This window comes from Solanum stenotomum, chromosome 10 (assembly GCF_019186545.1).
Source record: "Solanum stenotomum isolate F172 chromosome 10, ASM1918654v1, whole genome shotgun sequence".
NCBI lineage: Eukaryota > Viridiplantae > Streptophyta > Magnoliopsida > Solanales > Solanaceae > Solanum > Solanum stenotomum.
In genome coordinates, this window is record NC_064291.1 from 20552167 (window position 1) to 20624255 (window position 72089).

The following is a 72089-nucleotide window of genomic DNA, read 5'->3' on the forward strand; positions in this document are numbered from 1 at the left end:
ATACAAAAAAGAGTAATTTAACAAACTGCACTAAAATCACCTAATTGGGCTACGATATCAAACGAATTTAATACCAATGTCAAAACACATTTCATACCAGTTGCATATCAATATTAAATCACATTTCATGCCATATTCATAAATCACATATTAAAGTCAGATTCATATCAATATTATTCACATTTCGTAGAAGTTTCACACCAATACAAGTTTCGTACCAACAATATGCATAATATAATATTTTTAACAGAAAAAACCCACTAATTTGAATAATTTGAAAATAAATTAACTATAATACTTATCCTAACCATTTTTTTTTGCCTTTTTTGGATATTGGGATTTCTGAGTCCTCCTTCGTTGTTGCTCTTCTTCTTGATGGTTTTGAAGACGGACCAATTTCGACATTTGTTACTTTTTTTGATTTTTTCTTTTTTATCTCACTTACGAAATTCGAATCCGAATCAGAATGTGACAAGTTTATTAATTGCTTTCTCCACATTCTTAGTGTGTAGATCTCCTCCCATCATTGAATCATATACATGTGGAAGAGTTTGCTGATTTTCTTTTTGAATGAAGAAGACGAACATTGAATATGGTGAGAAAGAAAAAAATAGTTCTCTGTAAAAGAGGAACGTGGGGGTGGGGGTGGCGTGGGGGTGTGGGGTTTGCATATGGCTAAAAGAGGAAAGTGGGGGTGTGGGTGGGGGGTTGCCGTGTGAAAACTGGAAATTTTTTCCCCTAAAATGGTGTAAGAGATAATGACAATTGATTCTCTAATATTAATGTTATTCCTAAAATGGTGTAAGAGATAATGACAATGTAAAAAAGGAAGATGAATCAATGTAAATCCGGCGTGTAACTGTCAAAAAGTAACAGGAATCAATGTAAATCCCTATAATTGTATAAGAGATAATTATGGTATATTCTTTATTTAAATAATATAATAATAATATAAAAATATTAATTATTTAATAAATTAAAATTTAATTGATTTATAAATAAATAGTGATATGTTATAACCCGTAATTAAATTGTTATAAGCAAGAATTTTTTAAAAGTAGATTTAAAACCCATAATACTATCTCTTAAATGTGTATGTGGAGTGAATTTTCCTTTTATAAAAGAGTTAGGCTAACAAAAATTGTATACAAACAAAAAAACTAAAAAAAAGTTTGAAACAGGTTTGGGTGGTTACTGCCGAGTGTTGAAAAAAAGTTGAAACATATTGAAACTTGAATTGTGATGTCACGATTAGGAGGGGCAGAAATTAAATTCAAAATTCAAAATTGATTTGGATGAGAGATTTAGGAGAAAATTAGTGAGTGGAGAGTGGAGAGAGGAGAGACGAGAGAGGAGAGAGGAGAGAGGAGAGGTAAAATTAAATTTGTATAAAAATGTATACAAATCCGCCAAGTGTATCTTTTGTTTTCAGATACAAACTATATGTGGGTGCCGTAATTAAAAGAAAATTTTATTAAACTATACCCACAAATCATAATTTTGCTAAACTATAACTTCATTCACTAGTATACTACTAATGTTTACCATTACGTGTAATTTTCTCTTTTCCATAAGTAATCAAAAAACATTACACCAGTGTCAAATGACCCAAAGTCAGAACAAAAAAAGTATCAAAAAATAAAGTGATGATAGGTTAGGCCCAAAATATCCATCCCTAGGACATGGATAAGGGGGAAAGGATTTCCTAATTGTGTCTCCCATCTTTTTTCGCTCAAACCCTTTAGACATCTGGATAATGTTGTCGCCAGCATATAGTTGAAATCTTTGCATGTTCTATCTGCTTCTCTGGGTTTAACACTCATGTTCCTCTATTTAATGCGTCTTTTGGATCAACGTTCAAAAGTAAGTGTCTCACCTCTTCTTCTTTTTTCTTGTTTTGAAGCTCGATTCTGACATTCACTTCTCCCTCTTTGGCATTAGTTATGTTCTCCGGCAGATAGGATTGCGCTATACCCTGTAGGTCTGAAGAGGGGATCTATCATATGAAATAGTATTTGTACTCTGTGTAAATTCCTACTCCTTCGTGTTTTCCTCCTTCCTTTCCAATTTATCTCTAACATTGTGTGTCACGACCCAAAAATGGACGTGATGGCACTTGTCTATCCCCACCAAGACATGTTAGCCTCAACCCAACAAAATGAAAGAAATTTGAAAAGTAAGCAAGAATAACATAAGACCAGACACTTATTCATTTTAATATAATTCCAAAACCTTGTTGTCACGTGTACAAGCCATTAATGTATAAAGTGCATAATCGAAAGATAATTATATGTCTCAATGTCTTTGTTTCTCAAATATAACAAGGCATAAAATAAGGAACAAGAAGGCCTGTCGGAATGACAAGCGTCTACCTCTCAATGTATCCTCAGAAAGCCTCGAATATAACTAGAAGAAGAGCAATCACATGGATCCAGAACCTACATAAGAGTAGAATCAAGGAGTGAGTACGAATCAACACAGTACTCAGCAAGTAACCAAATATACAAGGCAAAACTAGCTAGAATATGAGTACTCCTTTCATCTCAACCAAATCTCCTTAAACTACGACCTACATAGAAATCATTACAGTTTCACAATACACAGTTCACAAGATTAATAGTTACAGTCCAATGGTCACAGTTCAACAACCAACAAGTATCAAGTATGAATTTCTCAAATGACAAGTAGATCAATCACAATCATCAAGTAGATTAATCACAAGCATCAAGTTCATCAAATCACAATAATCAAACACTTGCCAGAACCATTCCTATAACACCCCGGAAAATTTTGAGCTAAAACTCAAACCATTCTTCGTTGTGAGTAAGATTTTTACCGAGGAATTTAAATTTTCTTAAGTGTTAAGATCACTAGATGTAGCACCTTGAGTTAAAAAAAGAACTGGTCACTAGATGTAGCACCTTGAGTTCCAAAAAGAACTAAAGAGAAATTCATTCAAGTCATTCGTAAATTCTTTTAAATTTTAGGTCAACTTCAAACGACTATAACTTTTAGCACATAATGAGTTAGGAGGCCCATATGATATCAAATGAAAGATCTCCGAGTCCTCTTTCCAACACCCCTGAGTTTTCTAAAATCTGAGTTCAGATGAGGGAGATATGCCCGTTTGAGTTCAACTTGTACAATTAAGGAAATTTACTTGAATTAATGAGGGGTATTTTGGTCTTTTTCTTACCCCCACTAGCCTAGCTCATTTTTCATATAAGTATATTATTAATTTGTGCTTATAGGGATGAAGAAGAAAACCACGAAAGATACAAAAGTAGAGAAAATTATGAATTTCTGAAGAAGATGATGTAGAGTCTTACAATAAAATTATTGTTATAGTAATTTTATCTCTTTAGGTTTTCTTTCCTCTTTTGTATTTTCCATTTATGTACTTTTTTGAAGAATTTCAAATATACTTTAAATTCTTTTAATTGTAGCTCCTTAGATTCTCTTTTTTCTTAAAGTTATATCTAAAAACGTAATGGGAAGAGAATAAAATGATAAATAAGACAAATTAGAAGACTAAGAAAGAGAACTTGATAAAGAAATATTTTTTTATATGTCTATAGTTGTACATACATAATTCATTAGGCAAAATTATGATTAGTTTTTGTCAATTTTTATTATGATAGCTTTTTGCAGCATCCTAAAACGAACATTATATACTTGAAGTTATTGTTTATTTGCATGCAAAAGTGCATTTCTAAATTCGATACTACGATTAGAAGTATTTTAAAGAGCGAAAATTTGATAACTTATAATAAAAAGTGTCATTCAAGCAATGAATTAAAAAAAATTGACAACAAACTAGAGCATTTGTGTAATTCTTAAGAAAAAGTAAAGAAACTAAAAACATTATATCAATACTTTCATTTTCAAAAAAAAAAAAAAAAAAGGAAGACAATATATAGGGTCATAAATTTATGTTTATATAAAACTAGAATGAAACAACACCTCTTTTAACTTTATATTAGAATATATTTCTTTAAATTAAGAATTTTTTATTTACTCTCACATTTTAATGCAATATTTAACTTATCTTTTTTGGTTTCTCCCTATTTCTATGTAACTAATGTAAGAATTAATTAAGAAAAAAGTATAAGAATTAGTTCCTCAATTATCACTATTAACAACTTATCATATTTCCTATTTCCTTACCATAGACAAGGTGATATGGCACCTCTCTTTACCAAAGAACTTATTATTATTTTTTGATAAATTTCACTATATTTTAATTTATTATTATTATTACTTTAAAAAGTGTCAATTACTACTCTCTCCATTCATTTATATATTTCTTTTTTGGTAAAAACTTAAATATCTCAAAATTTATTATGCCACTGATTCTTATTCTTTGTTGTAAATTCAAAGACTTAAATATTTATCACTCCAACCTTTCATTTCTCCATAAAGAATGAAAAAACTATATCTATCTATATATAATATAAAATTAGATATTAAAAAGTAATTTGACACCTCTCTTTGGCCAATGATTCTATTTATTTTTTTTCTCATTTTTATTGTTGTTGTGAATTTCACTATATTTCTATTTATTATTACTATTAAAAAAATCTGTCAATTACTACCCCCTTCATTAATTTCTATTATTTATTGTAAGAATTTAAATATCTCAAACTTTACTACTCCACTTATTCCTATTCTTTATTGTAAATTTAAATACATAATATTTATCACTCAAATCTTTCATTTTCTACCAAAAGAAAGAAAATTTATCAAATTAGACTAGTCTAATGAAATATCTTTTCAAATAGCTTGTAAAAAAAACCCACCCCTTTAACTTTCTTAATTATGAGATTTCTCTTTTTATCTTAATTTTCAAAAATCTAAAAAATATTTACATAATTATTCAATTAAAGAATAAGATAATTACTCACCAAATAAATTTAAAAAAGAGAAGTTGTAACTCTACAAAAAGAATTCTCAACATTCATTTATATTTATTACATTTTCATGATGAACCATGATTAAAGTTAGAAATAAAAAAATATCGCACTAGCGAAAAAAATATATATATTTTTCAACTTTTTCCCTATTTTTCCATTTATTTTATCTGTTTATAAGAATAAAAGTCACAATTCTTATCATTTATTATCCTAACTTTTCATATTTTTTACTAAAAAACAAAACTCATCCACATATTGATTTATGAGATCATTGGTTTTTACTTTTAACTTCATATTTATGTAGTGTTTGGTTTACAAAATTTATTTAGTTTTTATATAAAATTGATAATTGAACTCTCTTGTGTATTTATTATTTCTAGAGAAAAGACTTAAAGTTACCACTAAAGTTGTTCCGAATTTTCATAAAGACACCTTAACTTAGAGGGCGTCCTATTACCCCACAAAAGTATTGAATATCTTTCTAAAAGGACCATTTTGACCCATTTTCTCTACTGTGAACAGACGCGTGGTGCTCACTTTTTTTATTAATTTAATTTAAATTAATTTCTTCAAACCCGACCCAAATCGTTTCAAAAAAGAAAACTCTTGTTCTCTATTTTTCATTTCTTAGTTTCTCTCATCATTTTCTTAAATCATAGGCATTGTTGAAGATCATATCCTACAATTTTGATGTTTGTTGGTCAAATTTCTTGGAGAACTAGCGGAGTAAACAATGAATTGAAGATTAAAAGGTTAGAATAGTAACAATAGCAAATCGTTCAACTGCAAACTAAAACCCTCATCGGCATGTATATCGGAAAACTTGCTTGGGTTTCAATGGCGAAGAATAATTTGTTGAAATCGATAGTAGTAGTATTTAGAGCCATGTCTTTTGAGTGGCTGGCGATTGGGCTTGTTTTCAAATCATGGCTTGATAAAACCAGAGCTTCAATGGACAAGTCTCGAAAACATCTTGCGACCTCAACGATGACACCGCCGATCAAAGTTCAGAAGCTGGCAAGTCTCAGGTCGATGTTGATCCTCCCGAAAAAACAACTGATTCGAGAGTTTGGTTTGATATTTGGGTTCTCAAAACTAAATGAAATTAAGAAGAAATGAATCCTCAAACAACTTTAAATTAGCTTTTTCGATTGGAAATTAAAACAAATTCCTACCTTATTGAGTTGATTTCATCAGTTCATCATTGAGTACCTGTGACTCTTTTGTTGGGGAAGATGATGAATTTGAATGGAGTAAATAATTAATAAAGAAAATAACTTAAATATGACAGCTTTTAATTGGTTTTTAGCATTAAAAACGGACTTTCACGCGCATCATGTGCGTGTTCACAAACATAATCATGAGAAAATGGGTCAAAATGGTTCTTTTACAAAAATATTCAATACTTTTGTGGGGTGATAGGACGTCCTCAATGTTAAGGTGTCTTTTTGAAAATTCGAAACAACTTCAATGGTGATTTTATGTCTTTTCTCTTATTTCTAATGTAATGTTCTTACATAATATTAATTAATTAGTAGATGTGTGAATTGAATATAACTTCTACTTCCTTTCTTGAATCTAGAATTACACTTTCTATACTTTTCATATGAAAGTTTTGTATGGATATATGAAAAGTTTAGGCTATTAATTTTATTAATTGCACTAATTGACATGCTCATATTTTAAAGTAATAATTGTGAAAAAGTTAAATTACAAGTAAGAGAAATTACATGAAATCTAAATTAGATAGTTAAATAAATTTATACGCGTAAATAGTATTATATAAAGAAAGTTATTAGTAAAATATAATAAATAATTTAAAACAAAAAAAAATGAGATAGTGACGTATATAAAATTGGCGCATACAAATATTTCTTTGTATTACTCCAAGGCCAAATGATAATACTTTTTTTTCTTGAAACTAATTTAATTTATTATTTTTGTTCTTTTTTATTTATATATAGAGAGAGAGAGAGATTTTTTAGTATTAAAATTTCTTAATTTCTTTTATATCAATTAAATATAAAAAAATATGACCGCGCAAAGCATGATTTTGTTAACTAGTTGGATATATGTTATGGAGGCAAATATTTAAAACAAATAAAGAAGAAGAAAAAATAAAACATGTAGGAGATAAGAAAAAGAAGTGCAAATACTATTTAAGTGAAACACCACTAAACGTGGAATTTCAAAGGGCCAACAACTTTTAGAATCTATATATCATATATCATATTATACTAAAAGTGGGAAGCCACAAAAATAAAAGTTGAAATACTGTTTTACCCTATCTTAATTTAAAATGTTATAAAACATCTAAGCAATTAAATATTGAATAATAATTATATCATATTATATTATATTAAATACTAAAAATAAAAAGGTGTTTCAAAATACATTTTAAGAATGTCTCTTCATTCTCCAACATAACTTTTGAGCCTTCTACAGAATTCTAGGCAAATTTTTGGCTTATCATATTATACTAAAAGTGGGAAGCCACAAAAGTAAAAGTTGAAATACTACTATTTTACCCCATATCTTAATTCAAAATGTTATAAAATATCTAAGCAATTAAATATTAAATAATAATTATATTGTTGTAAATCATTTTGGTGGTTAAATGGATGACCATAACTCCTTGGTTAATTTCCCTCCTTTATGAGTAGTAATGTTGTTGATAATGTGGTCAAATGGATGACCATAACTCCTAGGTTAATTTCATCTTTTATTGGTAGTAATGTTGTTGATAATATGGTTAATTAGATGACCATAACTCCTAGGTTTATTTCCTCCTTAATGGGTAGTAATTCTCAAGGTTTAATGTAATGTTTATGACACCTTTTGGTATTCCTCAATGTAATCCTATAAATAGTGGTGTTGAGAATAATGTTGAAGACACTTGAAAGAAAGAATGTTAGTTTAAATTGTTCCTCTTGTCTTATAGTCTTCTTCTCTTCCTCTTTATATTGTTCTTTTGTCCTTAAGTTTTACAACACGTTATCAGCACGAAACTCTAATATCATTTCGATTTTTCCAAGTTAAGCTTCTGGTATGTATTCATATACTTAATTCTCATTATTAATCACTCTAATATAATATACTACATATTATGAAATGATTAGGTGTTAAACAGTGTGTGTATATTTTTGGTAGTTAAACAATGGAAATATATAAGTCCAAAAAGTTTATGTTATTTTAAATTAGTTAAATTTTAATTTTGTCTAGAAATTTTTCTAGAAATTATTTAAGTTATATGTTAGGCAGAATGTTCATTTAAATTTCTCGGAAGTTTGATACTAACACATTAAGTTACTAATTGATGTTACTTTATACAATAACATGTGTCATGTTATTATCATTGAAATTATTTTTTTTTTGTTAATTACTTGTGTACTCACTATTTATTTTAGTCTAATTTAATTATTTTCTATGATAGTTTTATCATGTCGAACTTATCAAAGCTTGAGTTCGTGGCACTTGACATTTCTGGAAATAATTACTTGTCATGGGTACTCGACGCTGAAATTCACCTTGACGCTAAAGGTCTTGGTGCCACTATTACCAACGGTAATACAACGTCGAGTCAGGACAAAGCAAAGGCAATGATTTTCCTTCGTCATCATCTGGATGAAGGATTGAAGGTTGAATACCTTACGGTGAAAGATCCACTTGAATTGTGGACTGGTTTGAAGGAAAGGTATGACCACCTTAAGGCAACGGTATTGCCAAGGGCTCGTTATGAATGGATTCACTTGCGGTTACAAGATTTTAAAACTATATGTGAATATAATTCTGCTGTATACAAAATTACTTCCCAATTAAAATTATGTGGGGAAGATATAAAAGATGAGGACATGTTGGAAAAGACTCTCACAACTTTTCATGCCTCAAATTTGGTATTACAGCAGCAATACCGTGAAAGGGGATTCAAAAAGTATTCTGAGTTGATCTCATGCCTTCTTGTGGCTGAGCAACATAATACTCTTTTATTGAAAAATCATGAGGCCCGTCCCACGGGAACTGCTCCGTTACCGGAAGCAAATGAGGTTGAAGCACATGGCCAGTCTGAAAGAAGACAAAATAAAAATCAAGGCCAAAATAATGTGCGTGGACGTGGCAATGGCAGAGGACGATATAATAATCGTCGTGGTGGTGGTCGCCACAAAAGGGAGAACAATATGGGTTCTCAAAGCAATCCTTCAAGAGGCAATTGTCATCGTTGTGGCTTGAAAGGGCATTGGAAGAATGAATGCCGAGCAGCTGAGCATTTTGTTAGGCTTTATCAAGATTCCTTGAAAAGAAAAGGAAATAAAAATGGTGCATCTTCTTCTAATGCTAGGGTGGAGTCACACTTGACTTATAAAAATGATGCCGAGGCAGGGCCTTCACAAAAATATGATGACAATATTGAAGCAAATTTGGCTTTAAAAGATGATGATTTTGGTGACCTTGATGATATTACTCATTTGGAAGTTGAAGACTTCTTTGGAGATCAAAATTAATGTTTGATCATTTGATTGGGGAAAATAATTATGTTGTTTTATTTATGTGTTTTTTATTGTTATGTTTTTCCTTATGTTGTTTTTATATTCAGAAAAAAAAAGTACTTTTATTTTCTTGCAAAGTTGTTGATTTTTCATATTTCTTATGATGTACTTTTATTTTATGAAGATAAATAAAATTCCCCAATCTTCAATTGGTTCAAGATGAGTAATGGAGATATGTGTCTTCTTGATAGTGCTACAACTCACACTATTTTAAGAGAAAAGAAATATTTCTCTACTTTGATTGTGAAAAAGGCTTATGTTAATACAATATCTGGTAGTGCAAAATTAATTGAGGGCTCTGGAAGAGCGGCCTTACTACTACCTGGGGGAACGATATTAACTATTGAAAATGCATTGTACTGTAGTAAGTCTCAAAGAAACTTATTAAGTTTCAAGGTTATTCGCCAAAATGGCTATCATGTTGAGACTGCCAATGAAGGAAAGGTTGAATACCTTTATATTACTACAATAAAATTGGGGCAAAAATATGTGCATGAAAAATTACCCGCATTTTCTTCTGGATTGTACCATACAAGTATTAGTATGGTTGAATCACATGCCATAGTAAACAAAGGGCTTTCTAATTCTAATGATTTTATCATTTGGCATGACCGGTTGGGCCATCCCGGTTATAATATGATGCGCAAAATTATTGAGAATTCACATGGGCATACTTTGAAGAATCAGAAAATTCTTCATTCAAAGAAATTCTCTTGTGCTGCTTGTTCTCAAGGAAAATTGGTTATTAAACCATCAGCAGCTAAGGTTGGGATTGAATCCCCTGCATTTTTGGAACGTATACATGGTGATATATGTGGGCCAATTCACCCTCCATGTGGGCCATTTAAATATTATATGGTCTTGATAGATGCATCTACAAGATGGTCACATGTGTGCTTATTATCAACTCGCAATATGGCTTTTGCGAGGTTGTTGGCTCAAATAATAAGATTAAGAGCACAATTTCCAGATTATGCAATAAAGACAATTCGTCTTGATAATGCTGGTGAGTTTACATCGCAGGCCTTTAATGATTATTATTTATCCACTGGAATAACAATTGAACATCCAGTTGCTCATGTTCACACTCAAAATGGTCTAGCGGAATCTTTGATTAAGCGTCTCTAATTGATAGCTAGACCATTGTTAATGAGGACAAAGTTGCCTGTTTCAATATAGGGACATGCTATTTTGCATGCAGCAGCATTGGTGCGCATAAGACCAACTAGTTATCATGAATTCTCTCCATTACAGTTGGTTTTTGGTCATGAGCCAAATATTTCCCATCTTAGAATTTTTGGGTGCGCGGTATATGTTCCAATTGCCCCACCGCTACGCACAAAGATGGGTCCCCAAAGAAGGTTGGGAGTGTATGTTGGGTATGAATTTCCTTCTATTATCAAATATTTGGAACCTATGACATGAGATATATTTACGGCAAGGTTTGCTGATTGTCATTTTGATGAATCAGTATACCCAACATTAGGGGGAAAACATAAACAGTTGGAAAAAGAGATAGATTGGAATTCATTATCTCTATCTCATTTGGATCCTCGAACAAATCAATGTGAGCAAGAGGTTAAAAGATCATTCATTTGCAAAATGTTGCAAATCAATTGCCAGATGCATTTACTAACCTTCCAATGGTTACTAAATCTTATATTCCAGCTGCAAATGCTCCAGTTCGAGTTGATGTCCCGATAGGATAAATTGTTAAAGCAAATGAGTCTAAATCACGTTTAAAACGTGGTAGGCCAATTGGTTCAAATGATAAAAATCCTCGAAAAAGAAAAGGAACAAATGATCATGAAGATCATACCATAGAGGAAATTACTCAAGAAGAGCCCCGAGACATAACAAATGATAAGACCACAAAGAAAGTCCAAATAACTGAAAATAATGAGAATGAAGAAATCTCAATAAGTTATGTCTCGACGAGAAAAATGTGGAATCGAAATAGTATTGTGGTGGACAATATTTTTGCTTATAATGTTGCTGTTGAAATAATGCAACATGGTGAGGATTTTGAACCAAAATCTGTCAATGAATGTAGACAGAGAAATGATTGGCCAAAATGGAAGGAAGCAATTCAAGTAGAATTGACTTCACTTGAGAAACGTGAAGTTTTTGGACCAATAGTCCAAACACCTGAAGGTGTCAAGCCAGTGGGGTACAAATGGGTTTTTGTGCGAAAACGAAATGAAAAAGGTGAAGTCGTCAGATATAAAGCACGACTTGTGGCACAAGGCTTTTCGCAAAGGCCTGGCATTGATTATGTGGAGACATATTCTCCAGTGGTGGATGCAATTACCTTCAGGTATCTAATAAATCTGGCAGTTCATGAAAAGCTTGAAATGCGTCTAATGGATGTTGTCACAGCCTATTTATATGGCTCATTGGACCACGATATTTTCATGAAAGTTCCTGAAGCATACAATGTGCCTGACGCATATAAAAATTCGCAAGAAAATTGTTCGATAAGGCTTCAAAAATCCTTATATGGATTGAAACAATCAGGGCGAATGTGGTACAATCGTCTTAGCCAATATTTGCTAAAGGAAGGGTACATAAATGACCCTATTTGTCCTTGTGTTTTTATAAAAAGGTCTGGATCTGATTTTGTTATAATAGCTGTATATGTTGATGATTTAAATATCATTGGCACTCCTAAAGAGCTTTCAAAAGCCGTTGAGTGTTTAACAAAAGAATTTGAAATGAAAGATCTTGGTAAGACAAAATTTTGTCTTGGCCTACAGATTGAGCATTTGAAAAATGGAATATTTGTTCATCAATCAACATACACAGAAAAGGTTTTAAAGCAATTTTACATGGATAAATCACATCCATTGAGAACCCCGATGGTTGTGAGATCGCTTGACATACATAAAGATCCATTTCGACCTCAAGAAAATGATGAAGAGCTTCTTGGCAATGAAACTCCATATCTTAGTGCCATTGGGGCGCTTATGTATCTTGCTAATAATACTCGACCAGATATCTGTTTTGCAGTAAGTTTATTGGCAAGATTCAGCTCATCTCCAACAAAGAGACATTGGAATGGAGTCAAACATATATTAAGATATCTTCAGGGAACCATTGATATGGGACTATTTTATTCTAATAAATCCAAGTCAGAAATGATTGGTTATGCAGATGCTGGATATTTGTCTGATCCACATAAAGCTCGATCTCAGACAGGCTATTTATTTACATATGGAGGCACAGCTATATCTTGGCGTTCAATGAAGCAAACATTAGCTGCTACTTCTTCAAATCATGCCGAAATTATAGCCATCCATGAAGCGAGTCGGGAATGTGTTTGGTTGAGATCAATGACTCAACATATTCAAGAAATGTGTGGTTTTTCTATGGAAAAAGATATTCCAACTACATTATACGAAGACAATGCTGCATGTATAGCTCAAATGAAGGAAGGATATATTAAAAGAGATAGNGAAATGTGTGGTTTTTCTATGGAAAAAGATATTCCAACTACATTATACGAAGACAATGCTGCATGTATAGCTCAAATGAAGGGAGGATATATTAAAGGAGATAGAACAAAACACATTTCACCAAAATTCTTTTTCACTCATGATCTTGAGAAAAAAGGTGAAATAAATGTTCAACAAATTCGCTCAGTTGATAATTTAGCGGATCTTTTCGCTAAAGCATTACCAACCTCAACATTTGAAAAGTTGGTATTCAAGATTGGAATGCGTCGTCTCCAAGAAGTTAAATGATGTTCGCAACAGGGGGAGTAAACTACGCGCTGAACTCTTTTTCCCTTGACCTAGGTTTTATCCCAATGGGTTTTCCTGGCAAGGTTTTTAACGAGGCAGCAAACAAAGCGTATTACAAGATATGTGTACTCTTTTTTCCTTCACTAAGAATTTTTTTTTCCACAGGATTTTTTTTCTTAGTAAGGTTTTAACGAGGCATATTATCTATCAATGGTCATCCAAGGGGGAGTGTTGTAAATCATTTTGGTGGTTAAATGGATGACCATAACTCCTTGGTTAATTTCCCTCCTTTATGAGTAGTAATGTTGTTGATAATGTGGTCAAATGGATGACCATAACTCCTAGGTTAATTTCATCCTTTATTGGTAGTAATGTTGTTGATAATATGGTTAATTGGATGACCATAACTCCTAGGTTTATTTCCTCCTTAATGGGTAGTAATTCTCAAGGTTTAATGTAATGTTTATGACACCTTTTGGTATTCCTCAATGTAATCCTATAAATAGTGGTGTTGAGAATAATGTTGAAGACACTTGAAAGAAAGAATGTTAGTTTATATTGTTCCTCTTGTCTTATAGTCTTCTTCTCTTCCTCTTTATATTGTTCTTTTGTCCTTAAGTTTTACAACATATATCACATTATATTAAATATTAAAAATGAAAAGGTGTTTTAAAAGACATTTTAAGAATGTCTGTCCATTCTCCAACATAACTTTTGAGCTTTCTTACAAAATTCTAGGCAAACTTTTGGCTTATAAATATCATGTTCATGAGGTAAAATCATTATTGAAAAATACATAAGCTAATTCGCCTTTCAAAGCTCAGAAGAAAAAAGAAATCGATTTCATCAATTATAGAAAATGCTTAAGCATGGAGATTGTCGATTAAGGTAGAAGGTTGTAGTGGAGTGTTCTCTTGCTTTTCGAAGGGTTTAGGCTTAGTGATGTCTGTCGTAGTAGTACTTTTATTCTTGTATTGTTTTGCTTTTGCTTTCTACCACCAATTGTTTTTATGATGTTTCAGTTATTGCACTTTTTTTTTTGTTACTGTTTTCATAATAGTTGTTATATTATATTATATTCTCTTCACTGTCATTTTTCTTTTTCATATTGCTATACTCAACTCAAGTTGAGGGTCTTCTGAATTGAGGTAAGGTCTGTGCACACCCTACACTCCTAGATGGATTTCACGAGATATGTTATTATTATAAAAGAAATAGCTATAAAATCATAAAACAAATTTAAACGTTTGAGCTGAATTGATAAATGTACATATATTTTGCTTTGTTAGCAAGTTTTGTCGAGAAATATGTTTATTCATCCTGTTTGATCAGTGGTAGAACCTGGTAAACCAGGCCTACTGCTTGCCTTTCTTTTTGGAGCCTTATATTAATTATATAATTTTTAAGATTTCTTTTGTCTTTAAATTTCAATTCTCTTAGTTAATTTAGTATTTAGAGTTCGAGGTATTTACATGTATTTACAGTCATCTAGAGCATAAAATTCAATCGGCATATTTCTATATACCATTATGGGGCTATATGATATTGATTTTCTTCACGTATTTATTGCTAGACGGTAACTGTATTTGTCCATTTTTTCGAGTTTATTTCTATTCAGAAAATAAATAGCTAAAGTAATAAATTACAGTAAATACAATACAAGTTAAAATTTTAAATGGTGTCTCTGTATCATAACAAAAAATATTTTCTCAAGTGACATAGATTTTAAAATACATTTTTAATTTATTATTTTGCTACATAGATTTTATAATAAAAGCTGAAAATATGTATATATATATATATATATGTGTGTGTGTGTGTGTGTGTGTGTGATGTCAAGCACAGCTGGTAAATTTGGTCTCTACTCTTGTCAGAAATAAGTATTATCTTATTCTGGAGAAAAATATGGTGCGTACTTCGTTATACATAATTTGCAAATTATAGGATTTGTCAGTGCAATTACTTCCCTCTCATGGTTTGTACCTTTTGTTTTTCCTCTTTAAACTTGTAGCTTCTGAATGCCGAATATGGATAAGTTATTGATTCTATATTTATTTTCTATCTATAATCTATAGGAATAAAGTCTTATGAATGATGTGTATGTTATATTTTTCTTCTATTTTTTGTGTGTTTTTTCTCTATTAGACTTCACCTATCCAATTTTTATGAATTTTTTTTTATCATTATCGTAAGTTTGTATTGTTATTTGGCTCAAATTAGTCATTTGTGACTTTATTGGAAGTGTGTTAATTACTAAACAAAGTTTAAAAATTACTGATAATAGCTTCAACGGAATTGATTTACCGATGGTAGCTTCAAAGGAATTGATTTCAAACATTACAATGTGTCCCTCATTTGGTGTTTCTTGACGCACATTAAAAAAATATTACCCACTTCACACGATTTGCATAAAATTTTAATTGTTCTAACGAATCAATAAAAATTCACATGATACACACGCAACACACGTGTCCAGAGACTAGTATATATATAAAGGAGAAACATAGAGAAGGTGATGATGTTGCACCTCTCTATGGCCTCCATTCATATTTGTCTCTCTTTTTTTACCCTTTTTTCCTTCAATATTTAATTATTTTATTTTTAATACCTCAAAAAGTCTTCACATTCAATTACTCAACTTTTCACTTACCACTATAATATATATATATATATATATATTTAATATCTTTAATAAAATAAGAAATAACTACCAATAACTTACACCTCTTCAACTTATAATCTTAATAGTATTCATAACTCCTTTTTTATTTAATCTTCATAACCCCCAAAATTAAATTATTAGTTTATGACACCTTATGGTATTCCTCCTCTTTTTCTATATAAATTCATATTTTGTAGCAAGAAAAATTTCATTCAAAGTTATTCTTTCACTTCTCCATCACCATATCATACATTACGGTGATGAAGAAATGCTAATCATCACATCATATGGTTGCTTTCAACAAAGTCATAAAGAATCTATGGGTAAAAATGTTTCTTTTTTAATTTGTTAATTTATGTAATAATTTATGTGATGTTATTTATTTTGTTTTGTCAATTTAACTAATCTTTAAAACTAAATTGAATAAACTCAATCCAAATAAAATCATGGAGTAACTAACAATTTCATAATATACTATATGTGCTTGTAGGGTGAAGAAGAAAGTTGAGGAAGATACAAAAGTAGAGAAAATTGTAAATTTTGGAAGAAGATAATGTAGAGTCTTACAATAAAATTATTATTATAGTAATTTTATCTTTTTAGTTTTTCTTTCATATTCTCTATATTTCATTTATGTACTTTAGTGAAGAACTTAAAATATAAAGATTTTTTTCCTTTTCTTTTATATGACTATAGTCGTACATACATAATTCATTAGGTTAAATTATGGTTAGTTCTTCTGAATTTTACTATGATACTTTTTTGCGACAGTCTAAAACGAATATTATGTACTCGATGTTACTATTTATTTGTATGCCGAAGTGCATTCCTAAATATGACACTAAGATTAGAAGCATTTTAAAGAGCGGAAATTTGATAACTTACAAAAAGAAAAAAAAACGTTATCCAAGCAATGAATTAAAAAAATTGACAACAAACTTGAGTATTTGTATAATTTTAATGAAAAACTAAAGAAACTATATGAAATACTTTCGTTTTCAAAAAAAAAGAAGGAAAAAGACAAAGATCCTATTTATTTTTTTTGATAAATTTCACTATATTTTAATTTATTATTATTATTATTATTAAAAAGTGTCAATTATTACTCTCTCCATTTATTTCTATTATATATTGTAAAAACTTAAATGTCTCAAAATTTATTATTCTACTTATTTCTATTCTTTATTGTAAATTTAAAGGCCTAAATATTTAACTCCAACCTTTCATTCTCCAAGAGGAATGAAAAATTTATATGTATCTATACATATATATTATATAAAGCTAAAATATTTAAAAAAATGATTTGACACCTCTCAAAGCCAACGATCCTTATTTATTTATTTTTACTTTTTTATTGTTGTAATTTTCACTATATTTCTATTTATAATTACTATTAAAAAATGTGTCAATTACTATTCCCTTCATTAATTTCTATTATTTAGTAAAAGAATTTAAATACCTCAAATTTTATTACTCCACTTATTCCTATTATTTATTGTAAATTTAAAGGCAAAACTATTTATCACTCAAATCTTTCATTTTCTCCTTAACGAATGAAAATTTATTAAAATAGAGTAGTCTAATGAAATATCAATTCAAATAGCTTGAAAAAAATTAAACCATCCCTTTAACTCCAAATTATGAGATTTCTCTTTTTATCTGATTTTCAGATTTAATAATCTAAAAAATATTTACATAATTAGTCAATTAAAGAATAAGATAATTACTCACTAAGTAAATTTTAAAAATGGAAATGCGTAACTCTAAAAAATTCTAACATTCATTTATATTTATTACGTTTCATGATGAACCCATGATTAAAGTTGATAGTAAAAAAATATTGCACTAGCGAAAAAAGATAATTTTTTCCCTATTTTCTTAATTATTTTATTAGTTTATAAGAATAAAAGTCACAATTATTATCGTTTATTGTCCAAATTTTTCATATTCTTTATTGAAATTCAAAACTCATCCACATATTGATATATGAAATCATTGATAATCGCTTTTAACTTCTTCATCTTTATGTAGTGTTTGGATTACATAATTTATTCAGTTTCTATACAAAATTGATATTTGAGCTCTCTTGTGTATTTATTATTTCTATTTTTTAATGTAAATTTTTAACGAAATATTAATTTTTATGACTTTCATATAAAAGTTTGTCTACATATATAACAAAAAGTTTAGGATATTAATTTTATCAATTAAACAAATTAATATGCTCATATTTTAAAGTAATAATTGTGAAAATTTTAAATTATAAGCAAGAAAACTTACATGAACTCTAAATTTATATAGTTATATAAATATATAAATGTAAATAGTATTATATAAAGGAAATTAATAGTGAAATAACATAAATAATTTAAAACACCCAAAAATGAGATAGCAACGTATATAAAATTGGCGCATAAAGAAATATGTCTTTGTATTGTTTCAAGGAAAAAATATAATTCTCTTCTGATTTTCTTGAAACTAATTTAATTCTATTGTTTTTTCTTTTATTGTTATTTTCTGTTTGATTTTTTCATTTTCATTTTCATATATATATATATAGAAAATATGACCGCGCGAAGCACGGTTTGCTTAACTAGTATTAAATATATGTAATGAACTTTAGGAATATATACAATGAACCTCCATTAAAATCTGGAAGAGTAAACAATCCTCCCTTGAGCACATTAACTCTCCATTTACTCAATGTAGTAATTGATTATCACTAATATTTAAACATGTAATTAACTAAATATTTATAATATTTTAATTAATGTAGGAGTGAAATGGTATTTCAACTTTTAACTTTTTTTGTTCCCACTTTTAGTAAGATATGATGATATGATATATGATATAATACTTGTCAATCCTAATATGTTTAAACAACAAAACAAATGATAAAATTAAACGAACTAATGTTCTTAAATTAATGACATCATCATAAATTTTAAAAAACAAATAAAAATTATAGTACCCTTAATCATGAGGATAGAAGAAGTCAGTATTGTCGTTAGATAAATAATTTGCATTTGTTAAGACATCTGCTTTCTACTACCGAGTGATGATGCTTCTTCATTGGCCAACTTGACCATGCAAAATTTACCAGGTCTTACTTTATTACATATCCAAGTTAATGTTAATATAGTAGTTCAAAGATAGTTGGAAGTAACAGAAAAAGAGGTAAAGATTAGCAAAAGCAAATTACTGAGCTAGGAGAACTACTTCATTATGTCTTCATATTTTCTGGTGAGCGTAATGTCACGGACTTAGAGTCTCACTAAAGCTTCGTGCGCCATGACAGTAAACTATAATATGGATGGAGGACTACACTGGTGGCCTCGTTTGAGGCTCGTGTGAAGTGTTTGCACGCAGGTGTGTGCTGGTGCAATATATAATGAAAAGATGGTAAAGAGGTTAGCTAATAGCCAAAAGTTATCACATTAAGGCATACAGCCAATTAGTACATAAACCTCAACCATATCCAAACTCTTAACAGTGAAATGTAGAAATCACAACAGCGTTACACTAATCTGGTGAAGGAAGAAAATTCCAATACATAAGAAGGCTCTGGTGATTGAACTCATTTACTCAAATTTGTAATGCTTGTCCACTTCTTCAGAAACATCCCAAGTGCAGCTCATTCCTTTGGGGAACTCAACCAAGTCGCCTGCGCCTATCTCAATAGCCTGATTAGAACCATCAGGGTAAACCTTCACCTTTCCCTTCAGCAAGTAACATGTCTCTTTGGCAGAGTATGTCCATGGGAATTTGCTAGGAGGACAACCCCACCTATTTCACAAGTAAGTCTCTACTTAGGAACCAGAAAAAAACAAATAGGGTGGGAGTAAACAAATATGCAAAATGACAGTCAGATTAAACACAAGCCACAACTTATTGAAGACACTGGATGAGCTACTAATACAGAATTACAGGATCGAAGGAGTAACGAAAGATAAACCACCCCTTTACAACATGCTGCATGAGATGATCAGAGTGAACAGCTAGTGAAGGTTAAATAAGTACCCCCATTTTAGCACAGTGCAAACTGTTTCTACGCATCGTAAAATATCTTCTCTAGGTAAAAAAATGCTTCTAAGGCAAGTAATTGATGCAGAAATGGAAGGTTCAGGCTTTGCACTTTTAACAATCCCATTCTTACAATTTGGATGATTAGCACAATTTAATGGGATGGTGCTGTTAAGGTGAAAAACTTCTAGGCATCAGTCTGAATTGCAAACTATTATGCTTAGTTACTGCAGAAAACTGCTGTATTATCCCCTCGCCTCTTTAGTTTCCCCTCCCCTCTTTAGTTTTTTTCCCTTTGTTTATTTCTCTTCTATGTTAATTGAGTTTAATCCTATGAGAGAAGAGAAAATTTTCCTATTTTGCATAGCTAACAATTTTATATATCTACAAAGATCAGACAACTGTATGTAGACAAGCGAAAGATGCTTCACAAGTTTGAAACCGGAATACTTTGATCCAGAATATTCAATGTCAGTAAGACTTCAGGTGGACCAACAACCTGACATCCACAATTTATAGAAAACAGTTCTGCCCGCTTTAAGAATTTCGCAGAGCTGGAGAATGATAAAATGCCAAGAGTGTATTATGATGAGGAACAATACTTCAGAAAATTTCTTGGCCACCTAACTTTAGACATCAAGAAGAAAATCAAGGCAAAGCTTCTGTAGGTATTTCACTATACACAGGTTAGAGAGGCCAAATTATGATTTCAAGACGTGGGGCTAAAAGGAAATGTATCCTTTATGTTAGGATAATAAACTACAATTGAGTAAACAACATTTCATGAGATTAACATGCTAAGATAAGTGCACTAAAACCACTACCACCCAAAACCGCACTTTTAATTTAAACTATGACACCTTCCTTGAGCTTATACATGCTTGCTGGAGCCTGAATTTGCTTTTCTACAACATACTCTACTTAAACATTTTTTTTCTCCGTGCAATGTTGATGATTAAGGTGTCACTTCATCCACCCTTGAGATCTTAGAAGTGGAGACCCAACATATATTTACGAACATACTAAAGGTGATTCGAAGCACCCTGAGAGACATTGGGATTTTGGGTACTGTAGGTGGATTACAGTTGAGGAGGTTAAGCGCCCTATTATGAAGATGAGCAGGGGAAAAGCAACCAGACCAGATGAGATCCCGATGGAGCTTTGGAAGAGCATAGATAGGGTAGGTATGGAGTGGTTAACTGATTTGTTTAATGTCATTTTTAAGACAGGTAAAATGCCATAAGCATAGAGGTGGTGTACAATGGTTCCATTGTATAAGAACAAGGGTGATATCCAAAAGTGTAACAACTACAGTGGTATCAAGTTGTCAAGCCACACTTTGAAAATTTAAGAGAGAGTGGTGGAGTTGAGAGTAGGCAGGGTGTGTCTACTTTCGAGAACCAGTTTGGATTCATGCCGGGCGATCCACTACAGAAGCCATCAATCTTGTAAGGAGATGAGTGGAAAAATACAGAGAAAGGAAGAGAGACCTACATATATATGGTGTTCATTGACCTTGAAAAGGTCTAGGACAAGTCCCGAGGGGAATGCTCTGGAGATGCCTAGAGGCTAAAAGGGTACCGGTGGCTTACATTAGGGCGATAAAGGACATGTATAAGAGCTAAAACGCGAGTTAGAATGGTGGGAGGAGACTCGGGGCACTTTCCAGTAGAGGTGGGATTGAACCAAGAATCAACTCTTAGCCCGTTCCTATTTGCCTTGGTGATAGATGAATTGACGCGGTCCATTCAAGATGAGGTGCCTTAGTGTATGTTATTTGCAGATGTCATAATATTGATTGATGAGATGTTCAATGGAGTTAATGCTAGGTTTGAGGTGTGGAGATAAATTTTGGAGTCTAAAGGGTGCAGGTTAAGCAAGACCAAACCAAAGTATTTGAAGTGCAAATTCAATGAAGCAATGCAAGAGGGTAAGTGAGGCTTGATACTCAGGCTATCACCAAGAAAGATAGTTTCAAGCATCTTGAGTCTATAATCCAGGAACGTGGAGACATCGACGATGATATCACACATTACATTGGTGCAACGTGGATGAAATAGAGGCTTGCATCTGGAGTCTTGTGTGCTAAGAAGGTACCACAAAAACTTAAAGGTAAGTTTTATAGTGTAACACCTTGGACTTAGGGAGGTCAACATGCAAGTCCTCAAATCCAAAATGGACCTGGAACCCTAAACAGCCTGTGTAGGGCATCACTGGCCATTTTAAGGGAAGTATACCAACCGTTAAAAGGCTGTCAGGACCTGAGGGTCTCCCAGACAGACCCCTATACGGTCTTTGCTGACCTAAACGGACCATTTAGGGATCCATATAGGTCACCCGTCAGTTTTTAAGTTTGGGGTCATTTTGGTCTTTCCCCTATCTGTTTGGTACCTAAACTATGTCGTTCACCTAATTCCCAAATTTCCCTCCAAGTTCATCCCAAAATCCTCTCAAACGCTAAGGAAGAAAAAACTAGGGTTTCACTTCAAGATTCTGAATTCACCATAGCTATTGGGCCTTGATCACTAAGGTATGTTAATATTCACCTATGGAGTTCTTTTCCTCCATAGGTTCCTCAAAGATGTTCCTATTTTACAAGTTAGATTCTCAATTCAAAGTTAGGGTTTTATTCAATGTTCATGAGTTCTTTTCAATTATGATTCAATTGATTGTTTTCTATCTTCTTATACATGAATTGAAAAATTCACATGATTTTGAGTTGAATCCATATGAACCAATGCATGATCCATTCATTTTGACTATCAACACATGATGAAGCTTATGAACTATGAAATATGACTTTATGAAGATATGCATGTTTTTTTATGAAAGCAATGTTTATGACTTAAGTAAGCTTATAAATGAAGGTATCTATATGTTCTATGAAGCTTGGCCACATGACATGAATGACATCTAAATTTGCCATCAATGCTTTTGATTATTTTCGGTCAAACACATATGGAGACCCTTAAACTTGTCCCTAAATTTCATTTTGGCACTCCAACTCAACCTTGTTCCATTTTAACCCTTTAACTCCAATTTCTATGTTTCATTTAGGCACTTTTAAGTGATGTGGCAGAGTGTGTGCATCACACTTTCTCTAAGAGAGTGAAAGACAAAAAGAATGTTTTTTTCTTTAAAAAATAATAAAAGATTGACCCTTCAACTTTTTTTATGTACCATTTAAACTCAAAATACTTATTTTATGATTTCTTTGTTTCTATATATGCTCTTCAATCACAATTTCGCATTTTAAAAATCGACGTTCATCCGTTAGGTATTGTTAAAAAATTAAAAATTGACGGATGATCATTGATTTTTTATTTTTATTTTTTTAAAAAGTAACAATTTCTTTATGAGAGTTTCTTTGTATTTTTGTGTGAAAAATAACCTACGAAAGTGCGTCGATTTTCTTTCTTTAAAAAAATCAATGAAAACCCAACGAAGTGTATCGAGTTTAGCGTTTTTTTGTAGTGTTAATAATTAACAATGAACATGAGTTTTTTTTACTCGTATTTAGTTGATGAAAAATTAGAAAGCTGGTATTTGAGTTAAATCCAAATACACTAGATATGAAAAAAAAATGTTGTGTCATTTAATTTAATTAATTGTTTTAAAAAAGAAAAACAACACACTTTCATCGGTTATTTTTTCACATAATAATGTAGAGAAACTCTAAAAAAATAATTTAAAAATGATGCTCATCCGTTAATTTTTTTTAAAGATATGACATTGATTTTTAAAATGAAAAAGTGGAAATGAAGAACATAAATAAAAATAAAGAAATCATAAAATTAGTATTTTGTTTTTAAATGGTACACAAAATAGAGTTGAAGGGTTAAAATGGAACAAGGCTAAAATACAGTGTTAAAATAAAAAATGGGAGCAAGTTATATTAGTTGTGTGTGTGTTTATAATTGGCTTTTGTAACATGTCATGGCATGTGAAGTACACACATCCACTTTGTTGATTCTTTGGAAAGAAGTGCCTAAATGGAACATAAAAATTAGAGTGGCTCAGTGGTTTGGGCTTGGGACTTCCATGTTGGAGGTCTCAAGTTCGAAACCCCTTGCCAGTGAAAGCAAGGGACTTGCCTTCTGGGTCGAGCTCGTCGCGGGTTACCTCTCCTATGTGGTTTGCGAGCTATTGTATAGGAGCAGGGGTTTTATCCTGTGCACACCCAAAGGGTAGCGACTGCGGGTTTCCCTTGTCATAAAGAAAAAAAAAATTGGAGTTGAAGGGTTAAAATGAAACAAGGTTGAGTTGGAGTGCCAAAATGAAAATTAGAGACAAGTTTAAGGGACTGCATATGTGTTTGGGCTATTATTTTCCTATGTTAGGTCTTGATTAGTATGGTATCCGGATATGTCATTAATGATCATGGACCAAGTTTCTAAAACTATATCATTAGTAGTATGACACTTTTAGTATGAAGTTAATGATTGTGTCTTATAAAGCTATTATGAAAAGATCTTGGATGGTGAAAGGTTTTCTCATGCATGGTCTAAGGAGCTACTCTATGATGTTTCTAGCTTGGATTAGTAACTTAATAGTACTTTTCCATGGATGATAATGTGAATAAGATTAATGACTATTCCATGGAACTTAACTTAGCACCGAGAAAATATTGAGTTCGTAGAGGCCCGGCCTCTAATAACAATCTCCTTGACTATAACTATGTGTCACCATAGGATGTTGTCTCGAACAGACAGTAGCTAGTGGATCCACCTTAGCTAAGATTCATGGTCCTACCTTGGCAAGTAGGACACTCTTTTTTCGGTGTGGGAGCAGTACACTAGATTCCATGTTATAACTCACATGGTCTATGTCAATTACATGGTAAACTTCCCTCAATAATAAACTAAGGTTACTTTCAAAGTATCTCACAAGTGTTTTAAAGATGGTCAACTTGCATTGACCATGATTATGACTTATGTTTCTAACCTTTTATCTTATGAGTTAGCTTGGTCATTGCATGTCATGTAAAGTCCTTTTATCATGTTTTCATAACTCCTATGCATTGCTATCACTTGGATTTGCTACACTTGAGACGAGGGTCTTTTGGAAACAACCTCTCTATCTCCACGAGGTAGTGGTTAGGTATGCGTACACTCTCCCTCCCTAGACCCCACTTGTGAGATTCCACTGGATATGTTGTTGTACTAAAGATGAATTGGAGAAATAAAAGTCAGATGGATATGTGCTTCCTGGAGTCATCAATCAAGTAAATATTTCTGAAAAAAGATAAGGAACTAAAAGCTGGATAGTGGTTGGTTATTTAAACATAATGAATAGGAAGGCTCGCTAAGTTCATTGGCATAAGATAAGGAAATAATTGCAACATTAAGTTTGTAGAAATCAAGGATGGTGCGACTATTCTAACTTCTATGATAGCAGCAATAACCATCAAGATAGCTTCTTCTTTCTCTAAAACTAATCCTGGTGTGATGGAACATCAACATATCCCTATTCCCTTGCCACTGTGGTCATCATGAGGTGATCTAATGATTTTACAAATGAGAGCCACCATGAGAATTTGACTAATTTTTCAATCAGTGCTTGCTTATTTATTCTGATATCCATCAGATTAAATGGAAGCTTTTTGAAATAGACAGTAGGCAGAAGCCCTGTGACTCAATTAGAGAAAACCACAACATTAGATTCAAAGGAAGAAAAGCCTATTATCTTTGTGAGGATAGGGTTGTTCCCAGGGATCAGATCAAGTAAATACAGTGATCTATCATCAACTGAAAAGATAAATAAGCATAAGGAACTCGGGAGAAATAAGATTCGGGATAACTCAGGTTCCTTCAAATCAGTTCAAAGAGAAAAGGACACGAAATAATAAAGGTTGAGTTTCATCAATGCTCACGTCTACACGTATATTAGAGCAAGAGCGGCGCTAACTTTTGCACAGGATTGACTGACTGACTCACTGGGACTGGCCTAGAATAGTTTGGAGGGGAGGTTACACCAATTCTTATCTTCCACTTATTTGATGGGCTGCTTAAGGAGTAGGTTGTCTCCTTAATATGGCTTGGGCAATCCTGAGTTAGCTTTTGAGGTTGAGTTAAGTCCAAGATCCACATATTTACATGGTGTCAAAGCAAGACCCATCTCAATTATTGTTTCCTGATATTTGGCCCCCATATTAAATTGCCCATGCACCAGAGCCCATTTATTTACAAGACTCTTCACAACTTATCAATTAGTGAAACCCTTTAAGTATGAATAGGTTATTGGTTTGGGCATGGATGCTCTTGTTAAAATATCTTGTTTAATTTCTTAGCATAGATATAGGCAGGAATTGATTCAAACTTTATCATCGGTTCATGAGCGCACACCTTTGGCCAATTTGTTTCCGCAAGTGAACAAGCTCGACCACTGAGATAATGAGAAATTTATCTCTAAATAACAAGAGAAGACTAGAACAAATTTTATTATTAAGTAACAAGATTATCCCAAACTACAGTATCTCTGACTAGAAGATAAGGTTATCCACTACTTTTTTTTTTAGAAGGTAAAATTGTGTATATTCATTGAACTAGTGCTTGGGTTGCACTAAACCATATTTACAGCTTGTCAAAAAGTAAGAAAACTGAATCTGAATCCTAATAGGAACCTAGGATATCTATAATGGATTCAGTGTCCTCTAAATACATTTGCTTGCACCAGAAGCAAAAAAGCCTGATACAATTTAGTTTGATCTTTTGAAGATCACAACTCTTGCTCTCAAAACATCTAGCATTTCTTTCTTTCCAAACAGTCCACCAAATACAGGATGGGACAATCCTCCATCTATCTCTATCTGCAGCTCCCACCCCTACTTCTCCCCAGCTGTATAAAAGATGCGTGATTCTGTTAGGCAAAGGCCAAGCAAAACCCCTGAGCGTAATGAAAATCCTCCATAGCTGGGATGTTATTCTGCACTAGAGAAACAGATGATTGACTATCTCAACCTCTCAACCTCTTCCCCACATAAATAGCATCTAGAACACATGTAGAACTTCCTTTTCTTGAGATTTTCATGTGTTAAAATTGCTTCTCTTGCCAGAAGCCAAGTGAAACATGACATCTTGAAAGGGATTTTAGGTTTCCAAATCTGCTTCCAAGGCCAAAGAGAAGGTTGTTGTCCATCTTGATTTAGCAACTTATATGCAGAGTTTACCTTGAATGTGCCTTTGTTATTTCTACTCCACCATAATCTATCATGTTCATCCCTTGTTCCTGTAAAAGCTTCCAGCCTTCCAAAAAAGTCAGTCACAGCCTCGATTTCCCAATCATTGAAATTCCTTCTAAAATGGAAATTCCATACATGCTGTGTCCAAACCTCAGCTACACTCACTTGTTTATTCACTGCCAAGTCATGCATCTCTGGAAAGATACTTTTCAAGCTAAAGTTGCCCAACCATTTATCCTCCCAAAATGAAGTCTTGATGCCATTTCCTACCTGATGATCGTATTGATCTTCAAAAGAGGCCACAAGATTCTAATGGACTTCCATAGGCTTACCCCATATGGTGTAAGGACCTCCTTTGTCATCCACTTGTTCTCCTCTCCATATTTTGCTTGAATTACTTTTCCCCAGTATGGTTGAGGCTCTTGAGAGTACCTCCATAACCACTTTAGTCTAAGGGCTTTACTCTGCTTTTTCAAATTCCTTACTCCAAGACCCCCATGTTTCTTCCCCCAGAGAACCTTGTTCCACTTGACTAAATGTTTGACAGTGGAATTATTTTCCTCTGTCCCTTTCCATAAGAAATCCCTCCTAATTTTATCAAGTCTTTGTATCACCCCGTTAGGAATAGGGAAGATGGACATCATGTAAGTAGGTAAGGCATCCAAAATTGAATTAATGAGAGTGACTCTGCCTCCCAAGGAGATATATTGAGATTTCCATTTGGTAAGCTTTTTCTCACACTTTTCAATCACTGGGTTCCAGATGTTCAAAGCCTTTGATTTGGCACCTAAGGGCATGCCCAGATAAATGGTAGGCAAAAAACCTACTTCCCCTCCTAAAATCCAAGACAGTTCCTCCATATTAGAGACATTATTAATAAGATACAACTGCCTCTTTTTCTAGTTGATATGCAAACCCGAGACTCCTTCAAACAACACCAAGATTGATCTTAAAAACAATAGTTGTCACTCATTAGCATCACAAAATATCAAGGTGTCATCTGCATACTGTAAATGAGTGACATCCATGTTGCCATTTGATATTGAGGTTTGAGTTGTGGCTACCTCAAAACCCCCGAGGCATTCGTTCTCTCTAGCCACCTTTATCATGTTATTTAGGCCCTCCATAACAATGATAAAAAGGAAAGGAGATAGGGGATCTCCCTGCCTCAGACCCCTTTGAGCAGGGAAAAAACCGTTTGGTGCACCATTTATGAGGACCGAGAATCTGACAGTAGAGATGCAATACTTGATCCACTGAATCCACCTCCTTCCTAAACCCATACATGCAAACATCTTCAACAAAAACTTCCAGTTCACATGGTCATTTACCTTTTCTATGTCCAGTTTGCACAAAACTCCTGCCTTTCCTTGGGTAATTCTTGAATCTACTACTTCGTTTGCAATTAGAATGGCATCCATTATTTGTCGATTTTTAATGAATCCCATCGATTGAGCATCTACTAGCTTGTCAACCACTTTCTTCAGCCTTTTAGTCAACACTTTGGATAACAACTTATATACACTTCCTATGAGGCTGATGGGCCTAAAATCTCTCAGTTCCCTGGCACCTTTCTTCTTTGGGATCAAAGCAATGTAGGTGGCATTAAAGCTCTTCTCAAAGATATTATGAGAATGGAAATTCTTAAAGGTATCCACGATATCCTTCTTCACTACATCCCAACACTTGATAAAAAACCCCATTGTGTAGCCATCTGGACCAGGAGCTTTGTCCATGGCACACATCTTCAGACATGCTAGTACTTCTTGCTCCTCGAATTCCCTTTGTAACAGTTCATTTTCAGCTTCAGTGACCATTGGACAGTTGAGGTTGCTAGAAGGTCTTCTATATGAGGTTTCTGAATAAAGCTTCTGATAAAAACCAATACCCTCCCCTTTAATTCTCTCTGGATCCTTTACCTTTTCATCTTGAAATATCAGTTGATCAATGTTGTTGCATCTTTTGTGTGCATAGGCCACTTTGTGGAAATACTTAGTATTTTTGTCCCCCTCTTTCAACCACACAACTCTTGATCTTTGTGTCCATGCTATCTCTTCATTTTTAAGATGCTCTTCATAGTTCATAATCAAAGATGCCTTCATTGCTGATTCTTCTTCTTTTAGGACTCTATTCTCCATTACCGCATCCAACATAGCTAACTGACTTAGGATTTGGACCTTTGTAACCCTAGGTTGCCCAAGCTGGTTCTATTCCACTCCTTCAATTTGCCTTTTAAGGCCTTGAGCTTACACCCAAGGATATAATCAAGCTTACGAGTGAATACAAAAGACTCCCACCATTCTCTAATTTTTTCCACAAAACTCTCCGTGTTGAGCCACCAATTATCAAACTTGAAATAGGATTGTTTTGCTCCCAAGCTCCACATTGTAGAGCAATGGGACTGTGATCAGAGCACAGTCTTTGTAGCACCACTTGTTGAATTTGCTAAAGTTGGCATCCTACTCCTTTAAAATTAAAATCCTATCAATTCTAGAAGCAACATTGTTATTGTCCCCTTTAAACCAAGCGTAGTTACCCCCTACCAATTGTAAGTCCACCAAGTCCATATCTTCAATAAAATCAGAGAACACTATCATACCTAGAGTTCTCCTTTTGCAATTTCTCTTTTCTGATGGATATCTTATGATGTTGAAATCTCCACACACTGCCCAAGGTACCTAAAAAAGACTTCTAACAGCACCTATTTCCTCCCATACATGCTCTCTCTCAACTCTGCCATTAGGAGCATAGACTCCTGTTATGTGGCAATTGAAATCCTGAAGCAATGCCTCAAACTTGCAGATGAGGGTGTAGGAACCTGTTTCCAGCACATCCCCTTTCCATGATCTACTGCCCATAACATCAAAATGCCCCCCCTAGTGCCACTTGCTTGTAAACAAGCATACTTAACCCGTCTACCACCCCAAATCTCTTTTATTATATCATGGATCTCCCCCTCTAACTTTGGCTCTTGTAAACATACAATGTCAGCCTTCCAGTGGAGATTAAACTCTTCACAAATCTCCTCTTATCCCCACTATTCAATCCCCTAACATTCCAGGACACAAGTTTTACTTTCATTATAAAACTTTGTCCTATTTCTCCCTCTCGCTCTTCCCCTCACATTTGAAATTAATATCAAAAGAAGTCAGCCTTTTCACTTCCTGAACCCCCTTGTACCTAGGCGTTTTGCTAATAGAATCACTTTCCATCTTCCTAGCTTGTCTGCAACTGTCTATTTGCATAAGTAGCTCCAGAGATTCCTCATCGTGTTCTTGAAAATCCACACCAAACATTTTTCCCAGCTTGATAAGATTTTGTCTTACCCATATAGATGCCTCCTTTTCTTTTTGTACTGCGGAGCTCATGTTATTTTGTATGGGATACACATCTTCCACCACCCACTCCTCAATTTGTTTGTCAGTATGCATGCTTGATGTGGGATTTTGATCCTTCTGAATTTCCAGAATTAAATCTGCTTTATCACTGCTAACCTCCATCGCCATCGTTTTGGGGGTATTCAAAGCATCTCCTGAGTTTATAATTGAGTTCCCATGTTCTACATGCCCTTCATTTACTGTAGTATCATGTTGTAGAAGAGTGCTCTTAAGAATTGGAGCATGGTCCTCTATTTCAAATCATAAAGAATCAATTAAGGCTACCTCACTTGGGCCTAATAAGTCATTTAAAATGATATTTGCTCTATCGGGCTCAATCTTTTTTTTTACAATTGCCCCGGCCCAAAAATTTTTCTAAAATAGACTTGGGTCTCCACTTCCTTAGCACATGAGTGTGGGGTCTCATTTAAAAAGACTCCAGCTGTCTCTGGGAGCCCCATGTGCCTCATCTGCACACCATCTGACTTTTTCAAATTTTTTTGTCCTTTCTCTATAGGAGATAACTCTATTACCTGTTGGTCCAAAGACATTGGCAGACCTCCATGTTCTTTTCTGTACTCTCCCAGCTCCGGCATGACTAGCTGGTGATTTTCTTCTACCGTCGGCGTCAAGATTTGGGATCGAACTTTCGTCTCTACCAAAATTGGGATAAAAAAATTTATCCCGTCTCTCTCAATCGAAATCTCGCTCGGGCAGTTTTTTCCATCTCCACGGATTTTAATTCTTGTCCACTTCAAATGGTTCTTCAAACCCATCTCCTCCTCAGTTTCGACCCATCCTCCACAAAGATTTCCAATTTCTGTGAAGATTCTTTGTGACCATACTCCTGAAGCTCTAATCCAAGTAGATTTGGCTTTTTGATTGGAATCTTCGCATCCTACTACAGGGTTCCACCACTGAAGATTAAATTTGATCTTCCCCCACCTCTGTATGATTTGTTCTGCCATGTACCTGTTTGGAAATTCGAAGAGGAATATGTTGTTGGCCGTCTCGTAAATGTTGATCCCAAACACTCCTTTCCAAGAGACTGCAATCCATCTCCTGATGTCTGATAAAGAGGGCAGTTGTGTTTCACCCTCATCAAAAGAGCCCACAATGCACCTCTTGAAAAGTCCAGTGTCTATTGCCCCTGGTGTCTCTGTAACTTAAAGGTTTCCTTCACTGTACGAGATCTTCGTCTCACCCGAAGTGTTTGATCTCCATTTGCTTTCCCCAGCTGCTGTGGCATAAGAGAGGTCCTTCTTAAATAGTTTGGGTTGTACTGCATTCTTCAGTTGGTGAGAGCATTGAATGAACCTCTCTATCTTAGAGGCTATCTCATCCCACCCAGCATCTGTAGCTACCTCTGGGACTATTATAACTACTCTTTCCCGACCAGCAAGAGTTAAAATGCTCAAGAATCTACCGTACTCAATCACTTTCCTAGTGCAGAAAGTTTCAGTGAATTTTTCTTTGTATTTCCATCTTCTGATTCCTTTTTCTCTATCCTTGGCTGCTTCCTTGAAGACTCTGCAGAGCCATTTCATGATTTTCACACTCGTGGAAGACCTTCTCATCATTTTGCGACTTCTCTCGATCCATTCAAACCAAATGTCTCTCCCCACTGTCCATCTTGTGATATCGAAAGACTTGAAGCCTGCGTTGAAATATATCCTGTTTTCCTCCATCAAAGATCTAGAGAGGAAGAGCTCTGCTAGTGAAAGAAGAAAATAATGAAAAAAAGAGAGTTCAGTGAAAAAGCTACCACGGAATGTGGGAGTTGAGAGTAGAAAGAAAGGACGTTTCCGGCAAGGAGTTACCGGAAAGAGAGTTTCCTCCCTCCTATGAAGTAGGAGAAAGGGGAGTATTGGGAGTTGTGCCTGGGAGCATTTTTAGTAAAGCTCAGAGGGTTTTATATAAGTAGTATATAAATGTGACATTATCCACTAGTTATTTCTGACTAAAAATATAGAATAATAGAAATCATCATAATTAAATTGTAATCTTTTGTTAAGCTACATAATTTTTTCCCCATCATAGAGAACTCGACTCTGGTGACTGAGACTGTTGGTCCAGCTCCAAAAGATCCGAATTATGGAATATATCTCGTCCTTGTTGATAGTTTCAGGTGATGATCCTTCTGTTGGTTAGGTTTTTGCTGCAAACAAGCAGATTGAATTTCTCTTGTATAACCATACTGGTGTTTCCAACTTCTCAAGAAATATAAATCTTCCTTATTGTGGTTTCTATGCAACACCACAAGGGAAGAGGGAGAAGAATAGAGCGAGAAAGAAGATCTGGAAAGAAGAGCAATATAGAAGTCAGATCAATTCACAGAGCATCTTTAGTCAAGTATTTTCCCAAACGAAGTAATAAATGGTCTTGTTTATAGTATGCAACACCAAACAAGCTAGATGTGGGAGATAATAAAAACTTGTTCACGAGATAAGGGCAGATACAAACTTAAACTTAGAGGTGAGTATGTTTCTCTCTCGACACACAGTAGCCTAACCTGTGCCACCCATGGGAAAGAGAGTTTGTACTCCCTCTCAGAAGGTACTCATGTCCCAAGAAAATGCATCTAAGGCTGGCAATCAACAGAAGAAGAAAGGAAATCAAACAATCAAGGAGGTTGTGAAGGTCACTAATGGAACAGTTACTCCAGGGACTGCTGCACATCGTACAGGAATAGAGGTCTATCATATCCAGGTTGAATTGACTCAGGAAGAAGGGGCGGTTCACAAGCAAGCTGAAATTGCTTCGACACAATTAAGGAGCACACTGAGGAGGAAGGATAACCAGGTGACGGAGGAAACCCTAGAGAAAACCATTGGAACAATAACTGTAGGTTACTGTATCTCCAAGCAGTTCTAAAGTGGGAAATCACACACAGCAGCTCAGCCCTGCAAGTCAGGCCATAGTAACTTCCCGAAATACCTTGGGCAGATAAGGTTGAAAGCTCACATGAGTTGAACAAGACTAGGTCCATATGGGACAATTTTGATATTACCAAAATCTCTAATGCAGGGTTTAAGCTTGAATTGGTAGAACCTGAAATGCATGGTGAGGTAGGATATTAGTACTGAATTAGCATATTGGAAGAATGTTGTAATATGATATGTATTGGGGGACACCCACCCTTTTCTGTACTGAATGGCTACATCCATAGAGTATGGGCTAAAAATGGGATTAACAAGGTGGCAATGCTAAAGATTGGAATTGTTTTGGCCAGGTTTGATACAAACGTGGGGAAGGATGAAGTTATTCAAGGTGGTATTTATCACTTTGACAACAAACCTTTTATTGTAAAGGCTTAGACCCTGGATATGGAGTTCTCAAGGGAGGAGTTGTACACAGTTCCTATGGAATTCTCAAGGGAGGAGTTGTACATTGTTATGACACTTATGCCTAACTCAATCCTCATGAGGGGAAGTTTGTCTAAGTCCATATAAAGGGATACCCCTCTACTAATGTGGGACTTCTTAACACTCCCCTGCATGCCCAGATCTCAACTAGAGCGTGAACACTTATAAATGGGCTGGGGTCCAACATCAGTGAAAAACAAGATGAGCATGGCACCGATACCATGTGAAGTTATGACATCTGGACCTAACTCAATCTCAAAAGCTAGCTCATAAAGGGAGGTTTGTCCAAATCCATATAAGAAGACCAATGTCTCATCCATCTACCGATGTGAGACTTCTTAAAAATTCCCATATGAATGAAGCTACCTGGGCTGGGTTTCACGTATTGGAGTCCTAAAGGTCTTAGTAAGATAGGAAGCCTAATTGGGAAACCTCTAATGGTGGACCAGAATACTGAGAAAAAGATGGGATTGAACTTTGCAAGGATGCTCATAGAGGTGGACATACACTGCCCTTACCTGCGAAGATAGTCTTTTAAGAAAAAAATAGGCAATCTGATACAGCAGAAAGTCCAGTATGATTGGAGACCTACTTTATGTAAGTTTTGTAAAAATTATGGACACACTGTAGAGGAATGTAAGAAGAAGAACAAGCCACAATCTGAGCTAATCACAAAACAACTAGTTGTGGTGTCACTTGCACAGGTTACAGAGATGACCAAGGATAATTCTGTGGAGATGAACCAGGAGAGACTAAAAACAGTGGGGAATAAGGAGGGTACAGGCAAGACGGAGGTACTCACCAGCATTCTGAAAGGCAGGAGGAGGATGGGTAACTCCTTTGCATACCAACAAGCAACAGGCTAGAGCACAGCTGCTCCCAGTATTTTCTCCAAATCCTTTTCAAGGATTGGATAAACCAGGGCTTAGCTTCAGCAAAAGCTAATAAGGTAAGTAACTGTGTTATCAAAGGCATGCTTAAGAGGGTGTTTGGATTGACTTATTTTAGGTGTTTTTTGCTTTTAAGCATTTGTTAATTTTTAGAGGTGTTTGGAAAAGACACAAAGTACTTAAAAGCACTTTACTTTAGGCTTAAAAAGTCCAAAAAAAAAGCCAAAAGTCAAAAGTAGGTAGCTACTTACTTTTGGCTTTTGACTTTTAAGTCACCACTTAAAAATAGCTTATCCAAACACCCCCTAAGCCCTGAAGCGAAGCTCAAAACACGTTGAGAGCTTCGCCTTGCTTAATGTGCACTTTAGTGTCGTTATCAAGGTTCTAAGGCATACTTCTCTTTGCCAATGAACTTCTTCAAAAGAGACAACACTAAACAATTGATATTTCACTCTATCGTAATTATTTTCAATTCCTTTGTTTTGTATGTTTGTCATTCATGCTTATAAATTATTAGACTTGGACTAAACATATATATTTGTAGTTTTTCTCCCCTTGCGCCTTTTTTCATTAAAGCCATGTTTTATTTGCTCTTTGCGTTAAAGCCCCTCAAAACTTAGAGCTTTTTTGCGCTTTTTGCGTTTGATAACACTAGTCAGGAAAGAGGGAGGACAACCAACACCTCTCTCTGGGAATGGATAACATACTTTTTTGGAATGTAAGGGGCCTCAATGGACCTAATAAGAAAAAGGAGGTCCAACTCCTTTGCAATAGAGAAGCAGTAGGGTTGGTTGGTTTAGCAAAAAATAAAAATAAGAAGACACTAACAGGATTGAAAGGTCAGCTAGTAGTTTATTACTTTATTTCCTGGCTGACAATATGTTACTAACTTGAAGCACCATTATACTGGAAGGATTTGGCAAGATTGATTGGGTGTTCATCAATAATGATTGGTTGACACAGATACCTGACTATATAGCTAACTTCTTACCTGAGGGAATAAGATATCATAGTCCAGTGACTCCAGTCAAGATAGAATCACTTCATGTTATTGCTAGACCAAGTAGATCTTACAAGTACTGTAATATTTGGGCCAGTCATCCTAGTTGTATGGAGAAAGTGGAGGTTGTCTTGCAAATTCCAATTGATGGATGTACAATGTTGCAAATTGTTAAGAAACTGAAGCTACTCAAGAAAAGTTTGAGATAACTTAATCAACAACATTTCAGGGACATACTAGTAGAGGTGGCGACTGATAGGTTTGCTCTCGAACAAACATAGAAAGCTTTACACTTGAATCCAACTGATCGGCTATTGCAACAATAGGAGAAGGTGTAATATCAGAAGTTCAGGAGAACCCCCTGACCTAGCAGAAAACTTTCTACAGGAGAGGAGTAAAGCAAAGTGGGTGAAACTGGGAGATAATAACTCCAGAAGCTTCTTCTCAGTAATAGAACATAGGAAGTTGCAGCAAGCCATAACACAACTGAAGGATGCACAAGATGTTATGCACTTAGAAACTGCAGTATTGTTGATGTGTTTGTAAATTTCTATAAAGACTTGTTGGGAAGGAAAAGACTACATAGAACTAAAGCTTATTAGAGTTGGGCCCTGTACTCTGAGTAGAACATCAGATGCACTTACTCAATCCATACACCAGCAAACACATGAACGTGGCAATATTTGGAATTGACAGCAGTAAAAGCCCTGTGCCAGATGGATTTGGCACTTTATAAAGAAAACTTGGAATATTGTGAGGGATAATGTGGTCACTGCAGTGCTTCAGTTGCTGAGTAATAGGGAGCAACTAAAACAGATAAACTATACTATAATTTCATTGATTCTAAAGGTGCCAAATCATCAATACGCTAGCCAATTCAGGCCTATTTCATGTTGTAATGTGCTTTATAAGCCCATGTCTAAGGTGATCTGTGTTAGACTCGGGAAGCCAATATCACATTTAGTGGCTGAAAATCAGGCTGGATTTGTAGCGGGCAGGTCTTTAGTCCATGGCATCTTGATTTGTCATGATCTACTTAGGCACTATAATAGGAAAACATCACCTAGATGTTTGATGAAGATTGACTTGAGGAAGGCTTATGATATGCTGAACTGGGAGTTTCTTGAGGAAGCTTTAAATGTATATGGATGTCCAACATCTTTCATTCAATTGGTGATGACATGCATTACTACTACTAAGCTTACAATAAAAGTAAATAGGGAAGGCTATGGATATTTTGAATGGAGAAGGGGCCTAGGGCAGGGGAACCCAATCTCACCATTACTGTTTGTATTAGTAATGAAATATTAGCCAGGACACTCAAGAAGATGACTGAACTTTCAGACTTCAGGTTTCACCCCATGTGCAAATTTCTTAAACTAACTCATCTTATTTCTGCAAATAATCTAATGATATTTTGTAGAGGAGATTGCAGTTCCATTGCAAGAGTGATGAAGGCTATAAACCATTTCAGTGATGCCACTGGTCTGGTAGAGGATGTAGACAAGTCTAAAATCTTCTTGGAAGGTATAGATGACACCACTCAAGCAGGGATCCTGTCTAGCATTGGGTTCTCATTAAAATAAAAAAGTGGAGTAAAATGGAGTGTCATCAACCAGTTGGGAAGATCACACATGGGATCACTACTTCCTGTTCAAAGTGTCTATCATATGCAGGTGATCAGTGCTGTTTTATTCTTTATTGACAACTTTTAGGGATCTATGTTTATATTGCCCATAGCAGCCTGAAAGCAGTGGATAAACAGTGTATAGACTACCTTTGGGGTAGTTCAGAAGAACAAAGAAAAATGGTCATGGTTGCATGGGATAAGGTGTGTATTCCTAAAAAGTTTGGTGGCCTAAACATAAAGATCTGCAGGAACTAGAATGTAACCTCAATTGGGAAATTGATTTGGATGTTGACAAGGAAGGAAGATACACTATGGGTTAAGTAGGTGCATGATGTATATATGAAAACTTCGAGAAATATCTGGAACTACATGTCACCAGCTGACTATAGTTGGTATTGGAAGAAGCTAAACTCTCTCAAAGCAACCATGATTCAGTGGGTATCATAATAACCAATATCTAGTTACTGCAAATGGTGCATAATCAGTTACTAGAAGCTACAATGCATTGACAGAGACTCAGGCTAGATTGCTAGAGGCCAACTTAATCTGGTCTAATATATTGCAGCCAAAGCAGAGGTTCTTTATTTGGTTAATAAATTAGGGCAGATTACTAACAATGGAGAGACTTAACAAACTGCATATTACAGTTGGTACTGTTATTTGTGACTTATGTAATCAAGGTAGAGTGGAATCTCAAGCTCATTTATTTGGAGACTGTGACCTACATATGGTGTTCATTGACCTTGAAAAGGCTTATGACAAAGTACCGAGGAATGTCCTCTGGAGGTGCTTGGAGTCTAAAGGAGTCCCGATGATTTATATTAGGGCGATAAAGGACATGTACGGTGGAGCCAAGACTCGGGTTAGAACAGTTGGAGGAGACTCAGAACATTTCCCAGTTGAGATGGGGCTGCATCAGGGATCAGTCCTAAGCCCTTTCCTATTTGTTTTGGTGATGGACGAGTTGACGCGGTCTATTCAGGAGAAGGTCCCATGGTGTATGTTATTTGCGGATGACATAGTACTGATTGATGAGACGCGGGACAGAGTTAATGCGCGGTTGGAGGTGTGGAGACGAACGCTGGAGTCCAAAGGGTTCAGGTTGAGTAGGACCAAAACAAAATATTTGGGGTGCAAATTCAGTGATGTGGTGGATGAGACAGATGTGGAAGTGAGACTTGCCGCACAAATCATTCCTAAGAAGGAAAGTTTTAAGTATCTTGGGGCTGTAATCCAAGGGAGTGGTGACATCGACGATGATGTTACACATCGCATTGGGGCTGCTTGGATGAAGTGGAGGCTTGCCTCTGGAGTATTGTGTGATAAGAAAATTCCACCGAAACTTAAAGGTAAGTTTTACAGAGTGGTAGTTAGACCGGCCTTGTTGTATGGAGCGGAGTGTTGGCCAGTCAAGAACGCACACGTTCATAAAATGCATGTTGCGGAGATGAAGATGTTGAGATGGATGTGTGGGCACACTAAGAGCGACAAGATTAGGAATGAGGTTATCCGGGAGAAGGTGGGAGTGGCCTCTGTGGTGGACAAGTTGAGGGAAGCGAGACTGAGATGGTTTGGACATGTGAAGAGACGGAGCGCAGACGCCCCAGTGAGGAGGTGCGAGGTAATGGTGGTAGAGGGTACGCGGAGGGGTAGAGGTAGGCCCAAGAAGTATTGGGAGGAGGTGATTAGACAAGACTTGGCTATGCTTCACATTACCGAGGACATGAATCTAGATAGGAAGGAGTGGAGGTCGCGTATTAAGGTTGAAGGTTAGTAGGGTTAGCGTGTTGTCTTCCCTTGCAAGGGTATGGGTTGTTAGCATTTGGAGTAGACCTAGCCTTATGTTGTTTACTGCGTTTCACGCATCGCATTACTTTCTTGTTGTTATTGTCTCATTTGTTGATTATACGCTATCTTTTGTATTGGCTGTTATGTTTTATATATATCTCTCCGGTCACTTAGATTTGTTGTTCCTGAGCTGAGGGTCTCCTGGAAACAGCCTCTCTACCTCCACGAGGTAGTAGCAAGGTCTGCGTACACTTTACCCTCTCCAGACCCCACCTAGTGGGATTTCACTGGGCATGTTGTTGTTGTTGTTGTTGACTGGATGATAGCTGTTAGGAATGACCTCTCTAACTGGCTAGGCTCAGAAACATCAGAGGGGTCCAACAGACCATACAATGGATAAGGAGTAGACATTGGAGACTGTTTCAGAAGGATCTTGTGTTTGCTGTGTGGAGTGCAATGCTCTACTACACATAGCAAGCCAGGAATTGGATCATCTTCGTGCAGTCCTACCCTAAATACAAATTTTGTCATTGCACAGATACAAAAGTAGATTAGACTAAGATTAGAGTGTATACAAGCCACAAATAAAGCTCGTAGGTTTCGTACTTAGATTTTCAAACTATTTAACTAGTTTTCTGTTCTTAGATGTCTAGAGAGCACGACACCCATTCGAGAAGGTGGTTGTGTTCCTAGGTGCTCATTAGGTGTATTCATTTTGGTTGTTAATGGTAAGACTTAACAGTTTACCAGAAACACTAATGGCAGATAAAGCCGTTAAATCTAACCAAAAGATAAAAAAAATTGATGACAAGAGAAACCCGCAGCTGCTGCCCTTTGGGTGTGCATAGGGTAAAACTCTGCTCCTATTCAATAACTCGCAAACCACACAGGAGAGGTAACCCACACTAGGCAAGTCTGGTACGACGAGCTTCACCTAGAAGGCAAATTCTAACTTGAGACCCAAAAGATAAAATTTTATGTAAGTAATAAATGAAACATCATCGCTAACTAAAAGAAAGTTCATCTTTACTTTATTTCTAACTAAAAGATAAAGACAATAACAGTGCAGTTTCACATTGAGCTCAACAGGCACTCTGGTGGATCTTTCATTGTTTATACCACGGTTACTAATATATGTAGAATAAAACCATTTTTGATGATTTTTTTAATGTTAGGGTTTAGAGTTGAATAGAAAAGAGAGAGAGAGAGAGATTACTTGGGCCAAGAGGTGACGCCGAGGTCCGTGAGTTTAGATTGGGGAGGGTTGTTAATGACCTTCACTCCGGCAATCTCAGTGGCCATGCTGCTTGATTCCTTTTCACCTGATGCTACTATCCTTCTTTTACCCTTGCTACTACTTAGTACTAAACTTGGGTTGTTGCTAAATTTATTATTATATCTATTCGAATTAGCATTACTCATGATGCCCACTCCCCACATGCCACTGCTTACACAAGCCATCCTTCTCTTCAATCTTAATCATTTTATCATTTCTTTTCTTTCTGCATATATAAAAAAAAACTAACCTACGTTTGCTTCCACATGTATCTTATCATCATTTATTGTTTGTACACGGATAGAAATTGTCTTCTTTGGGTATGGGCATGACATAGTAAACAATGATAAATTACAGAGAATTACTATTACTTTACTACTAAATATAAGAGGCCAGGGAAGCAACTCTTCGTCACATGTTGCTTCCGTAACTAAGGGTAATATGATCAATTCTTAATACTTTTCTAATGATAATGCTTAAATAATATTGTACTTAGCTATTTTGTAATTGTACTTTTTAATTTGGGACGTAAAAGTCCTTGTGCATTTTGCTTCTCAGCCGCAAAATTTGCCTAATTTCCATACATGTGGGCAATTCTTTTCGCCACTTTCCCTCTATCTATTAATGCATATAATATAGGTCCCACTTCATATTTTGAATAGCAACTTTATTTCCTTCTCTTTATTTCTACCTCATAACTTCTTTCATTTTATTTTTTATGGCAAAATCATTTCTTAAAATATTAATTACTTTATTTGTTTATCAAATATTGAAAAATTACGCCTTTTTTTAAGTTTGTTACATATCTGAAAATTGTATAAATATAAAAAACACTATAAATCACAATAATTAACAACTTAAATATTTAAAAGTTATACAAAAAAATATTAATTGGCTCTCGAAATTCAATTGGTACCAATTTATAAATCACAATAATTAATAATTTAAAATATAAAATACATATAAAAAATCACCTGACTCTAAAAAATTCTATCTGTACTACATAAATTGTCCATACATAAATTGGGACAGGAGAAGTAACATATATGATCTGAAAATTACGTTAAAAAGATACTATAAATTACAATATTTAATAATTTAGTATATTTAACAGACATATAAAAATGGTTAATTTTGAAATTCTATATATACCACATAAATAGAAACAAAGAGAGTAATACATTTTATTTTTTAAATTATATAAAAAGTACTAACAACTTAAAATCTTTTTAAAATCATATAAAAATTTGGCTAACTTTTCAAGTTCTATGATACTCCCTCCGTCCCATATTAATTGACTATTATTCTAAAAATAGTTGTCTCATATTAGTTGATCACCTTACTAAATCAACAAAACATTATTTAAAATTTTCCTATATTACCCTTGCCATTAATTCCTTTTGAAAGTGTCACATTTGTTTGTAAAATTCTCACAAAGTTTTTTAAGGGTTGAATTAGTAAAGTTATTTTCTTACTTATAATTTCTTCAATACTGTGCAAAATGAAAAGTAAAAAGTTTTTTAAGGGTTGAATTAGTAAAGTTATTTTCTTACTTATAATTTCTTCAATACTATGCAAAATGAAAAGTAATCAATTAATATGAAATAAACGGAGTACCACATAAATTAAAATAATAAAAAAAAACATATTCCAGCATGGGGCCATGTATCTAGTTCTATATATAAGAGTCCTCTTATTATATAAGAGACAACTAGTGTTGAAGCAGGCACCTCTCCGTTGACGTGCCTGCTTCAGCATCTTCTGACAGTTAGTGCTGAAGCAGACACCTCTCCGTCGACGTGCCTGCTTCAGCGTCTTCTGGAAAAAAAATTAAAAAATTATTTCATTTGTTTTACTTTAATTTAATTCGTGTATAATTTTTTTGAAATTATGGAATCCTTTTTAGCTAAAACTTTTAAAATCGACGTGCCTGGTTCAGCGCGTTTTGGAAAAATTCAAAAATTATTTATTTCTTTTGTTTTACTCTAATTTAAAATTTTATTTCTTTTGTTTTACTTTAATTTAATTACTGTATAATTTTTTTGAAATTATGGAATCTGTTTCAGCTATGACTTTTAGTTTTAAATTCAAGACTTAATGCTAAAATAGGCATGCCATGTTTCGGAAATAAAAATTAAAAATTATTTATCTTGTTCAGCTTTAATTTAATTAGTGTATAATAATGAGAATAAGCATACAACTTTCCATCAACATGCTTGCTTTACTTTAAGGGCATTTTTTGGTATTCTGTTATATTTGTGTTTTATAGCTATTGTACTTAAAAGCTTCATATAGGTACCTTTTCATCTTACACAAAAGTATTAGACATCCATGTCCCCAAGAAATCCAACACAACTTCTTTGTAAAAATTGGGTCCAACACGTACCCTTTATAATGATGCAATATTTATGATGTCCACGTGGATACATATATACCTTTAAAATATACTATTAAATAGTGCAGGGAGTAAGAGGTCCTTTCCAAAGTTCAGTATTGTTACAACAATTTTGGTCAAAGTTCGAATATATTTCAGACCTTTTCCCAAATAAGTTTAATTCAGTTTATAGATCGTTGTCTTGTCTTTCGTTAGTTACATTTTTCATTCATTCTTAATTCTCTCTTCTAATTCAACTTTAATATTGTGTAATACAATTTTAAAGAAAATTTAATTTATTTACTTGTTTAATATTTGTGTAATACACTTTTAAATATAATTTTAATTGATTTTGCAATTTATTGGTTGATTTGTTATGTTGAATTACTTGTGAAATTCATTTTTGGTACAAATTCATTCAGTTTACAAATCATAGAATGCTCTTTCATTTGCTACATTTTGCATTCATATTTAATTCTCTTCTAATTCAATTCTATATGTGTGGAATACATTTTTAATTCAAGTTTAATTAATTTTGCAATTTATTATGTCTCTTCATTTGTTACGATTAAATTACTTATCTAATTAATTAATTATTAATACAAATTTTATTTAATCTATGAATTGTTGACTACACTGCAAAAGAAAGTAGAGAGAGATAAAGGGAAAAAAAACAAGAGAAAGAGAGGGAGAAAGAGCAACAAAAATAAAGCAAGAAATAAAAAGTAATAGAAAGAAAGCAAGAGAGAAAAAGCAGCAGGATGAAAACAAGGGAGAAAGAACAACATAAACAAAAAAAGGGAGAAAGAGCGAGAAAGAGAGATAAAAATTTAAAAAGTGAGAGACAAAAAAGAGAAAGAGGCAAAAGTGAAAGACAAATCTAAAAAAATATATTATATTGTTATATATTGTTATAAATGGTAATAATTAAAAAATATATTTAAAATAAGTAAATATTTTTTAAAAGGGATCCACTCAAGGAATTAATCCTTTTTTTGTTTTTTGAAAATTACATAACATACCCTATAAATTACAATAATTAACAACTTAAAATATTTTTACTATCTAATGAGAAGCTACAAACACACTATTCTTAAATAGACATCATATGTTTGAAATTCTATAAATCACAATAATTAACAACTTAAAATACTCTATTATATATTTAAAATGACGTTAAAATTACTATGATAAAATGACGTCAAAAATACTATAAATCACAATAATTAACAATTTCTAAGTATTTTTTAAAAAAAATAGAAAACATTTAGTTGTCTACCGTGACACATGAATTTGAATAGATGAAAAATATATATTATTGAGAAAATACTTAAAAGAACATATAAGAAAATTTTGGGGGACTTTCCTAATTCCACGTGTCACAAAAATTGGAACAAAAAGAGTAACATATATTATTCGAAAATAAGATAAAAACTTTTTATAAATCATAATAAATTAAAAACTTAAAATATTTTAGAAAAAAACATATAAAAATATTTGACTCTCTAAATTTTATCTGTATCAAACAAATTAAGATTAAAAAGTGACATATATTGAGCTCGTGCTGGCACGGGCACCTAATATCTAATGTCTAAATAAAAACAAAAGTAAAGAAGATACAATCAAAATATCCAAAAGACCTTGTGATATGAGTCAAGATCACTTAACTTAAAGCATGTACACGTTTTTGACATCACAATAGTTTGTCACGCCCCGAGCCTACAATTTGGAAGTGACCGACATTCAGAACCATTGATAGTCCCAAGCTAATCCTTGACTTGACTTGCTACTATATTGAAGGTTATAGCACAAATACATAGTATTTTTAAAAGGTGAGCCAATAAACACTGAGTTATGTCTCATTTTTTAGAGCATAAGCGGTTGTTTGCAAAATAACACCGAACATTAGAAGTCGGGGTAGAACCACAAAATTTGAAAGATGGGATCACTCTCAATTGATTACATAATCCAAAGTAAACTATCACAATGCATTCTCAACAATCATGTTTATATAAGGGGGGGGGGGGGTTAGAAAAACAAAAAACATTCACGAATATCAAGTAACAAAACATCAAACCAACACAACTATGATGTATCAAATTTGGAAAAGATTAGAGGTGTATGCTTAATGATTGGGGTTTCAACTCAAATAGGCAAAGACTAATTGTAACCAAATCGATTGACACATAGTTAGTGTTTGGTCTAGGATACATTCTATATTCTCTCGAACTCCAAGACCCTTACTAATAAAACATCAAACAATGCTTGAGTAGATGTACTATTCCTAGATCATATCATTAAATGAGAAAATACTCGAATAATCTCATCTATGGCTCAAACCCATAGTGTAATTTCTACAAGTCCTCACTATTGAGTTTTACCCAACTCCATTTTATTTTTTCAAGTCAAAACAGTGTTACAGAGCTCAACCAATGTTTGCAACCACTGGTTTTTAGATTAAAACTTCAAGACAATAATATATCAATGTCCTAAAATTAATTTTAGAACCGATTAATTAATACCCATTTGGGGTTTTACACCCCCATCTCGCACACACACCAATATCTAAGGATTTAGTTGCTCATAAAAGAAAAAGAAGAGGTAGAGACAATATCCATGTAGAAAATCTCCATTTCAAGATAAATTTGATTAACAAAATCTGAAATCCAAGCTTAGAGTGATACAAACATGAACTTTCTTCCTCTACAAGCAAAAATAGTTCTTAACTACTAATATGTGAATTCTAAAAGTTATGTTATTCATTCTCCATTTGGGAAGAATATAAAGGTACACAATTTTGCAAATTCCTATTTTATCAAGGAAGCACTTTATTCCTTGAGTATATTTTATTCCCTTCAACTTCTGCTTCTTGACTTGCACTAGACCAGTGGAACGCCGATCCACAATTGTTCCACGCCAATCATATCGTCGCTTCAACATTAAGTTATTTCAGAAACACATGCGCTGGAATAAGTGGGATGTTGATAAAGAATCGTATCATGCCAATGAATTGTCGGTGCTTAGACAGTTTTACTTTAGTCAAGTTAATGTTTAACCGGCGAGATGGAAATTGGCTCATGCGAGACGTCGATTTCTTCACCAATACACTTTAGTGATTTTAAGTTCCAAATCCATCAAATTTGACTTTTTGAAGAAACATTTGCATACAAGAGAACTACGACCTAAAATGCCCTCAATGAGTTTCAAAATAGAGCAATAATTCATGAATTTGAGTCCAATGAGTTGGTAAAATACCAACTCATCAAACCCTCAAACTTGAATTATTGTTTGTCCTCAAGACATCACTCTCACAAATGAATTCAAGTATAAACACATCGTAACATAGGGTTGTCCTGTATGTAGATCATTATTATTGTAGATTGGCAAAACTCAAAAGTCCCAAAGACTTGCGAGGTTTAATTTAGGATTAGGCAAAACGCATGATATCCTTTGGTCAAGTGACTAAGATGATCACTTGTTTCAAACACCCATTATTTTTTCACTTGAGCCATGTGCATACATTGAGCTAGCACCCACAATTTGTTATTCTTCTTAAAATTCTTTCATTCATGAATCCATTTCAACACTTTTCACTTTTAAGCTCATGGTGATCTATGCTTTTAGCTCAAACTTGTTTGTCCTATTGGTGTGAATCCCCCACCCCCAAACTTAGGTTTTTTCCTACATTTCAAATCATTCACTTTTTCACCCCCAAACTTAGGCTTTTAGCCTACATCACAAATCATTAGAAATTAGAGAGACATGAGGGTGTCTAAAATAGAGAATTAGAAAGTATCAAGGTATGAAACATGCTGACAAAAAATTGGTTTAGGCTCAACGGGCCTGACTAAGATTGCATCAATGGAGGGAAAAATTGGGGTATAGTAGGTGGTCAAAAAGGGACTAGGTTCATCTTTCAAGCCAAGTCAAATCTAGAATTTGGCCTTGAAATACATTTTGGGGTAAAATATATCGACAACATGCATATACAAGAATTATTCAAAGTTGTACCACACAAGGCATCACAATCAAAAAAATTCTCAAGTGAGTTTCAAAATCAATTAAACCAAATGATTTTTGATAAACTACAACGGAAAAAAGTTTTACTCCCGCTTGCAAATCATAAATCAATACAAATAATGTATAAGTCATGACAAGAGATTCCTTCTACTTCAATATTTTCCTTTTTGAAATCATTTTAAACCATCATTTTCCCATCAAGAAATTTTTTTGTGGTCACTCTTGCAAGATGTGCGACACAAGACTCAATTTAAAACTTGACATTTTCCTTAAGAAAGTTGTCTCTCGATCTATCATAGGGAAACATCAACCTGGTTAGACATAAAAAGACTCAAAGAAAATAAGAAATAAAAAGAAAAAAATATGTTTTCTCCTTGAAAAAGGAAATGTGGCATAAAGAAAACCCTTGGAGTTTATTCAATTAACTACTATTCACAAAGACGAATTTGAATCATATTCTAATAAATTCATTGAAAGAACAAGGCCTAAGAAAGGCACTTTAGCACTATTACCAAGCACAAATAAGAAAATAATAGAAAAATATACGACTACTCTGGTTAAAATCACATTCTGAAATAAGAGAATCAATAATTATATTGATAGAGCCCACTAAGGGCACGAAACTGCTCATAAAATGTAGACCCACCAAGGACTCAAAATGAATAATAAAAACATAGGCCCACCGAGGACCTTAAAATATTCAACATGTAAGATAAGGGCTCACAAGTAACCAATAATAATATTAATTAATGAAACACTCCCAAACTTGAACTAGCATTATCCCAATACGTTTACGCTAAGTCCGGGGAAGGGGTAGGGGGGGGGGGTAAAGAGGAAGTGCTCATACACCTCTCGGTGCGGTTGAGCCTGCTCCACCCTTGGAGAATTGAGACACAATCATATTTCACTGCAAATGTAATTCACCCTCTTAATCCTCACTGGTACCCTACTTATGCTCCACATTGCTGCCCTTTCTGGCAATTAACTCGTCAACTGCATCTGGTTCAACTCCCATTGGCGCTTTGCCTTTTTGCTTTCCAACTGATAAAAGTTCAACTATGTACCATTTTTATGGCATAGGCGGCCATGTGCAAATAAATTACCTAAATTTAGAGGTTATGATCATATGGGCTCTTCTTCAATTGGTTTCACAACTCGAAACAAACTAGGAAATTGAGTTCTCCACAAACATATATATATAGATGGGGTTTTAATAACAACTAAAATTTTACTAATATTTAAGCAATAAAATAGGGAATAAATGCAAATCAGGTTTGACAAGTTTGGAAAGGACCAAGGTGTGTGCATAACCGATGAGTTGTAGATTTCCAATCATTTGGGGTCATTTCAGTTTAACAAATCGTGTCCTTAATGCCTGTTTATGTCCTTATCTGACTATATTATGATATTTTGCAGCTATGAAGTCTAAAGGACAAGACAAATATGAATATATGAAAAAGAGGCCAAAAACATTGAAAGGAGTGTAAACTCCCAATTGACAATCGCCTAACCAAAAAGGAGAATCGCCATAGACCTTTGTCACACCCTGAGCCTACACCCTGGACATGGTCAACACTCAAGAACCATTGTTGGTCCCCAAGTGAACCCTTATCCTAGTTGACTACTAAGTGGAATAGTAACTCAAGCATACACAAGTATCAAAATTGAAGAAATTTTAAAAAATATTATATTAAATCTTAAAGCTATCTGAAAATACTGAGTATTAAGCATAAAGTTTTAAATAAAACATCTGGAACTAAATATTGAAAAACTGGCCAACACTATCTATCTATGAAGCCTCTACTGTATAAAGATAGGTGTCGGGACAAGACCCACGACACCTCAAAATGCTAATATAACAAATCATAATAATAGAGTCATTCGAAAGTAAAGAGGTCTCACTAAAAGCTGACGAGTGGATGATATGATCTCAACAAAACTCCTATTGATGATCCTAAGTACCTGAGTCTGCATCATGAAAAGATGCAGGTCGAATGACATCAGTTCATTGAATGTACAAGTATGTAATATGGTTGAATAAACAAATAACTGAAATGAAGGACTGAAAACAACTCAACTGAATCAATACATGAATATTAAGTGAAAACCATTTAAGATTTATAATAATATATGCAATAAAAGCAATACACAAATAATATACTTTACACTGTGGGGAGTTTCTCTAACCGCCAACCATCATTATGAGCCTAACAATGATACAACGGTTTAACCATGTTGCAATGGTCATTCTATACTTTGCCAGGATATATGATGCTAACTATAATAGTGGATCCATCCAATAAGCCTTCTTGAAGTAGTGAGGAGTCACCTAAAAAGTTGGTACGATCCTATCCTACACTGGCTACATAGTATTATGAGACTTTGAGTTAAAAATAGATTCTTACTCAATTTGGTGCTCGATACTACTCCCAAAATAATCAATATCAATTATGCTCAATCACGCCTTATAGAGAAATGGACTATTACTTTACTTTCACTTTTCTTTACTCAAGAACTTTTTTAAGAAAATCAATCATACTTTTTCTCTTTCTCAACTGTCAAATAGTACATATGAAACCATTTGATTCTTTCTTTAAAAAATCTTTTCAAAACATGCATTTAAAGAGTATACTTATGGACTTATATATCAAGTATGAAATCAATGTATAAGAACTCTCATATAATTACTTTTAATTTTTTTTTTTGGATCCACTTGTGTACCCTTAAACTCTTCTCAAAAGATATTTTAAAATACTCTGGAACTCACTTTGAATTTCAAATCAATGCACAAAGGCTTTCAATAAAAAAAGTCTCATCAACTAGTTTATGTAAAATATAAGCATGAACAACAGCGCAAGGATATTAATATATAAAATATCAAAATCTCATAATTAGGAAATCAAACTCAGAATAAAAGCACAATATGAATTTAGGAAAAATTATGAAATTTTGAGTAGAACACTGGATTTTATATATGGTTCGTGGTTTGATCTACAATCCTTAGATCCCATCCGTGGAATTTGTATTGAAGTCTTAAGGCGAAAAAGTTCATTCTACGGACCCAAACTATGACCTGTAGAAGTTTCTACGACCTGTAGATGAGTTTGTAGGAATTGGACCCAAAAATTAACTTCCAGAACATTTTTCCATGAGTGACCAGTACGGGTCGTAGTTTAATCTATGAACCATAGATCAAACTCGTATATCATTGGATCTAAAATTTCTATTGTGGTTGTCTTTGGTAAAATGGTTATAATAGTTTACTCCAAAATTGAAATGAGGCAAACTTAATGTAGTTGGAAAGAGGACTTATATACATTTAATTTGATAGGTCAAGGGCCACACAACTCTTTATATATTAAGAGATATGATCGTTGTAAGTTGACCTGAGTAGATGTCACGACCCAGGGGTACCCCTTAGATGGAACACGGTGTACTTGACCTCGAAGGGGTCTCATACAAGCCCTTAGCATACATAAACATAGGAAATAGAAATGATGCGGAATTTAAAATTTTACAATCGAGGTCTTTTTATTGAATTCAAAAGCGATATCTAGACTTTGTCTCATTCACCATCTACTACAATAGAATGTCAATAGGGTCACAGCCCTTTACATAAAAAGGTCTCAAAAGTAGTCTATAAGAAAAGCAACTAGAAGTGAATGACATCTTGTCTTCGAACCATGAGGATTCACCACATGTCTTGGAGATAAGCAATCCAAGCCTTTGTCAAGAAAGGAAGTACACTTCACCTAGCCGGAACCTACACTTTGTAAAATTGTAGAAGAAATAGGGGTTAACACAACTATGTACTAAGTATGGAAGCATTCATAAAAAAAATCCTTGAAATATAATAAAAAGGACATTTTGTTAAAAAGTATGCATTTACCAGTTTGAGAATCACCATACACCTTCAAGGTAAACCACAAGTCATAATCACATTTATCATGTAAGAACATTGTAACATAATAGAACCATCTTTTTAGTAACCTTAAGTCGCACTTGTGCAATGTATGATTAGCATCCCATAAGACCAACCACACCAAGTACTCCTTTGAGGCCACCCTCATCATTACATAGCATACATAAACCTCATCATAGCCAATACTCGTAGACAAGGAAATAGTCATGTACATTAACTTGAACATAAGGAAAGTTATCCATAGCAACAATCCATTCTACATACATTCATACATTCATATATTATCATAGCATAAAAAACCATCCCATAACACCTTTCTAAGTCTACTTGTGAAATGTAAAAGTGAATCTCCATACCCCCATTCCTATTAAGTAAAACTCATCAAGAAGTCATAAGTATAGTTCGTGTCATATTCATTATCTTGTCATGTAGGGAAAATAGCCATAACCGACATAGACCATATGAGCTACATGGAATCCGGTGTCGTGTAACCCTACACCGAAAGAAGGTGTCCTACTTGCCTAAGGTAGAACTAAATGTATTAGCTTTTTGGTGGATCCACTAGCTAAAGACCTATATGGGCACATAGTTATGGGATAGGGAGATTGCTTCTAGAAACCCGACCTATTGTATTGGCGGAGGAGTTTCATCTCATGAGAATAATTTATATGACCCGGCCTATTGTATTGACAGGAGGGAATCTACCTCATTTTCCATATCCACTCAGTGCTAAGCATTATTTCCCAAATTATAATTAATTAGTCTTGAATTGCATTTACATATGTGAAGGAATACCTTGCCCTTCATTCAATACAACTCATAAAATAGCTCATAGATTCAATTAGGTGAGAATGGACTTTCAACCTTAGAATCATCATTTAACATGTGAGTAAACCTTTCACATCATGTTCATAGTGTTTCATGGGAATAGCCTTTCAATCAACACAACACCATTATTATCATCCTAGACAGTTCATACATAATCATGTGTAAGGGTAAAGGGGAGAATTATCTTTCAACAATACCACAATTTACACAATAGTCATAGAATCTTCACTTTCTAAGTGAATCATAAGTTCATACCCGACTTTCATCAACATGTACAAACCTTCATAGTTTACCCTTCAAGGGTCATGAATCATGTCTCACAATCACACCTAGAAATACTACTTTAGGCATAGATAAAGCAAGATTCAATAACTAAAATACCATATAAACAATTCATAGTATTCCTCTTGCATCAATATACCCATCACAATTTATGAAATTGGGGTCATGGGGAAATTCATGGGTTCATGGGGATTTTACTATAAAAATAACCATTAAACATAAAATCAACCATAATATAAAACAATTAACCCATTAAAATCATTTTTAGGAAGAGCCCATGGCTAGATTGAAAACCCTAGGTTTTGAAGAATCTAGTAATTTGAAATTAAAAGTTGAAGGGCTTCATAGAAGAAAGATTTCCATGAATCAAGACTTCTTTTCATGAAATTAAAAGTTGAAGGGCTTGGCACACTGGAACTTTAGGCGAGATAATAGCCATTCAGTGACTCACCCAATGGATTAGGCGATCAACATGCCTTCTTTTCTTCGTTCTTTCAGTTGCCTTGTTATTTTTTGCGCATTAGCGTCCATGCTTTATTCGTCAATCCATATACATGAAAATAAAGGATTTTACATCTGTTATTGGCACAAAACAAGCATTTGAGGATAGAAAATCTATCCAAATAAAGCCCTTAAATGAGTCCAAATTGTGGACTCATCATTAAGCAAGGCTTAACAAGTAAACCTTGGGGTGTATGCTTGGCTCCAAGTGGATATTTAAGATGAGATGGAGTGTCACACAAGATAGGGTCCAGTATACAAGTAGAAAGGAGAACCACACCTAGTTGATGTGAGGACTATCCAAGTTAAAGGGGGAACTCTTTCGTAGTAGAGTGTGGGTTTTCCCAAAGTTAGGTCTCGTGAGATGGGAGCCTTCACAAGATTTGAATCAAGGTTCCTTGTAGCAATCTCCATATCCAATGAACTAAGACATGCTTAATGAAGCATCTTATAGTGTTAAAAAGCATAAATGAACTAAGACTTACTTAATGAAGTAACTCATAGTGTTCAAGAGTGTAAATGGACTTAGACATACTTAAGGTAGTATCTCATAGGGTCCATGTGAAAACGGACCTTAGACATACTTAACTGAGTATCTCATAATGTTTAAAGTATAAATGGATTTATACATTCTTAAGTAAGTATCTCATAGTATCCATGCTAATAGTGAACTTAGACATACTAAAGGAAGTATCTCATAGGGTTCAACCTAATAATGAACTAATATGTGCTTAAGAGAGTACCTCATAGTGTTCCAAGGTTTAATGAGAGATGAACTAAGATGTGCTTAAGAAAGTACCTCATAGTGTTCTAAAGTTAAAGAGAGGAACTAGGTTCCAAATCAAGAAGTATTAGTATGACGACCTAAAAGTGGTACTTAGCATGAGTAGTATTATGGGGTGCTATTCTTGCATTGCACACGCATGACTTAGGGTTATTAAAGAAGAGATTTGAGATATGATTGTTCTATAGTTGCCTTCCTAGATATATTTGACTAAAGGTGAGAAATTCCCTTAATTATGAAAGTTAAGCTAATAATGAGACCAAAGGAAGGGTGAGTATTACTAAGATGACTTCAAGGTTATGCTTAGTGTGAAGCGTAGTATGGGATGCCTTTCATACATTTCACAAGTGTGCTTTGAGGTTACTTAGAAGTATGGTGCCCTTATGGTATAGAGAAGCTTAGAGAATTGACCATTTATATAGACTACGATTAAGATGACTAAAAAGGGATACTTGGCTTCAGTGCTATTATGGGATGCTATTCATGCTTTGCATTTGTATGCTTTTGAGGTTACTTGAGAATGGTTATATTATGGTATAGATGACTAAGAGTCAATTCTGCTTATTATGATTATGACTTATCTCCTATGTTCATTAACTATGTCTTATGTCGACTTATGCTGATATGATGCTTATGTTGGAGATTATGCTATTACTATGTTATTATGTCTTATGCTTATGTCTTATGTTGACTAACCATTTTGAGATGCTTTTATGGTGTTGTGCTAGATATCATACTTGGTACATTTTGTACTAACACATATTGCCTCAATTCTAATAAAATGTAGGGTTTGGAGAGTGCTATCTTGAAGCTAGGTTTCCTAAGGAGCTAAGGAGTTGAAGATCTTGGTGAGTCCTCATAGTTTCGAGGACAACACCCACATTTACTTTATGTCTTTTATTTTCATGTTGAGACTATTTTATGGGTTGTGTCCCAAGAGTTTATTCTAAAAGTTGTCTTAGATGGTTTGAGACAAAGTATAGAAAGACTTTCGCTTGATTTTATGAAAATGACTTCGATTGTAAAATTTTAAATTTCCCGTATTTTTCTATTATCTTATGATATGCTAAGGGATTGTATGAGACCCCTTCGGGGTCAAGTATGCCATGTTACATCTAGGGGGTACCCCTGGGTCGTGACAACTAGCATCCCATAAAGCAAGCAATATAAAAAATAATTCCAAATGCAAAGGAGGAAACATCAACTCCATCTCAAAAATAGACAATGCAACATAAGGAAGTAGGAGCTACATCCACAACCTATTATGCACCAAAGCTCATTATTTCATATCATCATAGGAGAAATTACCTTCTCCATCTAAAATAAGCTCAACACAACATTATGGAGCCAATACGCCATATCATCACAAGTATAGCAAAACATATCCATCAAATCATCTCATGAAATCAAATAAGCAATCATCATACTACAATGCACAATAACATGAGGAACATATTTAAATAATGAAAACTCAATTTATGCTAAAGAGGAATTCTCACAAGAACATGCATATCATAATGAAATCATAAAGGACAGTCATAGCACATATGACTTCCAAAACACCAAACTCAAGAAAAACTACTTACCTCAAGTTTGAATAGGAGTAGAAGGAAAAAGATGAGGATGGCGGGACTTCATGTCAGTCTCGGCCTCCTATGTAGCACCCTCAACTAAGTGATTCCTCAATAAAACCTTAACGGAAGCTACTTCTTTGTTTCTCAACCTCTTAACTTGTCGATCTAGAATCTCTACCAGAATCTCTTCATAGGAAAGGTTCTCATCAACTCCCAAACCCTCTAAAGGAATGACAGTTATCGGATCACCCATACACTTCTTGAACATAGAAACATGAAATACCAGGTGAACCAGAGCCAATTCATTTGGCAAGTCTAATTCATAGGCAACTTTCCCAATACACTTCAAGATTTGGTATGGGCCTACATACCGGGGACTAAGTTTCCCCTTCTTGCCAAACCTCATCACACCTTTCATAGGTGAGATTTTCAAATAGACCCAATCACTAACTTCAAATTCTAGATCCCTTCTTCTATTGTCGGCATAAGACTTTTGCCGACTTTGGGCCGTCCTCAACCTCTCTCTTATGGGTTGGACCTTCTCAATGACTTCATAAACTAGTTCGGGACCAATTAGAGCAATTTCCCCTATTTCAAACCACCCAACCAGAGATCTACACCTCCTACCATATAGTGCTTCAAACGGAGCCATGGCAATACGTGAGTGGTAACTATTGTTGTAGGCAAATTCTACCAATGATAGATGCTCATCCCAATTACCTTGAAAATCTATGACGCACGCCCTCAACATATCCTCTAAAGTTTGAATGGTGCGTTCCTCTTGACCATCTGTAGGGTGAAAGGCCATACTAAGCTTGACTGTAGTACCTAGCCCTTTTTGGAATGCCTTCAAAAAATGTGAAGTAAATTGAGTACCCCGATCCGATATAATAGATAGAGGAACCCCATGCAACTTTACTATCTCCTTGATGTACAATTTTGCATAGTCTTCTGCCGACAATGAAACTTTGACGGGAATAAAGTGGGCGGATTTTGTCATTCTATCAACAATGACCCAAATAGAATCATGTTGCCTTCTAGTACGAGGCAAACCCACTATAAAATCCATATTCACATCCTCCAACTTTCAAGTGGGAATATCTATATCTTGGGACAAGCCTCCCCGTCTTAAGTGTTTGGCCTTAACTTGTTGACAATTTGGACACTTGGCTACAAAATTCTTTATACCATTCCACCAATAGACTTCCCATAGGTCACGGTACATCTTGGTGGCTCCCGGATGAATAGAGTACCGCAAACTATGAGCCGCTTCTAAAATTTTCTCCCTCAAGCTATCAACATCTGGAACACATAATCAACCTTAGTACCTAAGCACCCTATCTCCCCCTTGGGATAAAGCCTCAACGGACTTGTTGAGTACCAATTCTTTCAATTGCATTAATATGGGATTAAGGCCTTGTTTGCACTTCACGTTAACTACAAAGGATGATTCAGAACCACTATGGATAATGACACCACCCTTGGTGGAATCCACTAGTTGGACACCTAACCAGGCCAACCTATGTACATCACGAACTAACTCCTTCTTCTCATCGTCTACATGAGGTACACTACCCATGGACAATCGACTTAAGGCATCCAAAACTACATTGGCTTTGCCAGGGTGGTAAAGGACACTCATGTCATAATCCTTTAAAAGCTCTAACCACCTTCTTTGTCGAAAATTCAAGTCTTTTTGGCTAAACACATATTGAAGACTCCTGTGGTCGGTGAAAATATCCACATGGACCCCATATAGGTAATGTCTCCATATTTTAAAACCAAACACTACCACTGCTAATTCAAGATCATGGGTCGGATAATTCTTTTCATTGATCTTGAGTTGCCTTGAAGCATAGGCAATCACTTTACCATGTTGCATAAAGACACATCCCAAAACCACTCGAGAAGCGTCACAGTACACCACAAACCTATCAGTACCCTAAGGTAAGGTCAAGACCGGAGCGGAAGTAAGTCTATCTTTCAACTCTTGGAAGCTTTTCTCACAAGCCTCCGACCACTCAAACTTAGCCTTCTTTTGAGTCAAAGCCGTCAATGGAGGAAAAACCCTCAACAAACCTCCTATAGTAATCGGCCAAACCCAAAAATCTTCTAATATCGGTAGGATTTAGAGGTCTAGGCCAACCTTTGACCGCATCCATATTCTTAGGATGTACCTCAATACCCTTGCCCGACACAATATGACCAAGGAAGGCTACAGACCTTAGCCAAAACTCACACTTACTAAACTTTGCATACAATTGGTGGTCTTTGAGGACTTGGCAATACAATACTCAAATGGTTCATGTGCTCATTTTCACTTTTTGAATAGATCAAAATATAATCTATAAACATTATCACAAACATATCAAGATAGTGCCTAAAAACTCTATTCATAAAGTCCATGAATGCCGTCGGGGAATTTGTTTGCCCAAAGGACATTACTAGGAATTCATAGTGACCATATCTTGTTCGGAAAGTCATCTTAGGAATGTCAACCCCTCTTACCCTTAGTTGATGGTAACCCGAACGAAGATCTATTTTGGAGAAATAGTTAGCTCCTTGAAGTTGATCAAACAAATCGTCAATCCTAGGAAGAGGATACTTATTCTTTATTGTCACCTTGTTCAATTGGCGGTAGTCAATACACATCCTAAGGGACCCATCCTTCTTCCTTACAAACAATACTGGAGCACCCCATGGAGAGATTCTTGGTTGAATAAACCCTTTGTCTAAAAAATCCTTGAGTTGCTCTTTCAACTCTTTCAATTCGGCCGGAGCCATTCTATATGGAGGAATGGATATAGGTTGCGTATTTGGCAATAGATCAATGCCAAAGTCTATTTCTCATTAGGGAGAAATGCTGCACAAGTCATCGAGAAAGACTTTCGGAAACTCACTCACCACGGAGACCGACTCTAAGGAGGGGTTTCAGACTCAACATCCTTAACCCTAACAATATGGTAAATACACCCCTTGGAGATCATTTTCCTAGCTTTTAGACAAGAACCAATTGACCTCTAGGGATAGAATTCCCCCCCTTCCACTCTAAAGTAGACTCATTTGGGAATTGGAATTGTACTACCCGGGTCCTACAATCAATAGTTACATAACATGCATGTAACCAATGCATACCTAAAATTACATCAAAATCTAACAGGTCTAACTCCACTAAGTGCACCAAGGTAACTTTGTGGGACAAAGAAATAGGACAACTCCTATAGACTCTTTTTGCCACTACCGAGTCACTAACCAGGGTAGACACCGAAAAAGGTTCTTCTAATAAATCGGGGAGTATTTCAAATTTCATAGCCACGAAAGGTGTAACAAATACAAAGTGGCACCGGGGTCTAACAATGCATAAACATCAATAGAAAAAACTTGTAACATACCTGTCACCACATCCGGGGAACTCTCTTGGTCACCTCGGGATTGAAGAGCATAGAAGCGGTTCTTCTTGGGAGTATCAGAGTTTGAAACACTCGGAGGAGTTTGCTTATCATCTCTCCCTTTGGCCGTACGAATTGGGCAATATTTCAATTGATGCCCAGTCTTTCCACAACCATAGCACACACCCATGCCGGCAAGACATTTACCATCATGCTTCTTACCGTACTTGGCACAAGGAGGCCTCTCCATGAAAGATCAACTACTATTGCCTCCTTGAGGCTTAGGGTTAGACACCCTATCTTTGTTGACCCTTGGAGCACTAGAGGAGCCTTGGTTGGAAAACCTCTTCTTGAACCTTAGTCTACCTTGACCGTTAAACTTAACCTTAGATGAATTTCCATCATCGGTCCTTACCATTTTTACCTCTCTATACTTCTTCCTAGGCCTTGTATCCTCAACTTGTTGAGCATACACCATTAGACATGAGATATCCATATTATCATGGAGCATTACCGCACAACATTCTTCTTCAATGGAGTCGGACACACTCGTCACAAATTGACTCATCTCATCCCTCAGATTAGATACCAAGGACGGGGTATACTTGGAAAACATAGTGAATTTCAAAGAATATTCTTGGACACTCATACCTCCTTTACAAAGGTTGATAAATTCCTCCACCTTTGCTTCCCTCTTTTCCCGTGGAAAGAACTTATCAAGGAATGCTTTCTTGAATACTTCCCAATCTATGGGACCCGCTCCTATAGTCCTATTATCCTTCCATTGATTATACCATACTTGGGCCACATCCTTGAATTGATAAGTGGCTAGTTCGGCTTTCTCTATGGAAGTCATCCCCATAGCATCAACTATCTTGTAGATCTCTTCCACGAACTCTTGTGGATCTTCATTCACTTTGGAACCAAAGAGCATAAGAGGGCTCATTCTTGTGAGGTCTCTCAACCTTGAAGCCATGGTGCTCACATTGGGTTCAGACGGGGCCCAACATCTCAGTTGGCTTAAGCTGTCATAGCTTGGGCATGAGTGGTCATGACTTGAGTCAATGTTTGGAGAGCCACTCTTATTTTCACATTTGTCATAGCTCCCTCATCATTAGGATCTTGAGGGTCTTGAGGAGCATGGGGAGGAACTCCCTCATTCATAATCTGCTCTTCCATTCGCCTTGCATTTACCCTTCTTGTATTCATAGCCTATAAACACAAGAGAAGGGTTAGGAAAAGGACTTCATTGAGTTAGAACTCTAAAGCACGACTAAGGAGTAATGAATGAATTGGACTTTCCTAAGCATCTTATAGCCTCTCATTCATAAGTGTGGTATGTTTCACACTCAGGAACAAGACTCTACTAGACGTGGTTTATGAGACATCAACCTAAAAATCATCCCAAAACCTTATGCTCTGATACCAAGTTTGTCATGACCTAGGGGTACCCCCTAAATGCAACACGACGTACTTGACCCCGAAGGTGTATCATACAAGCCCTTAGAATACATAAACGTAGGAAATAAAAATGATGCGGAATTTAAATTTTACAATCGAGGTCTCTTTATTGAAATCAAAAGTGATGTCTAGACTTTGTCTCATTCACCATCTACTACAATAGAATGACAATAGGGTCACAACCATTTACAATAAAAAAGTCTCAAAAATAGTCTATAAGAAAAGCAACTAGAAGTGAATGACATCTTGTCCTCGAACCATGAAGACTCACCACAAGTCTTGGAGATAAGCAATCCAAGCCTTTGTCAAGAAAGAAAGTACACTTCACCTAGCCGGAACCTACATTTTGTAAAAATGTAGAAAAAATAGGGGTTAGCACAAATATGTACCAAGTATGGAAGAATGCATAAAAAAAATCCTTGAAATATAATAAAAAGGGCATTTTGGTTAAAAAGTATGAATTTGCCAAGTTTGAGGAACACCATGCACCTTCAAGGTAAAACATAAGTCATAATCACATTTATCATGTAAGAACATTGTAACCTAATAGAACCATCTTTTTAGTAACCTTAAGTCGCACTTGTGCAATGTATGATTAGCATCCCATAAGACCAACCACACCAAGTACTCCTTTGAGGCCACCCTCATCATTACATAGCATACATAAACCTCATCATAGCCAATACTCGTAGACAAGGAAATAGTCATGTACATTAACTTGAACATAAGGAAAGTTATCCATAACAACAATCCATTCTACATACATTCATACATTCATATATTATCATAGCATAAAAAACCATCCCATAACACCTTTCTAAGTCTACTTGTGAAATGTAAAAGTGAATCTCCATACCCCCATTCCTATTAAGTAAAACTCATCAAGAAGTCATAAGTATAGTTCGTGTCATATTCATTATCTTGTCATGTAGGGAAAATAGCCATAACCGACATAGACCATATGAGCTACATGGAATCCGGTGTCGTGTAACCCTACACCGAAAGAAGGTGTCCTACTTGCCTAAGGTAGAACTAAATGTATTAGCTTTTTGGTGGATCCACTAGCTAAAGACCTATATGGGCACATAGTTATGGGATAGGGAGATTGCTTCTAGAAACCCGACCTATTGTATTGGCGGAGGAGTTTCATCTCATGAGAATAATTTATATGACCCGGCCTATTGTATTGACAGGAGGGAATCTACCTCATTTTCCATATCCACTCAGTGCTAAGCATTATTTCCCAAATTATAATTAATTAGTCTTGAATTGCATTTACATATGTGAAGGAATACCTTGCCCTTCATTCAATACAACTCATAAAATAGCTCATAGATTCAATTAGGTGAGAATGGACTTTCAACCTTAGAATCATCATTTAACATGTGAGTAAACCTTTCACATCATGTTCATAGTGTTTCATGGGAATAGCCTTTCAATCAACACAACACCATTATTATCATCCTAGACAGTTCATACATAATCATGTGTAAGGGTAAAGGGGAGAATTATCTTTCAACAATACCACAATTTACACAATAGTCATAGAATCTTCACTTTCTAAGTGAATCATAAGTTCATACCCGACTTTCATCAACATGTACAAACCTTCATAGTTTACCCTTCAAGGGTCATGAATCATGTCTCACAATCACACCTAGAAATACTACTTTAGGCATAGATAAAGCAAGATTCAATAACTAAAATACCATATAAACAATTCATAGTATTCCTCTTGCATCAATATACCCATCACAATTTATGAAATTGGGGTCATGGGGAAATTCATGGGTTCATGGGGATTTTACTATAAAAATAACCATTAAACATAAAATCAACCATAATATAAAACAATTAACCCATTAAAATCATTTTTAGGAAGAGCCCATGGCTAGATTGAAAACCCTAGGTTTTGAAGAATCTAGTAATTTGAAATTAAAAGTTGAAGGGCTTCATAGAAGAAAGATTTCCATGAATCAAGACTTCTTTTCATGAAATTAAAAGTTGAAGGGCTTGGCACACTGGAACTTTAGGCGAGATAATAGCCATTCAGTGACTCACCCAATGGATTAGGCGATCAACATGCCTTCTTTTCTTCGTTCTTTCAGTTGCCTTGTTATTTTTTGCGCATTAGCGTCCATGCTTTATTCGTCAATCCATATACATGAAAATAAAGGATTTTACATCTGTTATTGGCACAAAACAAGCATTTGAGGATAGAAAATCTATCCAAATAAAGCCCTTAAATGAGTCCAAATTGTGGACTCATCATTAAGCAAGGCTTAACAAGTAAACCTTGGGGTGTATGCTTGGCTCCAAGTGGATATTTAAGATGAGATGGAGTGTCACACAAGATAGGGTCCAGTATACAAGTAGAAAGGAGAACCACACCTAGTTGATGTGAGGACTATCCAAGTTAAAGGGGGAACTCTTTCGTAGTAGAGTGTGGGTTTTCCCAAAGTTAGGTCTCGTGAGATGGGAGCCTTCACAAGATTTGAATCAAGGTTCCTTGTAGCAATCTCCATATCCAATGAACTAAGACATGCTTAATGAAGCATCTTATAGTGTTAAAAAGCATAAATGAACTAAGACTTACTTAATGAAGTAACTCATAGTGTTCAAGAGTGTAAATGGACTTAGACATACTTAAGGTAGTATCTCATAGGGTCCATGTGAAAACGGACCTTAGACATACTTAACTGAGTATCTCATAATGTTTAAAGTATAAATGGATTTATACATTCTTAAGTAAGTATCTCATAGTATCCATGCTAATAGTGAACTTAGACATACTAAAGGAAGTATCTCATAGGGTTCAACCTAATAATGAACTAATATGTGCTTAAGAGAGTACCTCATAGTGTTCCAAGGTTTAATGAGAGATGAACTAAGATGTGCTTAAGAAAGTACCTCATAGTGTTCTAAAGTTAAAGAGAGGAACTAGGTTCCAAATCAAGAAGTATTAGTATGACGACCTAAAAGTGGTACTTAGCATGAGTAGTATTATGGGGTGCTATTCTTGCATTGCACACGCATGACTTAGGGTTATTAAAGAAGAGATTTGAGATATGATTGTTCTATAGTTGCCTTCCTAGATATATTTGACTAAAGGTGAGAAATTCCCTTAATTATGAAAGTTAAGCTAATAATGAGACCAAAGGAAGGGTGAGTATTACTAAGATGACTTCAAGGTTATGCTTAGTGTGAAGCGTAGTATGGGATGCCTTTCATACATTTCACAAGTGTGCTTTGAGGTTACTTAGAAGTATGGTGCCCTTATGGTATAGAGAAGCTTAGAGAATTGACCATTTATATAGACTACGATTAAGATGACTAAAAAGGGATACTTGGCTTCAGTGCTATTATGGGATGCTATTCATGCTTTGCATTTGTATGCTTTTGAGGTTACTTGAGAATGGTTATATTATGGTATAGATGACTAAGAGTCAATTCTGCTTATTATGATTATGACTTATCTCCTATGTTCATTAACTATGTCTTATGTCGACTTATGCTGATATGATGCTTATGTTGGAGATTATGCTATTACTATGTTATTATGTCTTATGCTTATGTCTTATGTTGACTAACCATTTTGAGATGCTTTTATGGTGTTGTGCTAGATATCATACTTGGTACATTTTGTACTAACACATATTGCCTCAATTCTAATAAAATGTAGGGTTTGGAGAGTGCTATCTTGAAGCTAGGTTTCCTAAGGAGCTAAGGAGTTGAAGATCTTGGTGAGTCCTCATAGTTTCGAGGACAACACCCACATTTACTTTATGTCTTTTATTTTCATGTTGAGACTATTTTATGGGTTGTGTCCCAAGAGTTTATTCTAAAAGTTGTCTTAGATGGTTTGAGACAAAGTATAGAAAGACTTTCGCTTGATTTTATGAAAATGACTTCGATTGTAAAATTTTAAATTTCCCGTATTTTTCTATTATCTTATGATATGCTAAGGGATTGTATGAGACCCCTTCGGGGTCAAGTATGCCATGTTACATCTAGTGGGTACCCCTGGGTCGTGACAACTAGCATCCCATAAAGCAAGCAATATAAAAAATAATTCCAAATGCAAAGGAGGAAACATCAACTCCATCTCAAAAATAGACAATGCAACATAAGGAAGTAGGAGCTACATCCACAACCTATTATGCACCAAAGCTCATTATTTCATATCATCATAGGAGAAATTACCTTCTCCATCTAAAATAAGCTCAACACAACATTATGGAGCCAATACGCCATATCATCACAAGTATAGCAAAACATATCCATCAAATCATCTCATGAAATCAAATAAGCAATCATCATACTACAATGCACAATAACATGAGGAACATATTTAAATAATGAAAACTCAATTTATGCTAAAGAGGAATTCTCACAAGAACATGCATATCATAATGAAATCATAAAGGACAGTCATAGCACATATGACTTCCAAAACACCAAACTCAAGAAAAACTACTTACCTCAAGTTTGAATAGGAGTAGAAGGAAAAAGATGAGGATGGCGGGACTTCATGTCGGTCTCGGCCTCCTATGTAGCACCCTCAACTAAGTGATTCCTCCATAAAACCTTAACGNACCTTAGTACCTAAGCACCCTATCTCCCCCTTGGGATAAAGCCTCAACGGACTTGTTGAGTACCAATTCTTTCAATTGCATTAATATGGGATTAAGGCCTTGTTTGCACTTCACGTTAACTACAAAGGATGATTCAGAACCACTATGGATAATGACACCACCCTTGGTGGAATCCACTAGTTGGACACCTAACCAGGCCAACCTATGTACATCACGAACTAACTCCTTCTTCTCATCGTCTACATGAGGTACACTACCCATGGACAATCGACTTAAGGCATCCAAAACTACATTGGCTTTGCCAGGGTGGTAAAGGACACTCATGTCATAATCCTTTAAAAGCTCTAACCACCTTCTTTGTCGAAAATTCAAGTCTTTTTGGCTAAACACATATTGAAGACTCCTGTGGTCGGTGAAAATATCCACATGGACCCCATATAGGTAATGTCTCCATATTTTAAAACCAAACACTACCACTGCTAATTCAAGATCATGGGTCGGATAATTCTTTTCATTGATCTTGAGTTGCCTTGAAGCATAGGCAATCACTTTACCATGTTGCATAAAGACACATCCCAAAACCACTCGAGAAGCGTCACAGTACACCACAAACCTATCGGTACCCTAAGGTAAGGTCAAGACCGGAGCGGAAGTAAGTCTATCTTTCAACTCTTGGAAGCTTTTCTCACAAGCCTCCGACCACTCAAACTTAGCCTTCTTTTGAGTCAAAGCCGTCAATGGAGGAAAAACCCTCAACAAACCTCCTATAGTAATCGGCCAAACCCAAAAATCTTCTAATATCGGTAGGATTTAGAGGTCTAGGCCAACCTTTGACCGCATCCATATTCTTAGGATGTACCTCAATACCCTTGCCCGACACAATATGACCAAGGAAGGCTACAGACCTTAGCCAAAACTCACACTTACTAAACTTTGCATACAATTGGTGGTCTTTGAGGACTTGGCAATACAATACTCAAATGGTTCATGTGCTCATTTTCACTTTTTGAATAGATCAAAATATAATCTATAAACATTATCACAAACATATCAAGATAGTGCCTAAAAACTCTATTCATAAAGTCCATGAATGCCGTCGGGGAATTTGTTTGCCCAAAGGACATTACTAGGAATTCATAGTGACCATATCTTGTTCGGAAAGTCATCTTAGGAATGTCAACCCCTCTTACCCTTAGTTGATGGTAACCCGAACGAAGATCTATTTTGGAGAAATAGTTAGCTCCTTGAAGTTGATCAAACAAATCGTCAATCCTAGGAAGAGGATACTTATTCTTTATTGTCACCTTGTTCAATTGGCGGTAGTCAATACACATCCTAAGGGACCCATCCTTCTTCCTTACAAACAATACTGGAGCACCCCATGGAGAGATTCTTGGTTGAATAAACCCTTTGTCTAAAAAATCCTTGAGTTGCTCTTTCAACTCTTTCAATTCGGCCGGAGCCATTCTATATGGAGGAATGGATATAGGTTGCGTATCTGGCAATAGATCAATGCCAAAGTCTATTTCTCATTAGGGAGAAATGCTGCACAAGTCATCGAGAAAGACTTTCGGAAACTCACTCACCACGGAGACCGACTCTAAGGAGGGGTTTCAGACTCAACATCCTTAACCCTAACAATATGGTAAATACACCCCTTGGAGATCATTTTCCTAGCTTTTAGACAAGAACCAATTGACCTCTAGGGATAGAATTCCCCCCCTTCCACTCTAAAGTAGACTCATTTGGGAATTGGAATTGTACTACCCGGGTCCTACAATCAATAGTTACATAACATGCATGTAACCAATGCATACCTAAAATTACATCAAAATCTAACAGGTCTAACTCCACTAAGTGCACCAAGGTAACTTTGTGGGACAAAGAAATAGGACAACTCCTATAGACTCTTTTTGCCACTACCGAGTCACTAACCAGGGTAGACACCGAAAAAGGTTCTTCTAATAAATCGGGGAGTATTTCAAATTTCATAGCCACGAAAGGTGTAACAAATACAAAGTGGCACCGGGGTCTAACAATGCATAAACATCAATAGAAAAAACTTGTAACATACCTGTCACCACATCCGGGGAACTCTCTTGGTCACCTCGGGATTGAAGAGCATAGAAGCGGTTCTTCTTGGGAGTATCAGAGTTTGAACCACTCGGAGGAGTTTGCTTATCATCTCTCCCTTTGGCCGTACGAATTGGGCAATATTTCAATTGATGCCCAGTCTTTCCACAACCATAGCACACACCCATGCCGGCAAGACATTTACCATCATGCTTCTTACCGTACTTGGCACAAGGAGGCCTCTCCATGAAAGATCAACTACTATTGCCTCCTTGAGGCTTAGGGTTAGACACCCTATCTTTGTTGACCCTTGGAGCACTAGAGGAGCCTTGGTTGGAAAACCTCTTCTTGAACCTTAGTCTACCTTGACCGTTAAACTTAACCTTAGATGAATTTCCATCATCGGTCCTTACCATTTTTACCTCTCTATACTTCTTCCTAGGCCTTGTATCCTCAACTTGTTGAGCATACACCATTAGACATGAGATATCCATATTATCATGGAGCATTACCGCACAACATTCTTCTTCAATGGAGTCGGACACACTCGTCACAAATTGACTCATCTCATCCCTCAGATTAGATACCAAGGACGGGGTATACTTGGAAAACATAGTGAATTTTAAAGAATATTCTTGGACACTCATACCTCCTTTACAAAGGTTGATAAATTCCTCCACCTTTGCTTCCCTCTTTTCCCGTGGAAAGAACTTATCAAGGAATGCTTTCTTGAATACTTCCCAATCTATGGGACCCGCTCCTATAGTCCTATTATCCTTCCATTGATTATACCATACTTGGGCCACATCCTTGAATTGATAAGTGGCTAGTTCGGCTTTCTCTATGGAAGTCATCCCCATAGCATCAACTATCTTGTAGATCTCTTCCACGAACTCTTGTGGATCTTCATTCACTTTGGAACCAAAGAGCATAAGAGGGCTCATTCTTGTGAGGTCTCTCAACCTTGAAGCCATGGTGCTCACATTGGGTTCAGACGGGGCCCAACATCTCAGTTGGCTTAAGCTGTCATAGCTTGGGCATGAGTGGTCATGACTTGAGTCAATGTTTGGAGAGCCACTCTTATTTTCACATTTGTCATAGCTCCCTCATCATTAGGATCTTGAGGGTCTTGAGGAGCATGGGGAGGAACTCCCTCATTCATAATCTGCTCTTCCATTCGCCTTGCATTTACGCTTCTTGTATTCATAGCCTATAAACACAAGAGAAGGGTTAGGAAAAGGACTTCATTGAGTTAGAACTCTAAAGCACGACTAAGGAGTAATGAATGAATTGGACTTTCCTAAGCATCTTATAGCCTCTCATTCATAAGTGTGGTATGTTTCACACTCAGGAACAAGACTCTACTAGACGTGGTTTATGAGACATCAACCTAAAAATCATCCCAAAACCTTATGCTCTGATACCAAGTTTGTCATGACCTAGGGGTACCCCCTAAATGCAACACGACGTACTTGACCCCGAAGGTGTATCATACAAGCCCTTAGAATACATAAACGTAGGAAATAAAAATGATGCGGAATTTAAATTTTACAATCGAGGTCTCTTTATTGAAATCAAAAGTGATGTCTAGACTTTGTCTCATTCACCATCTACTACAATAGAATGACAATAGGGTCACAACCATTTACAATAAAAAAGTCTCAAAAATAGTCTATAAGAAAAGCAACTAGAAGTGAATGACATCTTGTCCTCGAACCATGAAGACTCACCACAAGTCTTGGAGATAAGCAATCCAAGCCTTTGTCAAGAAAGAAAGTACACTTCACCTAGCCGGAACCTACATTTTGTAAAAATGTAGAAAAAATAGGGGTTAGCACAAATATGTACCAAGTATGGAAGAATGCATAAAAAAAATCCTTGAAATATAATAAAAAGGGCATTTTGGTTAAAAAGTATGAATTTGCCAAGTTTGAGGAACACCATGCACCTTCAAGGTAAAACATAAGTCATAATCACATTTATCATGTAAGAACATTGTAACCTAATAGAACCATCTTTTTAGTAACCTTAAGTCGCACTTGTGCAATGTATGATTAGCATCCCATAAGACCAACCACACCAAGTACTCCTTTGAGGCCACCCTCATCATTACATAGCATACATAAACCTCATCATAGTCAATACTCGTAGACAAGGAAATAGTCATGTACATTAACTTGAACATAAGGAAAATCATCCATAGCAACAATCCATTCAACATACATGCATACATTCATATCTTATCATAACATAAGAAACCATCCCATAACACCTGTCTAAGTCTACTTCTGCAATGTAAAAGTGAAGTCCCATACCCCCACTCCTACTAAGTAAAACTCATCAAGAATTCATAAGTATAGTTCATGTCATATTCATTATCTTGTCATGTAGGGAAAATAGCCATAACCAACATAGACCATGTGAGATACGTGGAATCCGGTTTCGTGTAACCCCACACCGAAAGAAGGTGTCCTACCTGCCTAAGGTATAACTAAATGTATTAACTTTTAGGTGGATCCACTAGCTAAAGACCTATGTGGGCACATAGTTATGGGTTAGGGAGATTGCTTCTAGAAACCCGACCTATTGTATTGGCGGAGGAGCTTCCATCTCATGAGAATAATTTAGATGACCCGACCTATTGTATTGACGGGAGAGCATCTATCTCATTTTCTATATCCACTCGGTGCTAAGCATTACTTCACAAATTATACTTAATTAGTCTTGGATTGCATTTAAATGTGTGAAGGAATACCTTTCCCTTCATTCAATACAACTCATAAAATAGCTCATAGATTCAATTAGGTGAGAATGGACTTTTAACCTTAGAATCATCATTCAACATGTGAGTAAACCTTTCACAGCATGTTCATAGTGTTTATGAGAATAGCCTTTCAATCAACACAACAACATTATCATCATCCTAGACAATTCATACATAATCATGTGTAAGGGTAAATGGGAGAATAATCTTTCTGCAATACAATAGTCATAGGATCTTCACTTTCTAAGTGAATCATAAGTTCATACACAACTTTCATCAACATGTACAAACCTTCATAGTTTATCCTTCAAGGGTCATGAATCATGTCTCACAATCACATCTAGAAGTACTACTTTAGGCATAGATAAAGCAATATTCAATAACTAAATTACCATAGAAACAATTCATAGTATTCCTCTTGCATCGATATACCCATCACAATTCATGAAATTGGGGTCATGGGGAAATTCATGGGTTCATGGGGGATTTTACTATAAAAATCACCATTAAACATCAAATCAACCATAATATAGAACAATTAACCCATTGAAATTGTTTTTAGGAAGAAACCATGGCTAGATTGAAAACCCTAGGTCTTGAAGAATCTACTAATTTGTAATTGAAAGTTGAAGGGCTTCATGAAATAAAGATTTCAGTGAATCAAGACTCCCATACCTTGATTAGAGACTTCCTCTTGAATTGGAGTTGAAAATGTGAGTTCTTGAGCCCTAATCTTCCCATACCTTGATTAGAGACTTCCTCTTGAATTGGAGTTGAAAATGTGAGTTCTTGAGCCCTAATCTTCAAGTTCCTATTCTTCTTCAATGAAGGATTTCTTGTGAGAGAAATATTGGAGAGGAGATGGGTCTTTTTTTAATTCTTTTACAAGTGACTTCATTGAAGGAATTTCAAGTCTAAAAAGTTTATATACTTATTGGGAAAAGAGTAGAATAAAGTGATTTTAATTTTGGAAGAAAACTAGGCACCCTTTAAGTTACAACTTAATTTCCCCTCCTTCACGACTTTGCTCGCCCAATGTACCCCTTGGTTCGCCAAGGGCACTAGGTGACACGCCTAATGGACCCTTGGCTCACCTAATGTTACAAAATGTCCCATAATGGGGCCATTCACTTGGGCGATGAGGGGGTCTTTGGGCGATTCACCAAGTGGGTTGGCGAGGCCCGACCTAGCTTGCCTAAAATAACAGTAGCTAGGTCTAGGGGAGGCTGCCCACTAGGCGAGGAGAGTCTATTTGGCTAATCGCCTAGGCACTTGGGCGATGCTACTGCCCCATCGCCGAATTGACCAAAGGAGAAATAGTTTTCCTTCACTTTTTTTAGGTAGTTTAGGCCCTTACCCTCTTCATAGACTCTTGCCCTACACATTTTAGCTCTAGTTAAGTCTACACAATTCCGGAGTGTTGTAGTATTATCTTATATCAAAGCTTAATCGGTAGGGAAGCTTTTAACTTAACTTTGTGACAGGGGATTCTAGTGACCTTAATTCATATATAAATCCATTCCCACAATAAATAATGGACCTTAACACCTAGTAAAATTTAAGAGTCACCCGATACGATTTTATACGCAAATGAAGAATGGTTTGAATCTTAGCTTAGAAATTTTTGGGGTAGTACGATATCTTACCCTAGGGTACATTCGTCCATGAATGATGGTTAAACTAAGCATGGAAGGGAAATGAGTTACTATCACTATCTCTCTTGACTTCTGATCTTGCCTACTAACATAGGTGGAACTGATTCATAATATCAGTTTTGAAACTGGACTAGAGCACATAAGTCACGAACGATATGAGTTTGAACATAGTCACGCTCTATTTGAAGTTATTTGACATGAAATAAGGGTATCTGGGCACAGAGTAAGAATATAAATACTATGCCTTGAGAGATACAATTTGGTATCTATCGTGATTAGCAACACCTCTATGCTATGCTCTTATTTTAAACTACCACACTTCATTAGCTGCAACTCATAGCTCTTACAAGGGTACATGACTACTCTTACAAGGTCAAAGTCTAGTTGCATGCTCCTAATGTGTTCAAGCCTAACTCTAAATCACTAGATGCTAAACGTAAGATGATTATACTATTCTAAATCTCAAGATTCAAGTTCTATGCCTCTATATGAAATCTCCTCCCTATAATACTACTCCTTACTAATGCATTCAACAAAACTTCGAGTCCTAGTCAAGAATCACCTAATGCATCATGCATTCATCCGCATGTAACAACACCGCATTCAAGACTAGAACTATAACCACTCCATGTAGTTTTACTAACCAATTCTTCTACAAATATCTCATGCTCTTGCCATCTCTATCAACTGAAATTTCACGCATTACTACTAGAACTGACTAATTACTATCATCTAACTATTATTCATAGTAAAACTCCATCCCATTCTTCCACCACATTTATAACCTTATATGGAATAAACACATCACCACTACTATAATAAGAAACATCAACCTTCTCCTTTGATCATCACTCAACTACTATCATAAACCACATTATCAAAACTAAAAGGATCACCGAGAGAGCTTAGAGAGAAAGATCATAAGCACAATTCATTTGAGAAATTTGATTTAAGATTATGAATGACGTACCAAAAAATTCGTTAGCCATTGAAGGTAAATCATGAATTTTTGAGACTAATCATACTATGAGACATGAGTGCTTATATGACTAGATTCTATCATGAGGCTAATATTCACAACTTTATTAAGTAAGATTGAACTCAATGGGCTAAAATATTTGCCTCTTATTCTGGAAATTGAGCATTGATAACACTCAAATTACTATTCAAAACCAATCAAAAGAGTGAGCGGTCGTCGTCGATAAAAATACCCAACTAAGAGTCGGGGTCGAATCCCACAAGGAACAATATACCAATGATTGAAAAGAGAAAGCCTAACTAGATACTAGTTTGAATCTAAATATACAGGGTACAAGATTATCAAATAGAAGGAAATTTTTCTAACTACATTTCTAATGGAGGACAAGACAATATCAAGCAAGAGATGTATGGGAATTGGGAAAACTTGAGATTCAATTACTGAGTGATCCATTGCAATTCAATCCAAGATCACTCAATAATAGGTAGGTTAGGTCA

The 72089-nt window shown here is 35.1% G+C and overlaps 3 protein-coding genes across 3 annotated transcripts; 1 reads left to right on the top strand and 2 right to left on the bottom strand.

Annotated features, from left to right (window-relative positions):
* Positions 1 to 8353: 8353 nt before the first annotated feature.
* On the top strand, positions 8354 to 9412 carry LOC125842806 (uncharacterized). Its single transcript, XM_049522110.1, has one exon. It carries the CDS (start codon positions 8354 to 8356, stop codon positions 9410 to 9412), a length of 1059 nt encoding a protein of 352 aa, XP_049378067.1.
* A 9861-nt stretch (positions 9413 to 19273) lies between these two features.
* On the bottom strand, positions 19274 to 40591 carry LOC125878226 (uncharacterized). Its single transcript, XM_049559434.1, has 2 exons — positions 40332 to 40591; positions 19274 to 19648 (listed from the first exon to the last, which is right to left on the bottom strand). The coding sequence occupies exons 1-2, from the start codon at positions 40574 to 40576 to the stop codon at positions 19444 to 19446; spliced, it is 450 nt and encodes a 149-aa protein (XP_049415391.1). The 5' UTR covers positions 40577 to 40591; the 3' UTR covers positions 19274 to 19443.
* Positions 40592 to 47731: 7140 nt separating this feature from the next.
* Positions 47732 to 59041, bottom strand: LOC125842807 (uncharacterized). Its single transcript, XM_049522111.1, has 3 exons — positions 58490 to 59041; positions 58069 to 58291; positions 47732 to 47826 (listed from the first exon to the last, which is right to left on the bottom strand). The coding sequence occupies exons 1-3, from the start codon at positions 59039 to 59041 to the stop codon at positions 47732 to 47734; spliced, it is 870 nt and encodes a 289-aa protein (XP_049378068.1).
* Positions 59042 to 72089: the final 13048 nt, after the last annotated feature.

What these genes read in the sequence shown, in the direction of transcription:
- LOC125842806 (XM_049522110.1), top strand. Translation starts at nt 8,354, where the DNA reads ATGTCGAACTTATCAAAGCTTGAGTTCGTGGCACTTGACATTTCTGGA.
- LOC125878226 (XM_049559434.1), bottom strand. Translation starts at nt 40,576, where the DNA reads ATGGCTTGTGTAAGCAGTGGCATGTGGGGAGTGGGCATCATGAGTAAT. An exon ending in GGCGTCACCTCTTGGCCCAA is followed by an intron (nt 19,649 to 40,331) that starts GTAATCTCTCTC and finishes CTTGTGAAATAG; the next exon opens with GTGGGGTTGTCCTCCTAGCA.
- LOC125842807 (XM_049522111.1), bottom strand. Translation starts at nt 59,041, where the DNA reads ATGGCTTCAAGGTTGAGAGACCTCACAAGAATGAGCCCTCTTATGCTC. An exon ending in CTAGGAAGAAGTATAGAGAG is followed by an intron (nt 58,292 to 58,489) that starts GTAAAAATGGTA and finishes CCTTGTGCCAAG; the next exon opens with TACGGTAAGAAGCATGATGG. An exon ending in TTCCCCGGATGTGGTGACAG is followed by an intron (nt 47,827 to 58,068) that starts GTATGTTACAAG and finishes AACTTTTATCAG; the next exon opens with TTGGAAAGCAAAAAGGCAAA.